Source organism: Mustela nivalis (assembly GCF_964662115.1).
Source record: "Mustela nivalis genome assembly, chromosome: 7".
NCBI classification, from domain to species: Eukaryota; Metazoa; Chordata; class Mammalia; order Carnivora; family Mustelidae; genus Mustela; species Mustela nivalis.
In genome coordinates this window covers 48,321,273-48,393,361 of record NC_139026.1, presented here as the reverse complement: position 1 = coordinate 48,393,361, position 72,089 = coordinate 48,321,273, and the positions used below count along the sequence as shown (strand labels likewise).

At 42.0% G+C, this 72,089-nt stretch overlaps 1 protein-coding gene and 1 long non-coding RNA gene across 2 annotated transcripts; both read left to right on the top strand.

Annotated features, from left to right (window-relative positions):
• Positions 1-27,288: 27,288 nt before the first annotated feature.
• DYRK2 (dual specificity tyrosine phosphorylation regulated kinase 2) lies at positions 27,289-37,446 on the top strand. The gene is made up of 3 exons (XM_082739654.1): positions 27,289-27,739; positions 28,375-28,523; positions 35,523-37,446. Exons 1-3 carry the CDS (start codon positions 27,691-27,693, stop codon positions 37,128-37,130), a joined length of 1,806 nt encoding a protein of 601 aa, XP_082595780.1. The 5' UTR covers positions 27,289-27,690; the 3' UTR covers positions 37,131-37,446.
• A 12,103-nt stretch (positions 37,447-49,549) lies between these two features.
• On the top strand, positions 49,550-57,750 carry LOC309870566. The gene is made up of 3 exons (XR_014314711.1): positions 49,550-49,614; positions 54,335-54,539; positions 56,027-57,750. It is a non-coding gene; the product is annotated as an uncharacterized lncRNA (long non-coding RNA).
• Positions 57,751-72,089: the final 14,339 nt, after the last annotated feature.

Genomic DNA, 72,089 nt, shown 5'->3' with positions numbered 1-72,089 from the left:
TGAAGTTCAATGCTGGAAGATAGTAGGCACTTAGTGAGCACATGGTTTCTGGATGTAATGGATGAGGGGCTGAGTGGATTATAGATGAGTCCTATCTAGCCTCCTAGAAGTGGTCTCTGTTTGTTCTATGAGTCTCTTGGTTTGTAGATGGCTGTCTCCATGTTCACCTGACATTCTCTGTATCTGTGTGCCTATGTCCAATGTTACAAAGACCCCAGTCCTATTAGATTTGAGGCCCCCCTAGTTGTCTCAACTAATTACATTTGCAACAGCCCTATTTCCAAATAAGGTCATGTTCTGTGGTCTGAGGGTTAGGACTTCAATATATGACACTTTTCAACCCGTAACAGCCTTGTGGAAGGCCACGTGCCAAAGAAGACCCCTGCATTCTGCATTCGGCTTGGGGTAAGATACTTTTGTGTTAGACTGCTGAGACTCTGACATTGACTCTCTTAGTAGCTAGTGTCTTACCATAATTCACAACCCCACCGTCATACTAGCCTTGGACTTGAGGGTAACAAAATTAGAATTTTCCTATATATGTGCTTTTGGGAAATGCTGAAACAAAGAAACCAACCAAGTGAGAAGCTTCTGATTTCTCCTTCAGCCTCCACATTTGAAAACCTGTCTGGACTTACAAACATCTGATTGCTCTGCTCAACGGGTCATTGTCTCTGTCCTATGGTGGCAAGAGAGGGCCTTGGCATCAAAGGACCTGGGCCTCAGTTCTGGCTCTGCCCCTAAAACATTAGCATGACCTTAAGGTAAATAATGTCTTTCTCTAGGCCATTGTTTATTCATTTGCAGAAAGAAAACAATACTTCCCTCCTGGAATTGTTAGGAGGATTAATCAAATTACATTAATCTTCACAATTAGTCAGAGTCTGGCATGGAGTTAGTATATAATATAGTTTTCTAAAAAAAGTGGAAGCAGATTTCTTATCTGGGAACGATGATCTCACCCTGCTCCATTGGCATTCAGTGTCTGAGGCACAAGGGATTTGGCAGCTACACTAGTAAGATAAACCTAGAGGTACATATTTGAGGGGATGGCCTTTAGAAGCAGAATTATCATCTGAGGGGTATAGGAGGATTTTACTTCAGGAAGAAGCTTCTATCATTCAAACCTAACCAAAGCGAGGCTACATTTTAAGGGAGGGAGTTTTCTGTCTCTGAATCTGTTTAAACATAGGTGACATGACCACTTGGAGGAGGTGTTATAGGGGCACTTAATCATAGGATGAGAAGCTAGACATTTATAAGACTCATATCCCATGATTACAAGAATAACAAGGTCTATTAATAAAAGATTAGACATAAAACTGGTACTTTCTTATGGAATACTGAGAGACAAAAAGTGTGCATGAAAATATGACCAGGGGAGAAACCCTAGTGGTGGGCCATGGCAGCATGGATGGTGGAATCATGGGAGAGAGTAGTTTGGAAACTTGAGAGTGTAGTTCCCCTACGACATGATTTTTCATAGAACATGATTTTTCATAGTTCCCCTATGACATGATTTTTCATAAACCTGGAAAGGGCAGAATACTTCTCCAAGCTATTTTCATTGTCATAGCCCAGCTCATAAACCTTATGTTCTTCTCCAGTAATCACCCCCTATGAAAACCAAGCCCACCGCCCAGTGTTCCAGGGGATACTTGACTTGTGCTTCAACCGAGGCCATGCTCAGCCTCAGGACACCACCCACTAGGCTGTGGTAGAGCCACTCCGTGTGACAGGGCCAGGCTATGGGGCATCAGATTCCCTCTCAGGCAGCATGGTTCTGAGCAACTGGAGAGCTGGCTGTTGATCGCAGACTTCCCAGACACAGAGTGAGGATGGTCAACCCCAATACTCACTGAGGGCTTAAGAGGGGGATCTTCAAAAACCTTGTGGTCCGTTAAACCCATCATGCCTGGAATTCTTGCCTCCATTACTACCTCATTGGAAGCACATCTGGCTTCTGTGCTCACCACATGGTTCTTCCTGCTTCCGCAGCCCTGCACAGCCTCACCGCTCCTTGTTCCCTCAGTAATTTTTCCTCTGTACCATATGGAACTTCTATACCGTGGCAAACACACTTCTTACCTTCAGCTCCACAGCCTGACTGAAACCTGGCTCTCTCCCTGGACCCAACTTGCCTCTTGTAGTTGTTCATTCCCACACATAACACATGCCCCTGGGGAGGTGGTCGGGCACTGAGCATTTCCCCCTCAATGCTCCCAGATCCTCTCGTTCCTCTACCAGAGTCAAACAAACCTTGCTCCTGGGAAGCCCTCTACCATCTGGATCTGCTTTCGATTACATCCCTAATTGCTCCACAAATGGTGGAAAGAACTAATTTTAGCATTTCTGCCATTTGCCACGTCATAAATTTTGCAGTGTGAATTAATCCCACTTAATCTCAGTTGGGATCCTTGTTCTTCCCCCTTTACTAGCTATTTGACCTTTGGAAAGTTAGTTAGCCTTTCAGAGCTGTGGATGTTTTCATCTAGAAAATGGGGATAAAAAGTTTACTAGAGGAGACTGTTGTGAATTATATGACACAATATACGGGAAATCATCACAGTAGGCATAAAGTATGAATTGAATCTAAATGAAAACACTTTCAGGAGTATAGATCTAATTTACTCTGACATAATTAAGAGTTAGGTATAGCAATTTTCCTCATATCAGAAACTATCTGGTAAAACTATTCTGTTTGACATGGTAATGACAGATATATGTCATTATGTATTTGTTAAAACCATAGAATGACTGACAGAAAAAGTGAACCCTTAAGTGAATTTTGGACTTTAGTTAATAATAATGTATTAATAATGGCTCATCCATTGTTACAAACATACCACATTAATGCAAGAATTTAATAATAGGGGAAATTGGAGAGGACGGAATACATGGGGACTCTGTACTTCCCACTTTAATTGTCTGTAACCTTAAAGCTGCTCAAAAGCAATCTATTAATTACAAAAAAAACTCGACTAGCTGTATGAAGCAGGTATGTTCCTGAGCTCATAATGATTGAAGCAGGTGATGGGTACATGGGTTTGATCATACATCATCTCTCTAAATTTTCCATAGTAATAAAAGTTTTTTTAAAAAATTATTTTGTTTAAATGGAGTCTCTTCGTTATTCAACCAGAGCAAGCTATTTGACAATATCCCCAAATATCAGGCATTTGTTTTAACTCATCTCATATTTATTGATGACCTATAAATCATCGAATTCAGGGTTAGATGCAGTGAGGGGTTCCAGAACACTTTAAGGCATGATGGATTCCTCCCTTGGGAAGGTGGAATCTTCTTGTGGAGGCAAGAGGCTGCTTTGGAAATGAGTGTGTGACAGCAGAACACAATTCCGACCCACACACCAAGTGCAAGTTCAGTGAGAAATCTAGAGAAGACTGAATACAAGTTCTGTCAATAAATCTCAAACTTTAGAAGCTTTGGCATGTCAGGAGTTCTACTGGGAAAGAGGTATAGATTTTTGATTGACTTTGAGCCGTAGGTTGTCACATTCTGTTCAACCTAGATTTTTGTTTTTAAAGATTTTTATTTATTTATTTGACAGAGAGAGAGATCATAAGTAGGCAGAGCAGCAGGCAGAGAGAGAAGGGGAAGCAGACTCCCTGATGAGTGGAGAGCCCGATGTGCGGCTCAATCCCAGGACCCTGAGATCATGACCTCAGCTGAAGGCAGAGGCTTAGCCCACTGAGCCACCCAGGTGCCCCTAGATTTTTGTTTTTTAATGACAAAGCAAATACAGGTGATGCTGAACCCATTTAGTAAGATCACATTCTTTAATGAAAAGTAAGAGAAAGGAAAAACAATATAAAAGCATACTTCAAGGGTGGAATGGTACCCAAAATTGGGCTGGATGCTATCTTCTGAGCAGAGCACGAGACCAAACATTCAGCTGTCGACGAAATGATCGTTCAGGTAGTTGCTGACATTAAACTGTGAGTGTGGGCGCTGAGAAGAGTTCAGATAAGGAGAACAGTTTTGTTCCGGATCAGTTTAAAATAAAGTGTGTCTATGTGCATACATCTTTTACAGACTTATTGTGGCCTTTGTAAAAAAATCCTTGAGACCTTATGGAATACTTACAGGAGATTTTTGCCTTATTGGAGAATTAAATGATGGTTCTGCATAAGATCCTAATGTTCTTATAGAACGCATATATTAAGTGATTTATTGGGGGTAAAAAAAGAAAGAAAAGATTGTATATTCAGATTTTTGTTGAGAAGCTCTGAAACCACAGCTCCTTGGGAACCAGGAACACTTTGGACTCTGTGCAGGACTATTTGTTATCCTAAAATGAGATTTCAAAATCAAATTTCCTGAAACACAGAGTCGAGGGGGTTGTAAATTTCAAATGCTGGCAGTTGGAGCAGCACACAGGTATCTTGCGATGACTTTTAATTTAGGTCTTGGAAAAGGAGAGTAGGGATTTGGATCTAATTAATCTTTCTATTCTTTAACTTGCAGAGTCTTGAATAGGAAATAAACTTTTGAGGATGCAGAAGAAGAATATCTCTACTGTGGAACTGTGTCCTCTGACTTCTTAGGGGAGCTTCTAAATCATTCCCTGTGTTCCTAACTGCTGCCAATTCCTAGAAATTTCCCTGGTTTCAAGAAACATAGCCAAGAAATCACAGCTTTTATCTGGAGAGAAGAAAGAAAGGTATTTGCAGTGGGCACACTTTAAACATAGACGGAGTAGCATTTGCATATAAAGGAGCAAGTATGAGGGCCTGTGGTTTCCCTGACCTGACTCCTGGAATCCCGCAAGCCAAGGGAGCTTTTTTTTTTTCTCCTCTATTTTCTCCTGTATTTTCAGAGGAAAAAACTAAGGGTCAGTTTGTGGTGTTCCCAAGACACCCAGCTAACATGTGTCTGAGTATCTGATTCTAGCTTCATCTGACCCCCAAAGCCTGGGTTTCCCATTGTGATGCTTTCATAGTTTTGGTTTATTGAATCTGGTTCAGTGATTCAAGCAGAGGAGGAAAAGTGAGGTTCTTATCTCATTCCCTGAAGGCACTCAAATCATTATTAAAAGGATCATTTGTACACAAAGCAAAGAATTTGGGATAATTTGAGGGACACCCTCTCCTGGCCCCAAATAGCCTCTTTTCCCCTAGTCTACAAGAGTGTTATTCATGTACATTATTGGAAATCCCACTATGACCTATTCAATCTTTGGAGTTAAATATTCCTTTTCCTTGGTTATTCTTTTTTCAAAGGAATATACACCCAAGGAAAGATTCCATATTAATCGTTAAGACTATAGTCTTAATAGTCAGTTAATTCCATGCCTTCTCCTTTCTCAAAAAAGACTAGGGGATTCCAAGTTAGTAGAAAAGGAAAGACATGCTGTTTGGGTTCTTGGCCTGGGACTGTGGATTGCTAAGAGTGCAGGGATAAGCCAGCTAAGAAGTTAGCAAGAGAGAAGAAGTTAGTAAACTATTGCTAATATTAAAACAGAAAATGTATGTTCATTGGCAAGGTCTTCACACTTTAAGAAAAAGGCCTTTAGGTTTCACTTAGCTTTATAGTGACATAACCGTGTAGTGAAATTCTGTTCTGGAATCCTGGTGTGTAGCCATCAGGTACCAGCTCACACAGGTAAGCGTGGGCAGTGAGCTTAGACTGGCCAGACACAGGGCTCGGTGCTTAGCATTCTACCTTCACAGTGGCCCTGACTGGTTCTTCGACCCTCCGTGCATGTGTTATCAGTGGTAATCACAACCATCTTCACTTTTACAAAGAAAAAGAAGCCAATTATTTCTTAAGTACAGATCATTTTATGGGCAAAAATAAAATCAATGTTCATTTAGGCATCATCGGCATAGGGAAAAGCACTGAGTTTTAGGCCAAAAAAAATCTGTCTTCAAGTCCTTTGTTTATACTAACAAGCTGTTTACCTCTAAGCCGGGCATTTTACTTTAGGCCTCAGTTTTCCATGGGGTGCCTGGGGGGCTCAGTTGGTTGCCTTCAGCTCAGGTCATGATCCCAGGGTCCTTGGATCAAGGTCCATATCAGTCTCCCTGCTCAGCCGAGAACCTGCTTCTCCCTTTCCCTGCCTCTCTGTCTACTTGTGCTCTCTATCTCTCTGTCAAATAAATAAATAAAATCTTTAAAAAAAAAAAAGCCTCAGTTTCCTTAACTATTAAAAAAAAGGAGGGAGGGAGTGGATATGAATAGCTGCTTTAACTCCCAGAACTTTCTGATGAATTGGCTAGTCCAGTTTATTTGGGCTAATGGTTCGTCACAGATACTCGGAAGAAGAGGCCAGGAAGGGAAAGCCAGGTTGTTGCTCCTCAGAAGAAACCCTCGGCCGATCTCACAACATGGCTCGAGGCCCTAAACATCTTCTTTCTCTCAGACACGCCATTATGTTTCCTTATCCAGCTCTGTCAGATTTCTATAAAACTGCCAAATCAAGGTTTAAAAAAACCTTCATGCTTGGTATTAAGATCTCTCAAGTGTGTGTCGTGCTTGTCTGTAAACAATATGAAAATGACCGTATCTCCAGAGTAGCTGGAGGCAACACCAGGTAAACACAAGCAGAACATCTGTGACTACAAATCAAACCCATTCATTTCAGGAGGCTGAATAACTCAATTACACGGTGTCTCTTGATTCCTCACCAAATAAAACATGGACAAAAGCAGAGGAGAGAACCCAAAAAGACAGGCTGCAAGATTACCCAGCCAGTATTTCCTAACACACAGCACCCAGTGGGAAATTCGCCCAATGAGTCTGGTGCCGATGACCAGCAACAGGCAGGCTAGCCCCTCCAGTCCTGAACTTTGAAGTTTAAAGCTCCAATCTCCTCTGTGTCTTCCCTGTGGCTAAATGCAGAAGGAAATTTTTTGGAGTTGTTCCACCATGGTCTCCCTGAGCAAGCTGTTCTCCAAGGTGGCCATAGTGACACCAAGTTGCCTCCTTGAATGGAGACCTTGCAACACTGAAAGGCAGTTTAGAATGTAAGCATGTCCCTAAGCAGCTGCAACCCCTGTGGATGTGAGCTTGGGCTGTGCTCAGCAGAGGCTGCATGGAGGATCTGCTCCCCAGCTCAACTACAAGATACTGGCTCATATTCTGGTAAGTTCATTACAGAATGCCTCTCTTAAAAGACCTCTATAAACTCAATATGGATAAAAGACGTCAACGTGAGACAGGAATCCATCAGAATCCTAGAGGAGAACATAGGCAGTAACCTCTTCAACATCGGCCTCAGCAACTTCTTTCAAGAAACGTCTCCAGAGGCAAAGGAAACAAAAGTAAAATGGAACTTTTAGGACTTCATCAAGATCAAAAGCTTCTGCACAGCAAAGGAAACACTCAACAAAATAAAGAGGCAACCCACAGAATAGGAGAAGATATTTGCAAATGACAATACAGACAAACGGCTGATACCCGGGATCTATAAAGAACTCCTCAAACTCAACACACACAAAACAGATAATCATCTCAAAAAATGGGCAGAAGATATGAACAGACACTTCTCCAATGAAGATATACAAATGGCTAACAGACACATGAAAAAATGTTCATCATCACTAGCCATCAGGGAGATTCAAATCAAAACCACATCGAGATACCACCTTATACCAGTTAGAATGGCCAAAATTAACAAGACAATAAACAACAAGTGTTGGAGAGGATGTGGAGAAAGGGGAGCACTCTTAACACTGTTGGTGGGAATGCAAGTTGGTACAGCCACTTTGGAAAACAGCATGGAGTTTCCTTAAGAAATTAAAAATAGAGCTACCCTATGATCCTGCAATTGCACTACTGGGTATTTACCCTAAAGATACAGATGTGAAGAGAAGGGTCATCTGTACCCAATGTTCATAGCAGCAATGGCCACAGCCACCAAACGGTGTAAAGAGCCAAGATGCCCTTCAACAGACGAATGGATAAAGAAGATATGGTCCATATATACTATGGAGTATTACGCCTCCATCAGAAAGGATGAATACCCAACTTTTGTATCAACATGGACAGGACTGGAGGAGATTAAGCCGAGTGAAAGAAGTCAAGTAGAGAGAGTTGATTATCCTATGGTTTCACTTACTTGTGGAGCATAAGAAATAATGCGAGGACATGGGGAGATGGACAGAAGAAGTGAGTTGCAGGAAATTGGAGGGAGAGATGAACCATGAGAGACTGTGGACTCTGCGAGATAATCTGAGGGTTGTGGAGGAGAGAGGGGTGGGAAGTTGGAGGAGCCTGGTGGTGGGTATGACTGGGGGCACATAGTACATGGAGCACTGGGTGTGGCACATAAATAATGAATTCTGAAACACTGAAAAGAAATTTTAAAACAAAACAAAAACAAAAAAAAGACCTCTAGAATGGTAAGTGATTCCAGGCTAAGTAAGGAAATTAATAGAACAACAGTGCTCCTGCCGTTCCCACCTGACTACTTTCGAGGATAGCATTATGTTTCTTTTTTATTATTTTTGAAAATAATTTTTAAAGATTTTATTTATTTGACAGAGAGATGCAGCAAGAGAAGGGACACAAGCAGGGGGAGTGGGAAAGAGAGAAGCAGGCTTCCCGCTGAATGAACGGGGAGCTTGATGCAGGGCTCAATCCCAAGACCCTGGGATCATGACCTGAGCCAAAGTCCAAGGCTTAACCACCAAGCCACCCAGGTGCCCCCATTATGCCTCTTCTTGATGTGGGAGTGCTCTGAAATGCAAAGTATCTCCCTGGAGTAGGCTTTGGGTTCTTGGTCTTTGTGCCTTGAATGCAAGAGCCTAAATACCTGTGTGACCATTGGTAAGAAAATCTATTGTCTCACCCAACCAAACTGAAGACAGGGCAGCAGAAGAGCAAATTTGCATCAAGTGTTCCAACTCCTGGGAGAGGAAGGTTTTCAAGAAAATATACAAAAGCACCAAAGAATGAAGCAGGATGAGGAACAACCTTCGCCAGAAGAAACTGCTCACGTGGGTGAACTAGGTGAGAGCTTCCCGGAAATTGCCTTTACAGAGAATTAAACAAGAAATGTTGCAAGCGTTAATGCGGCTTTGATTCTGGAGACTTCAGAATCTGCCCCCATTATAATCACCAGGCTATGAATCTCCAGAGAAAATACACTCTCCGGAAAACTCTTCGAATGCCCCTGGACTCGGCTTGCTTTTGAAAGAGATTTGGGACAATTTGGCCCAGCAAGGTGTAGAGAAGACGCAAACTGAAGAATGAGAACTCCCAAGAGCAGGAAGACCTCTCGCCGATACCTTGAACTCACTGAACACAACTGCCTCACAGTAAAATGAAGCTGTAAAACGCCGGTTTTCCTAAGTTTCTAGACCAAGGACTTAATTGGGAAAAAAAAGAAAAAGAAAAGGAAAAAAGCACGTGTTCTCACGTGTTCTTAAAAGAATCAATACGAATCTTTACCAGCAACAAAATTAAACAGCTTGTCTCTGAAAGGCTACAAAGTCTTCTTCAGAAAAAAGTGAGCATATTGTTTATTTGTATCAACCCTGACACTAAGGTAGAATATCCTTGAAAAAAAAAAAAAAAACTGCACCAAGAGTGAATTCCAAACTGGAAAACAATGATGTTCTTTGACCTCTATTGCCCATATGGAAGATTTTGAAAGGATTCATCGAGTGTTGCAAATTACCACAACTTCCTCTCCACACTGTGTCCCTGCTAAGGACAGTTGTAGGATTTGCCTTTTGGCTGAAGTCAGAACATTCCCAGGACCAATTCCAATAAATGTATATGTTCTCTTTTGATATGATAGAAACTGACAAAAAAAAAATCCAGAATTGATTATTTCTCTGACACTGGTGGTCACATAGCACCTTGATTCAATGATGCTGTAACATTTTGTCGGATAATTACTATCTTAATTATAAATTCTTGTACCACATAATGAATCATGTACCCCCGATTATAAGAATGCTCATCGCTACTTATTTTGAAATAATATGTTCAAATCAGAATTAAAAGTATACTTTTTCTATTTTCCATCTCAAGACAGTGTCCTAAAAATCAACTTGGCTATGAATGTTGGGGAAAACCCTCGCCCTGGGTCACGATGTTCCTGTGTGCCAAGACAACTTGGCTGAGAAAGACTGGATAAGACTCCTTCATATAGGATGAAGCTCTACCTCTGGCACAAAATTGACTGCCAAGAAAATGTTCAAGGAACATGAAAGAAGAAACGATCAATGAAGAAAGATCATTTTCGAGTTGACTAAAATAGAGCTTCTTCCCCAAATAGGGCTCATATATTCAAAATGTAAGCCAGATCATGTCATTTCTCTGCTGGAAACTTGCACTGGCTCTCCATTTCCCTCCGAGCAGAACTTAAGCCCTACACCCCTTCCCCCAACATGCCCACTTGTGCCATTCCCTCTGCACCTCATCCTTCATCTGCACCACCCCCCACCCCCCGCCAAGTCCCCTTCACTCTCCCTGCTCCAACAACTCTGGCCTCTGGGCTATGCCTGGAGTAAGCTAAGCCAACCTTTACCTCAGATCGAGAATTTGCATCACTTGTTCTCTGCTGGAACCTTCTTCCCTTACATGTCCATGGGCAAATGCTTGCTTACTCTTCCTAATACCTGCTCAAGCGTCACCCTCTGGGTGAGGCCCACCTAATTCCATATTTGAAATCACAAACCTATACCGTTCATTTTTCTGATTCTCCTTACCCTACTCTTACTTTTCTGCCCATAATAATTATCACCTGACATCACACATAATTACTTCTTTGTAACATTTATTGTCAGTCTTCTTGCTAGAACCTAAGTTCCAATCTGGCAGGATCTTTGTTTTGTTCACCAGTGCATACCTCAGAGACCTAGAACAGTCCCTGGTAAACAGGAGGCATTCAAACAGTATTTGTGGAATGAATATAAAACACGTTGAAAGGGAAATACACATAAAGAGTGCCATGGACGGCATTTGCCTGGGAATCTAGAAGTATATGGCCTGGTCTTGTGTTGCCTTTTTGCTAATAGAAATGATATTGTTTATTCATTCATTAGATGAGCATTTATCATCAGCACCGACTATGCATCAGCACTGTGCTAAATGCCAGGGACGAGAGAGAGAAAATATAATCCCTATCTTCAATGAAAGTGGAACCTAGCGCCACACAGGAGAACATCCAAGCCAGTGTCAGTAGAGGAGGGGCTCAGGAGAGACAGAGAGGCCCAAACTGAGAGCCAAACAGGGACAGGCCAGAGGAGGGGTGCAGGGAGTGTGTGCAGAAAACATTCCAGATGAAGGGCTTAGCATGTCCACGGTGCCCTGTGCCATGATGTGGCTCCTGCTTACCTTAAATTCTAGGCTAAGCAATGTGGACTTTCTCCTAGAACAGTAGGGACCCGTGGAAATTGAAATAAAGTCTAATACAGCCAGATTGACATCTTAGGAAGATGATTATGTCCTCTGGTTCTCCAGGTGTGTTAGGCATTTAACGAGTACTTACCATAATCAAAATGCCCTCCCTTTGTGCTGTGGGGAAAATTAAAACTATGTTTTAAACATCAGAATAAGATGTATTAAGAGTTTTATTTTTCCACAGTCGATTGCAATGTGTTTATGTTGGAAAAGATAGGAAGATCTTTTTAATTTTCGTTTTTCTTCTTGCTGCATTATTAAATTAAATAATTAAAGAAATGCCATTTTTTGTAGGTCTCGCACAAAGCTGGCTGAGAAGGTAAAGGACATACAGTTACAACTTAAAATGTCAAGAGCCCTCCTTGTGGCTTCAGAAATGGGCAACAGAAGCAAGCTGATATGAATTCTGAAAGCATGTTTGATGCAAGTGACTAGAATTTGTGAAGAGGCAAGGCTGTGCTCCTTCTAAGCGGCTGGGCAGGAGAGCCATCCTGTGAGTGGTGCCAGACGCTGCCATGGGTGTACCTGACGTGTGAGACGCTCCCCACCGGGCTTCCCTCTCTGGACATCAGTGGCATCAGGAGTGTGCTGGTAGTTGGCCTCAGTGAAAAAACCCCTGGAGGAGGATATCCTGCTATGCCCTTATGCCGCCTCTCTGAGGTTGCATGCTATCTAGTCACTTCTGGGGTTTCCTAGCAGAGAGTCGGGGCTTAGCCGTAAGATGAAAGCATTTCCACAAGTTTGTGCTGCTCAAGGTTAGATCTTCCTGTTCTTGACTGGATCTCTCTGTTCAAAGATTGCCAAAAGCAAAGCAGGGCTACTCATTCTGCAAGAGTTAGATTTGTATCCTACGCCTGGCCCCGAACTCTATTCGGATCTTTGAAAAAGACTTATAAATAACTTCATTATTTGAGCACTGTTTTTGTATTTCTGGCATGTTTTCCAATACCATCAAGGAAGTCATTGTCCGATTCTCAGCAGACACTTCCTAGGTGTCCCACAAATTTCATTTAATTCTAACACTGTGTCCCTGGAGATCACGTGAGATCCCACTGGCTAAGAGCTTAATCTCCAGCAACCAGCTCCCCCACCCGGCCCCCTGGGCTCCCCTCTCCCGCACAAGCACCCTACATACTGGTGGGTGGGGCTGAAAGTTCCAACCCACCACACAAGTCTTTCTGATGATCAGCCCCTTTGTGAGGCTCTCCAGGAACCCCCTCCTGAAGCCACCTCAGATGTGCTCCAAAGACTCTTCTTATGAATAACAAAAGACACTCCTATCTCTCAGGAAATTCCAAGGATTTTAGAAGTTCTGCCAGAAGCAGGGGATAAAAATCAAATAATTTTTTTTATTGTATTCTCATTTTTTAAATAGCACTGGTTAAGAAACTGGACTCTAAAACCAGGCTACTTGGGTCCAAATCAGGCATTACAACTAACTAGATCTGTTACCTCAGGCCAGTTGCTTACCCTCTCTTGTCTTAGTTTCTTCATCTGTAAAACACAGATTAAAAACAATGATGGGGTCCAGAATACACTATCCCAAGATATGGCACCTTGGCAGATTAAATATCTTAAACTGAAGGAATTTTTTTTTAAGATTTTTTATTTATTTCACAGAGAGGGAGATCACAGGTAGGCAGAGGGACAGGCGGAAGGGGGGTGGAGAAGCAGGCTCCCCACTGAGACCCGGATGCAGGGCTTGATCTCAGGACCCTGGGATCATGACCTGAGCCAAAGGCAGAGGCTTTAACACACTGAGCCACCCAGGCACCCCTGAAGGAATTTTTTTTTTTTTAGAATGGCAGAAGTAGGAAGATCACTCTGAACTCTCCCTCCTTGTCCTTCTTTGACACACCTTGTGAAACTCTGAGAGAAAGGAAGATACTGTTATCACCAGGGATGGGAATTTGGGGCTGAGAAATCTGTACAAACAAACCTTCTTAAACTCACTCTTATCTTCCTAGTTAACTTCTTCCCCATCTAGACCTCAAGCCCAAACCCCTTTGTCTGAATTCTCCACAAGTTTATTGTTTCTTTGCCTAAAAGGTATAAAAGCTCTGGTCACTTCTTTGGGTCTTCATTCTCTTGTGAAGGCTCCCGTGTATGAGTAAAAACTTAGTAAAATATGGATGCTTCTCTCCTGTTAGTCTGTCTTTGTCAGTTAAAGTTTCTGGAGACTCTCGGTCGGTAGAGGGAAACTTTCTCCCGGACAACCTCTCCCATATCACAGCACTGTAGTTAGTTAATATATATAAAGGCTTGGAACAGGGCCTGTGCCCTGTGAGAGCTTTGTCAATATTAGCTCTGATTATCCACCCAGGGCTTGGAACAAAAGTCTGCATTAAACACTTAAGTGAAATTCATGAATACCAGCTCCAGGATTAATAATCACATTGAACAACTGATCTGATCGCGTTCCATTTACTCAGTTTTCCTGCCTTATTTGATGGCATATGTAATGAACAAGGATCGCATCCATGCCTAAATTAACCCTAACAAACAGTTGACAGAAACTTTAAGGCAGTCGGTCTCGTGCTTTGTGATGGTTTCTACTAAAGTAGCAGACTTTTCTGCTGGGCTTCGTGTCTGTCTTTTTTCCTGCGGTTGTATTTTTTCAAGTTCAGAAGCAGCACACGGCACTGAAATCATAGGAGCCTGGGAGCTGTAACGTCTGAACCCACATCAAGGTGTCAGAACTATTTAAAGAGACACTGAGGCATAGTAACAATTTTAAGAGTTTATCTGAGAAAAATCAGTTTGAATCAGGCAGTGCCAAACTGGAAATGGCTTGGAGAGGTCCACCAACAGGGGCTGGGTAAAGAATTTTACAGAGAAGATTTAGAAGCAAAACAAGGAAATTGCTTGATTGGCTAGAGCCAAAGCTATAGCCCTTTGTGATTAGTTAGTCGTTCTTAGGGTTCGATTTCTTAACCTTGAGGGATTTACAGGCTAAGGATTCGGTTTGCTTATCTATTTAAGCTACTAAGGCATCAGAGCTGCCTCCGTCTAATGGCCTCCTTGTTTAATTAATTTAGCCAGACAAATGTAGCAGTCAATGATGATGAGTTAATAGCGGAGCTCAGACCCAGAAACATGCCACACAGACCCAAAGGAGCTAAATATGCCTCCCGGAAGGGCCTTATTTAAAACGCATTAGAATCCTCTGTGCAGTTGACAAGAGCTAACAGAGTCACCAGAATATTCAAACTGAATCATTTACCCCTTATTATGACTTAATTTGAAAGGGTGAATTGTCCTTTATTTATAAATTAAAGTTCCACATGGTTGGAATTCAGCAGTAGGGACTAGCTTCAAAAAACCAGGAATTGCTGGTCAAGTCCGGAAAAATCTAAAGAGTAAATCTTTTAATTTGGGCTTCTATCCTTTTAAGGATAATGCAAATGTGCTCATGTTTGGAAGCATACATTCTTCCTTGCAGACTTTAATGTTGAAAATAGAAAAGTTTAAACTGATGGCATTTCTACCTAACTTATACATCAAATTCTTACTGAGAAACAATTACATCTCAGGCACTGTTCTAGGTTCTGAAAAACAGCAATGGAAAAAAGAGCGACAAAGAAGTCCACTGCCCTCAAAGACTATACTTTGTGGAGCAGACATGTTGTGGAGGGTGACTAAGGGAAGGGAGTAAAATACATAATGAAACAAAGAACCCTTTAAATAGAATGGTCAAGGAAGGCCTGACCAAGAAAGCAAGGTTTAGCAAAGACCTCAAGGAGGTGAGGACTTTCCTAGGGGAAGAACATTCCAGGCCAAGGACCCAAGACACAAAGAAGCTCCAGGCAGGGCACGTATGATGTGTTTGGGGATGGGCAACAGGAGAGGGGTGGCTGGAGCAAAGTGAACAAGGCTGGCTGGAACACGACCTGAGTGTAGAGACGTAAAGATAAGGGGAGAGCATATGAGTCATATAGGAATTTTGGCTCCTCTAAGGAATTTGGCTTTTATGCTGGCTCATGAAAAACTTGAGGAGTTTTGAGTCCAAGAGTGACATGATCTTATTTACCTTTTAACGAGATCAGTCTGGCTATTGCATTGAGGATAGACTAAAGGAGGCAGAGGAGACCAGGTAAGAAGCTATTTCTGGAACTCCAGTGAGAGATAAGGACTTTTGATCACGGTAATACTCATGGCAGCAACGAGACATGGACGGACTCCAGACATTTTGGGGATGGATCCCCAACAGGCTCTGCAGACAGATAGGAGATGATGTGTAAGAGCAAGAGAGAAACCAAAAACAACTCTAAGGTTTTGGCCCAAGCAACTGAAGGTTGGAGTTGCCGTTTGCTGAGATGGAGAGCACATTGGGATAAACAGGTTCGGAGAGATGAAATCAGACATGCAAAACTAGACCCGTTAAGTTCAAAATACTTACGTATTAGCTCTCTAAGCAGCAATGTCGAGTAAGCACTTTGCTTTTTAATTCTTCTGCGTCCTGAATGTATTCCTTACAGCTAAGTGCTTCCGTAGTACTGAGACATATTTGAATTGCCCCTTGATAGAAAACATGCTGATGAACTTCTGTAAGAAGCTGAGAACCTCAACTCTGGCTTTCAGAGAAAGTAAATCGCTCGCAGTCAGAATATAACTTGCATGCTTATAAGGAGTAGAGAGCATCCCAGAATAGGGCTGTCTACAGCAGCTGCCACAAGTCTCCAAGGGGCAGACCCTGTTTAACTGTTAGGTCTCAAAGAGGCAGTGGTATTTGGAGTTTCCACACTCTTTGGCACCAAGTCTCAACTTGTTTGGTTCTCAAGCACGAGGGAACCCCATGTTTCCTGTGCCAGAGAACTATTTTTGCACAACACAAGTTTCAAAGGCCTCAGCATAAATACCCAAGTTGTGGTCGACCTCTGTCAGGCGGGGCAGTAGCACTAAGAAACCGGAGGTGAGAGGTACAAAAGGAAGCAATGTAGGGATCAGTTAGGAACAATGGCAAAGGGCAGGGGGGAGATTTCAGGAAATCCAAAACTCCAAGTAGGGGTTTAAAAACCCAAACGCTGCTGCTGACAGGCAGATCATGTCAAAGGGGAGAGAACCAGTCTGGAGGGATAACAGGAAGTGATGTGGGCTGCGGTGAATAGCAGTAAGAGAAGGGGGGGAGGTGGGAGGGGGGCGGTCCTTCATTGTTCTGCAGCGCTGGGAGCACCATGCAACCAGATTGACCCTTATTGCCAGAAATCGAGATGTTTATATGAAATCTCCTGATTTTGAAATGTTGGCATTTAGTGCACATTTTCAAAAAGCACTGTGTAAAAGCCAAACAAAACTTATTACCTGTGTGGCTGCAAGCTGCCCTGGGTCTCTGGAACACAGGACAACTTGTAGCACTGCCATTTATATACCAATAGTCTTAATTATTGACTAAATCCAGCCACGAAATTCCTACACAGTTATAGCAATCATTACTCCTACACAGGAGACACCATTTTTTCCAAATGTGACCTGAAGTTTCTGTTTCAATAGGAAGTCCTAATATTCAAATACAGAAATGTGAAAACAACATAAGGGTGCACAAGAATCCCTGCCCTTTTCAGAACTTCTAAAAATGAAAGTTATTGGCTTTTGTTACTATTTTTGCATAAATCTTCTCAAATTAAAGTTGTCTACAGAGGATAAAGTTGCCTAAGTATGATGTTGAATGAGACAGAGCCACGCTCTGCTGCTTCCAAAATAGGTTGACATTTTATGAGATTCTCCCCCCAAAAAAAAAATTTTTTTTTAAGGCTGTTCGGCTTCAGAAATTATATAGGCTGATGGGAAAGAACTAGCTCTGGCTGGAATGAACAAGTGGAAGGAGAGATTTCCATTATGATTAAGACTAGCCTTCATAGTTTTTCTTAGTAAGTCATTTTTCTCCATCATTCTATATAGAAATCTTCATTGAAAAGCAAGAATACTGGATGATTGAACAGATTTGGGGGGAAGCTTGAACTCAATTGAGATCTTGTGATAGCCTCTATGCTAGGGTCATCTAAGCAGGCAGCTGGACCCTTGGTCAGGTGCTGTGATTCGAGCAGGGGTCTGGGAAGAGTTCTGTCTTCTAGGGAACCTTCCTAAGAAGACTCTTGTCTTAGAGTGGCTTCATTTCTACTCATACAAATAGATTTGGGGGGCAGGGGATGTCTGTCTGTCTGTATATATGTATGTATGTATTTATTTTTCTTAAAATAATTGAAAGAAAAAAAATAATTGAGAGAGGCAGATCTCTCCAGAGTAGGCTAATATCTTAAAGTTCTTACCAGCTAATGCCTTAGGTGGGAGAGTGACTTCTTCCCTCCTACTCTCCAAACAGGGGCAGGGAGCTGAGGAAACAAGACCCTATAGTAATGGCCGAGCTCCAGGAGTCGGGAAGGAGGAGGATCCGGAGGCTTGAGTGTGTCAGTAAGTTCCACCTCATGCTAGCTCTGATTCCCAGGAGAGCAAGAGCACAGCTAGAGTCTCCAAATGACTGTTCACATGGTCCCACAAGTGACAACTCAAAGTGTCCTCAGGTTTCTGTTAGGGGATTGAGACAAAATCATCTACGCCTTTAGATGAAAAGAAAAAGTGACTTAGAATTTAGAGAGAAGAGTGACTGTTTTAGTAAATTTCACCCACGCTCCCATTTTATAGATACCCCAAATCCTTTCAGGAAAACTTTTAATGATGAGAGAAAAGATGTGCAGAAAGCCAGGGAGGAAAAGAACGAGGCTGGAAGAGCTCAGTTCGAGGGGAAGCTGACAGACCAGCGTGACTTGGTCACTCACCAGAATATTGCAATCCTGCTTTGCAAACTTCAAGAGATTTGCTGACAGAGGGTTAAGAGGGGTAAGCCTGAGGTCGGAAACTGCTGTGGAAAAATGTGTCCCTCTTCACAAATAAGGAAGTTCTCAGTCTGCTCTGGACCCTGGTGCAAGTGCCAGCTACATATGTGTGCTCAGTGATTTCGTTGGCACTGCGTAAGACCTTGTCGGATTTCAGGATATTAGTGTCCCCCCCCACCGCCACCCACTGATTTACTCTTCACAGTCCCGTTAGACAGTCTTCACCACCAATTAGCTCCGTGTGAAACTTGAATAAAAGAAGGGTGGAGGAGAGGTATCTTTCTCTTTTCCATTGCCTTATCAAGTTACAGACTCTTAAATTCTTCTTAGAGGGTCATCATATTATTTTATTCTTGTTAAGTAGCTCTGGGTTATGGATATTTAGTCATTTAACAAGATTTGGCTGTGCTCACAACACACAACAGCTTTAGATAAAGGAATGCTTTCAGCGAAAGATTATGTTGATTTTTCATTCCTCAAGGAGGAAAATCTCACCAAATACCATGATACAGACACTTTTGTGTTTGTTTCAAAGATCGGAAATAGGCAGTAATTTTTTGCTGTTGGATAGTCTTTCTGTACCAAGTCAAATTATTAGTCAACATTCCCCTCTACAAATGTGATGGTACTTGTCTGAATCACATCAGGAACGTGTAATTCTGTACTGGTCCACATTCTTGAGAGATCATTTCTTTGCATAAATTCCCTGGATCTGGCTTCTTTTTTTTCCCCTCCCAGATGCTGTCTTAATAGCTCAGTAGTTAGAGGAAGCAATTCTGTTCCACAGAGGTAGGAACATAAGGAAAGGCAACATAAGGGCTGAGCTGGGAAACAGCACCATGGAAACAGTCCTGCAAAAGAGGAAGAGACCCTCGATTTTGCCTGGGTTAAGAGTGCTGATGTCAGGACCTCTGTGGAGGAGATTTCTCCTCCCTTCCGCTCGCCAGCCATGGAGGGGAATGCAGATGAACCGCCACAGAAACCAAAGATGCCCCTGGTAGGTCAGAAGGAACCACGTGGGCCTTCTCCATGGCCCAGAGCAATCAGCAGGTCATTCTGGGCGGCTAAAAGTGAGCTTTAACCTCAGATTTCCCTGAATCCAAATCCGTTGACTGCCCATTTCTAACAAGTCGCTTAACCATTCACCACCTCCATTTCCTCTTCTTTAAAATCAGAGAATAACACACCTGCCTCACTCTTTGGGTGAGGCTTCAAGGACATGGCGCAGGCAAAACAGCATAGAGCTCAGCACGTAGCTCAAGGACACAGCAGTCGAGAAGTTCTTTCCTCTGAAGTATGTATTGTATGAAATGTTTGTCAGGTTCCTCACTCACTGTGGATTAGGCCGAGAGAAAAGATAATAGGACACTGGCATAAGACAAGAGAAAGGGGAAAATAAAAGGACTGGAATGGAACAATCCCCGTGAGAGGAAGAACACACAGGGCTCTAAGTGGAAAGAGGCAGACACAGAGCAGTCAGATCACTCAGAAAGGTGAGCCACGCGTAGCATGAGAACATCATGGGATGCGAACATTCTGGTCCTACTTACATGTCTTGTTTTCTCCCCTTTACCTCATGCTTAGCCTCACCTCAAATGCTTCGGCGTGTGCCTATCTTCCTTATAAAACTTTCTATATAGTCTTGGGGACAGGTGGGTGGCTCAGTCAGTTAAGCACCTGCCTTCGGCTCAGGTCATGATCCCAGGGTCCTGGGATCAAGCCCCACATCTGACTCCTTGCTCCGTGGAAAGCCTGCTTCCCCCTCCACCTGTTTTTCCCCTTCCTGTGTTCTTTCTCTCTGTCAAATACATAAATAAAATCTTTTAAATAAAATAACAAATAAATAAAATTTTCTATGTAGTCTCTCCCTCTTCTCCTGACTCTTGCTGCCTCCCCACACCCACACCCATTTTCTTCCTCTTCATTCTTCCCAGTCCCTCTGCTAGGGTTTATTTCTCTTCTGCTGTTGGATGAAACCGTTTCTCTCTATAGTCTGCCAGCTGCTTTACATTTTTTTGTCCCTTCCCCATCCTGAGAAACATATTTTTTCTTTCTCCAAAAAGCAATCCTCTTTTTACCAACCCACTGACACACTCCTTCTTAATCTCTTCTTTATATATTGATGCTATCCGTTCACTAGTAGTTCATTACTTCTTGGGTCATTTCTATTTTTTTTGTCAATTGGAGATGCCAATCAAGGGCCATTCCCCTGCACATGTGCAAAATGCACACATTTGCTCTCAGGCCTTTAGAGTTTTTTGTATTTCAGAACCTCTGTAGAGAACACTGCTACGTAAACAGTGGGCTTATCCAACACTGTCTTATGCGAAACAATTGACAAGCACAGTGTATTGACTATAATAGATTTTCTTCAGCCAAAGCTGTTTTGGAATATAAAAGTGTTAAAAGGACTATTTAATGAGTACTCAAATTGTTCGATCACCAAAAACAATTTCTCTTCCTTTTGCCAAGCTAATTGAAAACAACAAAAAAAAAGTGAATTTGGGGCTTAGATTATCCAGTGATTGTTTATACAAGCTTAATGAACAAGCGCGTTGTCAACCCATTTAAACTGAACAAGAGTGTGACTATGAATAAACATATAATTTAATGAAAAGCAATTCCCCAAGGACCTAGGTTGGTGGAGAGCACTCCCTTCTACTGCCTGTAGACTCCTTGACTTTTCCATCTGCTTGAGCCAAAGAGGCTGATTTACTATAACAGGAGAAACACAAAATTCCTTAACTTGTGCTTGGACTTTTTTGAATCTGGTAAAGTGAATTCTTTAAACCGGTTTTTAATAAAGATCAGAATCAAATTGTTCTTGGAAATGTCAAAATAGGAATTTGTCCCCAAAGTCCTAAGCCAACAAAATTTGACCATCTTGTGGCACGTGCTCTCAGGGAAGACCCATTCCCTTCATCTCTGAAATGAAGGCAATTTTGTAGTCATTTGGTTTGGGAAAAAATAGAAAAGACTGTCGCAGTCAACAACGCTGGCTTCTGACCCTAATGTCTCCTCCACCCCTACCTGGGGCTCTGGGCATGCCATTTTATTCTTCCCATCTCACCATTCTCATTTGTGAAGTATGATTTGCCTTGGGTAATGGGTTACCGAGAATGACCACAGCTGCACAACCATGTATACATGAAAAGCTTCTCTGAAAGTTTGTTTTATGACATGAAATGTTTCTGAGATTGAGGTGATGGTGGTGGTGATCCCGTTAAATCTCAGCTTAGTCCTGAAAGTGGTAACCAAACAGATGGGTGTGAAAATCCTATTAGTTCACACAGTAAAGTTCTTGGAATACTTCCTGGACATAAAATTACTCTTCAGGAAGGTTCCTGGCCTTAGACTTTGTGCTGCATTCTTTCCATCTAACTGAGCTTTTGGAGGCCCCCAAAACTGGAGTCAGTTCAGCATCTCTGGGTTTCTCTGATGGGCAGGACTACACTAAACCAGACTCTTCTGAACTTGCCCTAGAACAGACCTGTATCCAAGGGAGGCCAAGAGTTGTATCCCCAGACGGGTTCTATGGAGGCCTGGAGTCAGAGGGTCCAAAGATGCAGGAGTGGCTCATACCTGCAAGGCTGGGGGACCTCAGTGTCCAAGGCTACCTAGCGAACTGGGATCATTCTAGATCCTGATGGTGTGTCTCTTCTTTATAATACCTCCAAGATAGTGAAGGGAAGAGGGGAGTGTCTTCAGACTTTTGCATTTTCCATTAAGAACACGTACCCCTTAGTCTGAATTTAAACAGTCTATTCTCAGCATCAGTCAGAAGCCAATGCACTGATCCTCAGGATAAATGACACCTGGCCAATAAAACTGGGCTTTGGAACACACTGTTTTTTTTCCTCATTTATGAGAACTTGTCCTCCCTGAGTGATTGATCAATCCTGTCAATGGACCACTGGGAAGAGACGTGATGGGGGAAATCTTTCTGGATTCCACGTTTCCCTGACTTGTTATCTCATAATTATGTCTCGCTTTAGCTGATCATTTTAATAACCTTTATTGCAAAACACCTTGATAAGCAGCTTTAAGAATTCTATATGCTTCTGAGACCCAAAGGTAGCAAGAAAAACATCTGGTGCTTCCATTATTCCTGGTGTCTCCTTACTTCAAAGGCCGCTCTCTTGGGCTCTAAAGAGGGCATCCAAATAATCAGCATCTGCCCCTGCTTCCCTGTGCCACTACCCTCAGCTACTTCTGGAAGCCACTTCTGTCTCTACTCTTACTTGTGTCTTTCTAACATACTGCAGCCAAACTGATCACTCCTTGCTAAGCACTTTCCTCAGGTCACCTCACGGCTCAGAAATCTCTAGTGTCCTTTGTTTTCATCCACACCAAGTGGGAACTCCTCTCTCTGGCTTTCCCTGCAGTCCAGGACCCGGATGCACCCCACTCCACTACCCGCCATGCTGTTCCCTGGTCCTCCTCAGCTCCCCTCTCTGTTCCGGGGGCTGCTATTCTTCTGCACAGTTTATTCCCACTTCTCTGCCTTCACTCGCGTTGTGCCCTTGGCCTGGAGAGCTTTTTCTTCTGCCTAAGAAAAGTCTGCTCATTTTCTGAGACCCAGATCAAATTCTGCCTTTGCCAGGAATCCCACTCTTCGATTCCTCCAATGAGCAAATTCTCCTGGCCCCCTAGAGTTATATGGCATTTAGATTCCATAACCTATACTAGATAGGATGGATATATATATATATATATATATATAATCTATATCTCCCTCTGTATCAGTCAGGAACTGGGAGAAAAAAACATGGCACAAAGAGTTTAATTAAAGGACTGTGTACATTGAGTATGGATAGGGCAAAGGGAAACAAACAAGGGAAAATCAAGCCCCCAGATTTAGCCACAGCAAGAAACCCTGACCACCTCCAGACTTAAGGGGGCGAGGGGACTGAACATTGTCCAGAACTCCAAGGGAGTAGCTCTAGCTATAGGAAAGGGCTGCCTGACCGAGCTGAGGGCTTTAGTTAAGGGACACAGCTAACCTGTGGTGAGCTGGCACCGGGAGAGCCAGGGAGATAAGCAGCCTAACCTGGTTGTCCTCAAGCTGCTGGGTCTCTTGTCAGGACCTTCCAATGGTTTAAACCCAACTAGAAGGTCATGGGCAAGGGAGCCCATGGACACCTTCTGGAAAGCCTTCCATGGCCCAGAGCAGGGTGGAAACATGCGTCTGGGGGAGAAACCGGAAAACAGAAAGCACCTGTTCTTCACCGTGCAGCTTCTCCCAAGCTAGGTGGAAAGTGGCTTGAAAATAGTGTGTGTTTGGTTATTACCCTCCACAGGGCCTAGTAGGCTCTAAATTAGAACAGGTGTAAAACTTCACAGACATTGAAGATCATCAAATAAGTAAGTAAATAAATAAATAGTAACTTCCCCCTCTAAGTCTGGTATCTTTTCAAGCAAGGCAGCCTCGGTTTTCCAAGTCAAAGTAAAAATCCAAGTTCCCTACCATGACCGGGATCCTGGCTCTCTCCATGACGTTTCCCGCTGCCCCTGGCCGGGCGCCGGCTGCCCAGCCTCTTCCGGCGCTTCCAGCATGTTTCCACCGCAGGCCCTCGGCCTGCAGATTGCCGCCGGCCCACAGGCTGTTACCTCATCAGGGAGGCCTTCCCCGCCGGACCCGAGTGAAAGAGCCCTGCCTCCGGTCTCTCTCTACGGGGGTACGAGGTACAAGGGTACCTCACTTCGTCGCCCGCATAGTGCCCCTACTCACTTGACATGCGCTCGACGTGTTATTACTTGTAGTTCTCCTTGCGCTAGAATACAGGATCTACGCAGCCAGGACTTGATCTGCTGCTTCCAAATACCCAGAGCCATGCCTGACACATGGCAGGAACTTGATCATTGATTTCATAAATATGTATATATGTATAAATATGTATATATATGCATATATATCCATTGCATATATGGGTATATACACATATATATATGCATGCATAGTGTATAATGGGCTACATATATATAATATATACATATATTATATATGTAATAAGTTATATGGAGCAATAGAGGTCGATATTGAATATATATATTTATTATATACAGTTTACCCTTGAACAATATCAGGATTAGGGGCACAATAGCCCCATGCAGCTATAATCCCCATATAAATTTTGACTTCTCATCGGGAACCCTAACTTTGTGAAGGCGACAGTACCAACCCTTTCCCTGCTACCCCAAGTGTCCCCTGTTTTGGTTGCTGACCCGTCTCCCAGAATACACTATACCTTCTTATACCTTGGTACCGCTGCACACCCTATTTCTTCTGCCTAGAATATCCTGGCCTCACTTGTCTTACTGGCAAACTCCCAAGCATCTTGAAAACCTTCAGGGAAGCACAGCTTCTCGGATACCAGTCACCACTTAGGTAGAGCTTGTCATTCCCTCTGTGTGTCCCCATTGGATCTCTCACCAGCCTCAATTTTGACCCTATCACATCATTCAGTGTCTGGTCTCTCCTGGACTGCAAACTTCTTAAGAATGATGACCAGAGCCAGAAATGATTTACTTAACTGTGTAGCCCCAATTCTGACAGTACAAAAATATGTTAACTGGTTACCGTGAATCAGATAAAAGAATGAGGTCCTAGATGGCCAGACTGAAGCCTAGCCCACCACATCTGATAAGTCATCATATGGTGGAGGCCTTGTACATACTAAACTCTTTGTAAATGTTTCTGGGATAAAAGGGTTAAAGGGGTGAATGTGTTGTGAAACCAGCAATTTTCTTGTTCATTCCCATTTCTATGATCACTCCTTTTCCCTGGGAAAACTCGACTTCCTTCCACAAGGTTCCATTCTGAGTTACCCAAAGTTTCCTTCTCTCTAATCTGGCCACATCCTGCCTACCTATTTGTTATTGAAGCCTGGATTTTATAAACATACGAAACAGATAGGGTTTTTTCAACAGGCAAGAATCAAAGAGCAGACACTTACCCACAGACTGGAGTCCCCCGAGGAGGTTATTATTAGCAACAATCTACTCTGGTCAGGCCATGATTTGTGAAAATTAAGCATGATAATATTTGGGAAACAATTTAATAAAGAAGTAACTATTCAGTATAATTAATAATGATGCATTAAAGTAATAAAGTTTGAGGGTAGTAACTCCTAGCTTTTACCCAGTTCATTCTCCTTGAAAGTTCAAGGGGTGCATTTGTATACGTATTTGACCTTAATTTAGGCTGATATTTAACAAAATATTTAACAAAATGAGAGGAATCCAACAAATTGTAAATACTAATTTTGAGCTAAGTAAGAATTGCGTGCCATTGATAATTAAAAGAGCCAAAGATTAGACTTAATAGCAAATCTTCCTTAAGACAAAAAAAACAAAAAATGTAAACTGAAGTGATACTTGCCATGTCATAAAACAACATAGTAGGAAAAGTTCTCCCAAAATGTATCTTCTTCTTTCTTTGGTTAAAGTTAATAATTCTTTGTGTCCTTCTATTAAAAAAAAAAAAAGTCAGTGCTCCTTTTCCTCCTGTTTAATGTGTAGATTAATATTAATTTGACACACCATGAGTTCCTGTAGCTAGCATTTCCCTTATTCACGAAAAAGCTGCCATATTTAGTTTCCACTGAAGTTTCCACTGAAGGCACTAAGAAAGGGTTTTTTGGAGGGACATACCACAGGCAAAATTCTATTCTTTGCCACTTGTCTCTTCTGCCAACGCCCCCTATGAGAATTGCCTCTGTAAGGTCCCAGGAGACCCTCCGTTTCATTTATAGAACGCTGAGGGTGTCCTATCCAAGGGATTGCTATGACAATTTGCAGACAGTAGGGGCGATGGGACTCCGCAGGAGGTGGCCCTCCTAGTGATTTGGATCTGCTCTAACTCAGGCCTGCAAACTTGGTCCAGCCAGAGGCCCTGCAGATTGCCGAGGCGGAGCACAATGGGCCCAGGTCCCCCAGAACTTCAGAAACTGGGCATTTCTCCCGAAGGAAGGGCCCCGAATAGCTTTCAGCCCTCAATCCTTCCTAACTGTTGGAATGACAACCTGTGACCTTCGTGCAAAGGACGTTCCACACACCACAGGGCGCAGGTGTGAGATGGGAAAGCACTTTTTCAGCCTTCGAGGGAAAGAGGCTGTAGATGGCAAGCTGGGAGGGCAGGGACATTCTCCCCGTGTCTCGGAAGGGGAAAGAAACTTGTCTCTGGGAATGTTAAAGGTGTCTCTCTCTGACCGCGGGGAGCGGAAAGGAGAAGGTGTGTCTCTCCGCGTGGCCGCGCAGGAGAAAGGCTCTGAGTTGTAAGGAAATGGGAGGTGTCTCCGATGTTTATTTTTGCCTAGCAACCCACAGCCAACTGCTTCCCCAGCAGCCATCCACAAGCGCCTCTCAGCCTCCCCTGTCCTAGAGACTGGAAAGCGGTCACTTGGTGTCAGTAAATCGGGGAGGGTGTGTGTGGTGGAGGAGGAGGTGGGAGGGCACCCCCTCCTTCGCCCACGCTCAGGGCTCACCGAGCTAAGCTGTGGCCCTCTTTCGGGCTTGACTTATCGAGGTGACCTTCGCACGACTAAGTTATTTACATGATAAACTGGGGAGAGGGGGCGGTTCAGCCACTGGGACCGGAATGGGGTGACAGTATTGTCTGTGCGCAGCCGTTGGGTTCAGAAAGCTGAAAATGCCTGTGTTTGGGGGGCACTCGTGGGAGGGGTGGGGTCTCTGCAGCGATTTCGGGGGAAAGAAGCAGTGGTAGGTTGCGCTGTAGGAAAAAAGGAGGGGTGCTTGCAGGGGCTGGGGGCCGGGGAGGGGAAAAGGTCTTTAGGAGGGGAGCCGAGGGGAGCCGTGCAGATGGCCGGAGGGGGAGGCGGAGGCCGAGCGGAGACTGCAGACTTTTCCGGGGAGTGGAGGGGTGGCTATGCAGATGACTGGGTGGGGTAGTGACTCCGGAGGGTGGCCGGGGTGGGGGTGGGGTGTACGCGAGCGCCTGTGGCTAGGCTGGGGGGGAGGGGGAACCCGGGGGCGGGGCCTGCGCCGGCTGCGGAGGGGCGCGGGGGCGGGGTTGCCCTCCCCGGCCGCGCCGCGCGCGGGCGCCAGAGCGAGTGTGCGCGGGGGCGCGCGCGCTCGAGCCCGGGAGGAGGCTCCCGAGCGAGTCGGTCGTGGCGGCGCAGCCCGCTCCCCCGCGCCCTATGTGAGGGAATCGGGGAGGCCAGCGGCGCGCAGGGGAGGGCGAGGCATGTGCACGGGCCGGGGGGTGCTGCAGCCGCCCGAGGAAGAGGAGGACGGCGGCGGCGAGGAGGAGAGCGGGGGACTCGCGGCGGCGGGCCCGGGCCGCGGGGATGCAGCGGACTGTGTGTGTCTGGCTGTAGCTGACGCGAGGCGGCGAGGAGGCGCCGGAGACCCGCGAGAGGGGCGACCGGGAGGCGGCGGCGGCCGGGAGAAGTAGCAGCAGGACGGGCGGCGGCGGCAGCGGAGACGGCAGCCCTGAAATGCATTTTCTTCTCCAGCGGCCATGTTAACCAGGAAACCTTCGGCCGCCGCTCCCGCCGCCTACCCGACCGGTAAGGAGGGCCGGGCCGCCACGCCGCCCCGGGCGCCCGCCCCCGCCGGCCCCCGCCGGCCCCCGCGCGGCCCGGGTCCAACCCTCGTGGCGCGGGCGCCCGCCGCCTGCGGGACCTCGAACAAAGTCTGCGCCGCGGCGGGGCCCCCGGGCGGACGGCGCGCCCTCGCCTCGGCTCAGCTCAGCTCATTGTTGCACGCCGGCCCCCGGGCTCCACCGAGTGGAACCCTCGACCCGGCCGGCGGGGGCCGTCCCGGGCCACCCCCCCACCCCCTCGCCCGGGGCTTGGCGAGGCCATCGCGCCCTTGTCGGCGGTCCAGTCCTCTTCCCGGCCTGCGGCCGCTTGCAACGTGGGCCGCCCAGCCCCGGCCCAGCCCGGCTCCGCCGCGGGGTCGCGAACTCGCGCGCCGGCGCCCGACTTAACTTTGCAGCTGCCTGAGCCCCGCCCGGGGCTGCGCGCCTGGGATCCGGGGCCGGGGCGCCCTTTTAGTTCCCCCAGACGCCAGTTTTTACCATCCGGCCTGTCTCCTGGGGAGAGCGGGGTTCGCTACCCAGAGGGGTGGGGCGGGGCGACGGGGTCTGGGTGACTTTCTCTCCCCTGACCCTCTTTTGTCTCCTCTTGCGCGTGGCTCCCAGGCCGAGGAGGGGACAGCACCGTTCGTCAGCTTCAGGCTTCCCCGGGGCTCGGTGCGGGGGCTCCCCGGAGCGGAGTGGGAACCGGCCCGCCCTCCCCGATCGCCCTGCCGCCTCTCCGGGCCAGCAACGCTGCCGCCGCAGCGCACACGGTGAGACCCAGCCCCGCGGGAGGCCGGGGGGAAGGGGTGCGGGAGGGGCCCGGGACATAAACACCCGGACGGTGGTGTTCTGACGCCTGGAAGAGAAAGGTCGAAGTGCGAGTGTCTCCACGCCCCTGGCTAGTGGCCTCTGTTGGACGCCACCCTATGCAACTTGGGTGAGCCCAAAGCTGCAGCCACAAAGGAAGATTCGTGGCGTGGGCCCCTCACTTCCCCTCTGGAGCCCGCCCACCCCTGCGCTCCTCTTCCTCGGAACTTCCTTCTTGCATTTTTCCTTCTTTTTCCCTCCTTTTCCTGTCCTTGCTTCCCAGAGCTCCTTTCCCTGACCGGATAAACATCCCCCAGCACCACCCCCCCCCACCACCACCACGTTGAGTAGTGGGTATTTATAGAACAGATCTGTGTTAGGGGACAGTCAGGCCGTCCTGCCCGGAAAATCGATCCCCCAAAGAGCCTCCCAAGCCTGGCTCCAGCTAGCAGGGAGCACCGCCAATTGCCCCCGCGTGTGGAAGCATGTTTTATGAGTGCTACAGGTTTGAGCACAGCAGAAATTGTAATTAACATTAACAAAAATAAGAGCCACAGCAGCAGTCAAAACAACAAGCCACCCCTGTAAGGATTCTGCATTTGGATATTATTCAAAAGGAAAGAGCCGCCTTTGCTTTGGAAGAGAGAAGGGCAGGGCAGGGCGCCTGGCAGGTGCCTGTGCCCCTCTGTGGGTGGAAAGGGAGGGGAGAGCCCATCGTGGGACTAGTGGCTGCAGATTGGCAAGCTGGATTTGACTGCAGCATGTACCTTTTCTCAGCTCGCAGAGATCGCCCTTGGAAGGTGACTGATTAGAGGGGCTGTGCACTTTTGGAGGTACTGATGGTTCCCCAGGTCCTATATCCAATTGGATCCTCCAGAGGAACAGCCCAAGGTGGTTCTCCATGAGGGACACTTGGTAGGAATATGGCTTCATTTGCCTCCTGAAAGTTGAATTCTTGTAGAAAAGGCCATTTCTGCTCTACAGAGAAGCAGCTCAGGGTCAGGTGTTACAGGGAAACTTCTTCATTAGAGAGTTTGTGAGAGGATGGATGCAGCGGAGTATCTCCCCTTAGACCTGGACTGATGTGCACCAGTTGTATAGGAGAACATTTTGTTTCTAGTCATTCTCTCTCTGTCCCTCTCTCCCTCCCTTCTCTCTCTCCCTCTGTCCCCTCTCCCCGTAACATGTGACCAAGGGCTAGGAATTGACCACACTGAAGTTAACTGATTGTGTCGCACTGTTGATGGTGGAAGAGAATCAGTCAGGCTGGTTGATTGTGTATGTTAATGGTTGAATGTTCCTGTTACAGTGATGTTTTAGTTGAGGAATTGCCATTGGTTTTAGGGGTTTGGGTTTGTTAGGTTCGGAATTGTCTGACAATTTGGAAATGATCACATCCACTTTTTTCCATGTGTGAATGCAATCACATGACTTGGCGTGACCTGGAAAGAAGTGCTTGGTTTGCGTCTGGATTCCAGGAGTGGGCTTTACTAGATTTACTTTTTTCAGTGGGTACACGTAACGAGATTAGAGAAAACAGAAGGTGTCCACTGGAGGAACAGCCTGCCGTGGACCAGAAATGAAAAGATGTGAGGGTCGTTCTGAGGACTCCCAGGAATGGATGCGTATATTTTCTTGTGGTATCTGCCTGATTGACCTGTTTTTATCTTACAGTTAAAATTCCAGTGTGCTATTGGTCATTAGAGACTTGGTTTGGAAAGTGTGAAGTTGGGTTTTGACTGTGGTTTAGTTTTGATTTTATTTGTACAACACTGCAGGTTTCCTAGAACAGGAGAGTTTAAAAAGACCACACAGCATTTATCTGGTTCTACTCTTTGATTTTACGGGTGAGGAAATAGGTAGGTTAACTGGTTTGGTCAAGATTCCCTAGCAAGTTGATGTCAAGGCTGGAGCTAAAGGCCAGCCCTTCTGAGCCTAGCTTCAACATCTAGTTTGACACCGCTAATCCTAGGAAGTTGTGTTTGTTTTGTTTTAAATGCAGGAATCTTTGCAGATTCATATTCTCATATGTCTTTCAGGTGTTGATAAGGTTTTTTTTTTTTTTTTTGAATCCCACAGCAATTATACCTGGGAAGAGCTGTTTTAGAGTAAGAGGGGGAAAGCGTATTGAGGAGAGAAAAATGACCTTGTCACAGGAGCTTGCCCATATTTTCCATTGTAAATGATACAGTTGGTGGGTAAATATGTGATTATAAAGACTGTGAACTTTGGAATTTATTTAGTCCATTGCCCTTTTGTTACCTGTCTCCATGGATAAATTATTGTATACTTAGTCATTTTGTTTGTTTCTATTTGTTCTAAAAGTGTGCCCAGTGACTGTCTCAATTCCTATTTTTTTTTTAACGTTGTATAGGAGATAATATTATACTTATTTTTTAATTCCCAAGTATTAGTATTAGATCAGTTTCATAAATATTCTGATGTTTAAAGCCATCTCCAGTTATCATTTTACCTTTATAATATAATTGGGATTAAAGAAGAATGAGTATTCTCGTTTTAAAAATAGGAATATTTTGAAGAAGAAAAAGTAAGATATTTGCCTTAGGGCCACATAGGTTGTCTGTGACTGAGGAGCAACTAAAATCCAACCTTTTTGCACTCAGTTCTATTCCATAACACTATACACCATGTCTAAGATGTCTTCAGGGAAGTTTCAAGATGCTTAAAAATGTTAGCACAGTGAAGGATCTTCTATTTTCCACTTTATTATTGGAAGAGATTAAAGCTACCAAGCTGTTGTTCTTACATAATTTTTAATACTAAACTATTTCATGGTCAGAGAAGGCTTCTGTGGGTCTCTCTGTTTGCACGCATACATCCTACCTGTCTAACAACAGCATTCATTCTGTGTGTGTTTTAAATGCGACAGCCATTCTAGGTGGGCCCCGGCAAATAGGAGTAAGCCACGTCCTGAGACTTCAGGAGGCGGAATGAAAGGTTTTTAATATCCTTTCCCTTACATAGGCCTGGCATATGTGTTCTGGAAATAGTGTGGCTCTTCTAGAGCTTCCCCCACCCCTTTTTTTTCTAATCAGTTAATTGTGCTTCAGAATTTTGTCGTGATTAGAGACACTGAGATCAAAGGCCTTCCTTACCACCGCCTCTCAACCGAATCCTCCTTAACATCTGGAGTTTTTTTTTTTTTTTTAATGACACCCGTGGCTTTGAGGTGTTTAGTCGATGCATCTACTCTGAGTCCTTTTTAACTGGCTGTCATTTGCCTTTAAGTCTCTGCTGAGGCACTGGAAGGCTAACATCTTGTGACTCGGGTCACCAGGGAGGATTCCCAATTCCCCGGGCTTTAACTTCGTGTTTTCTTATGAAGGTACAAAGTTGGTTCCCACATGGAACTCAGAGAGTTATCGGTCAGCAAGGGTTTGTTAACATGTGTTCTTCTAATTAATTGATCTGTCCTGAGTGCTTTCTGTCTGTTTGGGTTTATGTTAATAAGGACTTAACAAAGATAAGAGGTGACTCCGCCCTTGAATTGCTCACAGCCAGATGGGTACCTCCAGTGTCAAAACAGGGTAAAATGAACTAGGCATTAACGGTCTATCCATGGGCTAACCACACAGGGAACGAAGGGGGACAGTTCATTGGAAAGGTGAGAGGTGCACTGGACATTGAAGACCTAGGGGTTAGGAGAGTCCAAGCAGCTTTTGGAAAGATGATAATAATAGCTCTTCTTTACTAAGCACTTTGTACATTTTACCTTATTTAATCCTGATAGCCCTAATGAGAAGCCCTGTTGCCTTTTGTTTAACAGCAAGTATTCTGAGGTTCAGAGAGATTAAGTAAATCACCCAAGGTCACGCATTTAGTAAGTAATAGAGCTGGGATTCATTCCCCGTGTGTCTAATTGAAGATGTCTCAACTCGTAACCACTATGAAACATGACTTCACCAAAAAGTAGAGGAGCATAAAAGAGCTTGGTGTCTCCACCAGTCTTGGGGAATGCAGCTTTTTTACTCTCAGAATTGTAACAGTGGTAGATGACATTGGAAGGAAGGACTGAGGTCATTTATGTTCTACATTTCAGAACCTGGAGTCCTAGCCTATCAGTTCATGTATTATCTATGGAAATGGCATACAGTTGGAGGCCTTGAGCAAAAGGGAGGTTAATATCAGATTGACAGTTTTCAGTTACAGCTCCAGAAGTACTTTGGAGAGAAGAGATTTGAGGAATTTTAGACCCAGAAGCAAGGGGGCATGTTAGGAGTCAGCTTTCAGTGTGCCAGTGAAAGACAACAGGAGAGGGTCGTGATGCCGGGTCCCTGGAAAGGAAGTAGGATGGAGAGAGACGACAAGGCCTAATGGGGACTTGGAAGGTGAGGGAGACATTGAAAAGGATTTCCAGTTGTAAAGCTTGAGTGACCAGCGGTGAAGCCTTTTGTTCATTGGAAATTGAGGGGATGAGAGGAGGAAATGGTTTGGGTAGGAAAATCACGAGTTGGGTTTGAATTGCTTGTGGGAAAGGCCATGAGTCTGTAGTTGGACACAAGGGCCAGAGCCCAGGAGAGTAGATTGGGCAGGCCCCAGCTAGATGTGGCATAGGTGGCAGATGTCAGCCGCGGCTATGGTCAGGATCAAGTAGGGAGAATTAGTGGGAGTTGAGAAGCCAGGAGCGTTGAGGCTTGAACCCTGGGGAACCCCTGAACCCACCCAAGGGTAGGTGGACTAATAGTTGAGATAGCTGAGAAGAGTCAGAAAAAGTGTTTGGAGAGGGAGTAGGTGAACCAGTTACTAGTCAAGCTCTCTTTGGTGCTAGTCACTAAACGTGTGTGTTAAATTTTTAATTGTGCAAAACATGAAGACTGCTGTTGCAAAAACTGGAGTGAATTTCTGATGCTGAGAAAGTTTTGCTTTGTTCTCTTTTTAGGAGTTGCTAAACCCCCAAGGTTAATTTTGTCCCTATTGAAGCCTCATGCTTTTTTGTAGTGTGTACACTACAAAATGTAATGTAGGTTTTTCTTCTGAATCACTCCTTCCCACCTTGAAGAGAATGGTTCTCTAGAAGAGATAGCTTTTGAATTTCAGGTCCTTGTATTTCCTGGTGCTTAAAAGACTACAGTGGGTCTTTGGAGGAGGGGTGCAAAGAGAGTGGGCTTGGACAAACAAAAGCAGTTGGACAAGCCTGTACTACTTTTATATACACTCATGGACTTCCTAATTCATCTTTATGGACCATTCCGCTTTTGGCATCGAATGGGGATATAATAACCTGTCCAGCTACCCTGACAAAAGTTCACTTAGCATGAATATCATCATCTATGACTTTAATAAAAGGGTTTGACTAGAAGTCTTCACAGAATTGGTGTGAGAAGTAAAATCCCTCACTCTATGAAATCACACTTTGGACAAGCCCAGGGACTATACTATATTCTACTTTGTTTTAGAAGCAAGCAGAGAGAAAAGTCATTCTTCAGATAATCACTGTGCGGGCAATATGTTAGTTAAAGAAAATTCGAAGGTCTTGGTTGGCTACTAAGAAGGACGTGAAATTTTGTTTTGGAATCCAGGTGATCCCAAACGACTTCCCAAATTGCGATATTACATATACAAACTGCTTCTACTCTTTTGGGTAGTATAGAAAGCCCGAAAGGTAGGATTCAGAAAGCGCCACACAGAAAGAAATACCAAAGAAGATTTCAGTTAATTTGTTATAAGCTCCTAGAGAACAGTGCCTCTGCCCCTTGTGTGGCTAGACTTTAGCTGATACTGGTTGAATGAATGAGGTGGGTTGTGAATGAGGAATTGATCCTTAAGATTCTATATAGGAATCACCAAGCAGGATGCATTAAGACTTGTGGGTGGTTGTCTGAGGCTGGTGAGAATTCCTAACTGAGAGGGCATCGTGGCCGCTAGGGCTCTCCCCTCCCTCACATCTTTGCAATAATAATACTTGAAAGAAATCCCAAGCAGATTCTCAGTAAAAGGCTGGGGGCCCCTTGGCTTGCAATGGCAGTTTTGTTTAGACAGGAATGTTCAGGGTTGGCATGTGCACCTGAAATAGAAGTCGCTACTTTGTATTCCTTGTTGGAAAGCCGAGTATCCCAGCAGCCCACAGAAATACACTGTGTGCAGAGCTGAGCCATTGACCAAAGGAAGGCCCAAAAGTGTGTGGTGGATGGTTTGTCGCGCTGAATGGCCTTAAATGGTCATCCCAGTCAATGAAGCCCAGACGTTTTTAAAAATAGATGAGGGGTTTACAGGATGCTACAGTGCATATCTACATGGGAATCTCTCAAGCCGAAAAGTGCAGATTTTTTTGCCAGCGGTGCATACATCTTCCTAGGTATAGTCAGTTCTCCAAGTAGTAGAGAAGACCGAGAATGAATATGCTGATGTTTTTACAACAGAGCTAGTGAGACAGACGTGGCCCCTGCCCTCCTGGCAACAAGGAAGCTACTGAGTGAACCGTGAAAGGGGGAGGGGCGGAGCCGGCACGGAGACCACATGTTCTTGTTTTCTCTGTGTCCCGTTTCGTTTCATATTAGGTGTAGGTGGAGCGGGATGCCTGGGGCGTGCCAGGCCTTGTGCTGAATGTTAGGTAGAGGCCAGGGAACAAGACAGACCTCTTGGCCTCCAGGGGAACTTTCTCTGAAGATCCTGCATAAGTGCAGCCAGTGACTGGTCTGTTGGGCGAAGTGCTCACAGTGTCCTTGTTTGCAGGATCTCATGTTGCAAAGCCTTACCAAGGCCGCTCGTCCTTTATTTTCTCAGAGGCTGTCAGCATCAGGGTGTTCGTGATGGGCATACAGCTCCTGGGCATACAGCTCCTCCTGGGCATACAGCTCCTCCCTTGTAGTACACCTGACTCCCCCCTGCAAGTGCAGACAGATCAGGTTTTGTAAAGGTGGGCTGGGGGCTGACCTGGAAAATAGCCCATGTGGACACACAGACTTCTTGCACCCTCCTGACGGTTGCTTTCTGCATTCCAGATCGGCGGCAGTAAGCACACAATGAATGATCACTTACACGTCAGCAGCCACGGCCACGGCCAGATCCAGGTTCAGCAGCTGTTCGAGGACAACAGTAACAAGCGGACAGTGCTCACGACACAGCCCAATGGGCTCACCACGGTGGGGAAGGCGGGCTTGCCAGTGGTGCCCGAGCGGCAGCTGGAGAGTGTCCACAGACGGCAGGGCAGCGCCACATCTCTGAAGTCTATGGAAGGCCTGGGGAAGGCGAAGGCCACCCCCCTGACCCCTGAGCAAGCAATGAAGCAATACATGCAAAAGCTGACCACCTTCGAGCACCATGAGATTTTCAGCTACCCCGAGATCTATTTCTTGGGTCCAAATGCAAAGAAGCGCCAGGGCATGACCGGTGGGCCCAACAATGGAGGCTACGACGACGACCAGGGATCCTACGTGCAGGTGCCCCATGACCACGTGGCTTACAGGTACGAGGTCCTCAAGGTCATCGGAAAGGGAAGCTTCGGGCAGGTGGTCAAGGCCTACGACCACAAAGTCCACCAGCACGTGGCCCTGAAGATGGTGCGGAACGAGAAGCGGTTCCACCGGCAGGCGGCGGAGGAGATCCGAATCCTGGAGCACCTGCGGAAGCAGGACAAGGACAACACCATGAACGTCATCCACATGCTGGAGAACTTCACCTTCCGGAACCATATCTGCATGACATTCGAGCTGCTGAGCATGAACCTTTACGAGCTCATCAAGAAGAATAAGTTCCAGGGCTTCAGCCTGCCTCTGGTTCGCAAGTTTGCCCACTCGATTCTACAGTGCTTGGATGCTTTGCACAAGAACAGAATCATTCACTGTGACCTTAAGCCCGAGAACATTTTGTTAAAACAGCAGGGTAGAAGCGGGATTAAAGTGATCGATTTCGGCTCCAGTTGTTACGAGCATCAGCGTGTCTACACGTACATTCAGTCCCGTTTTTACCGGGCTCCGGAAGTGATCCTCGGCGCCAGATACGGCATGCCCATCGACATGTGGAGCCTGGGTTGCATTCTAGCCGAGCTCCTGACTGGTTACCCACTCTTGCCTGGGGAAGATGAAGGGGACCAGCTGGCTTGTATGATTGAACTCTTGGGCATGCCCTCTCAGAAACTGCTGGATGCGTCCAAACGAGCCAAAAATTTTGTGAGCTCCAAGGGTTATCCCCGTTACTGCACTGTCACGACTCTCTCAGACGGCTCTGTGGTTCTCAATGGAGGCCGTTCCCGGCGGGGGAAACTGAGGGGCCCACCCGAGAGCAGAGAGTGGGGGAATGCACTGAAGGGGTGTGACGATCCCCTTTTCCTTGACTTCTTAAAACAGTGTTTAGAATGGGATCCTGCGGTTCGCATGACCCCTGGCCAGGCTTTACGGCACCCCTGGCTGAGGAGGCGGTTGCCAAAGCCTCCGACGGGGGAGAAGACATCCGTGAAAAGGATAACCGAGAGCACTGGTGCTATCACATCCATTTCCAAGTTACCTCCACCTTCCAGCTCAGCTTCCAAACTGAGGACTAATTTGGCACAGATGACGGATGCCAATGGGAATATTCAGCAGAGGACAGTGTTGCCAAAACTTGTTAGCTGAGCTGAGTCCCCCGATGCTGGTAATCTGAAAGATACGACGTTGCTGAGCCTTATCGGGTTGAAAAGGAGTAGCTCAGACCTGTTTTTATTTGCTCAATAACTCAACTCATTTGTATCTTTTCAGCACTTATTTTAATGTAAGAAAGTTGTTCATTTTGTTTTTATAAAATACATGGGGACAATGCTTTAAGTTTTTATACTTCCTGAAACTGTTTTTGTGTTCTAAAAGTATGATGAGCCTTACTGTATCTAGTGTGGCAGAGTAATAAACATCAGTGGCAGGCCATTGATTACTTCGTGACTGCTGCGCATTTACAGATTGGTGTCGAAGACATTCACTGTTTCTATGGTTCATAGTATATTCTCCCCAGGCGACTGCCCCCGAAGGGCCCCCTCCTCCCTCCATGCGCCAGGTTCACGCACTGGGGTAGCAGGTCCTGCCTCCGTTTGCCGTACATCTCGTGGGTGGTAGCAAGGGCGGGAAAGAATGGTCAGGAAGCCAGCGATGCTCTAAGGACAACTGCACCTTAGGGACTTTTTTTCCCAAACCAGTGGTCAAACAGACATGACCCCCCCAAGGTTGTAAATGCCCGCTTAGCCTTCTGACTTTCTAAAAGGTGGCCAAGCACACCTGGGTGGGTAAACGGGAACGTGTGTGTTCCTTCCAATTTTCTAATATGATCAGCGAGCAGTTTTGTAAAGAAGCCTCAGATTACGGACTTGGTTTTGCACCTAAATATAGAAATGTATTCCATGAACTGTTCCTCCTCTTTGCTTTCCTCCTCTCTGTTCCTCTTTTACCACACATCTGTTGCTTGCATTTAGGGTTTTGGTTTTTTTTTTTTTTTTCCTTCCTTCAGATATATATCCCAGACTGTTAATACAGAAGAGAGACATTTCAGCTGTGATTATGACCATTGTTTCATATCCCAGTTTAAAAAAGAACAGCAGCCTAGCTACTTAAGGTGGGGATTTCCAGAGTTCCAAAGGTTTAGCAAATTAGAGTGAGTTCACACTTTTCAGGTGCCACTGTAAGGTTCTCTTAGCCTGGGAAAGCATCAGCTCTTTCTTTAAAGAGAAACAAGGTTGAAAATCCTCTTGCTGAACAGAAGTCATTGTGACTGTTCAATGAGACCAATTTTAATAACAAATTTAAAGGAGGAGAAGCTCAATTGCAAGTTAAATGGTTTGACTTATTTGCATCATTAGAAATACCCCAAATTGCATTTCGCTATCTTACTTTCTTTTGGATTGCACTGATTGTTTTTGTGGGAATGACACTTTACCTGGGAAAGTAACTGAGAGTTAGGTAAAAGAATATTTTCGTCTCTGAATAATAATTATTTTCAAAGTGAAAAATTCAGTATTTTATCACTAATGTATGAGCAGTGATATTTAACAATTTCAAGGCACGTTGAAGAAATTTTTTAGTATGTGCAATTTAATATAGAGAGATTTTTGCCTGTTTGGAAAATAGGTTTTGGGTAGTGTAAACTAGGATAAATACTCTTTTATATGCACAGATATTATTGTATTGCCTGTAAATTGATTTACAAGTACTTAAAGCATGGTCCCCGGCGAGGCCAAGAAAGTTTCCGGTTAAGTTCTTTAACTATTAGTCCTACAGTTTCTCTTAACTTAAAAAGGAAAAAGAAAAAAGAAAGTAGTTTTTGGAATAAAACACTTATCTTGAGGCTTTGTCAGTTGTTGGTGGAGAAAAACGCTCAGGAAATATTACAGATATTTGCCAAAAAACAGTAATAAGATTAGCTTATTAAAAAGATAGTGATGTTGTTATTTGCTTTTCTATTTAAGAGTGTCACTGATAAATTACTTTGTCCTTCTGTATTTAGAAATTAGAGCTTCTTTCCCCAAATTCTTTACCATTCTATACACATCTCTGTGTAATTTGTGGAAGTGCAATAATATGTTAGTAAGTTGCTTTTTAAATGATGCTCACGTGATGAAACCTCCAATCAGTGGCTTATGGAATTTAAAGACTGTATTTATTACTGAAATTCTGACTTAAAGGCATAATTGGTATGGTGGCTTTGTAAAAACCATAAGCCTCTGAATGATGGTTTGCTTCTTGAGGTCAGTAAAAGAAACAAAAATATAAAGGCTGTTTTCCCCTTGCAATGCTCCTCTTCCATACCCACCCTCATCTTCGCAGTTAGGTTTCTATGAACCTGAGCCTGCCATTAGTAGAAATTTCCCTTTAAAATACATGTGAAAATCTATAAATGGACTAATACTGCTTGTCTTTCCCCCACCACATAAAACTAGTTCTTAAGATGCCAATAGTGCATTTGTGACTATATTCACAAATGTAACCGGAAACTTTTAAGCCAAACTATAATGTGCAGCGCTATGCACCCCCATCCCCAAATACAGTGAAATTTACTTCATTCACAAAGAGCCACCGTGTTCAGTGTTTCGTGATAGGGCTGCTTTGAAAAAAAATTCTAGCTTAATTACGATGTCCAAAAAAGAAAAAAAAAATGTTGCATCTCTGTGATCTTAAATAAATGAAGGGCTCTAATAGGCTACTAGGAGTTGGCTTGGAAACAGTCCTTGGTCTCACAGGTTACCATTGTCTAGGGATGTCTGAGCTGTTTTCAGATTTCAGACTAGCACAGTGTCTTGTCTTTGGTTGCAGTCTCATCTGGCTCCGTTCCTTGCACCTCCGCATGAGCACGTCAGGGCGTTGCTACGACAGTGGAACAGCACGGTGACGCGGGACAGTGCAGATCACCAGTAGAGGAGAAGTTGTGCCCTTAGTGTTAACAATGTGCCTTTTGTTCCGAATGCCATGTTGTAGGGCATGCATTTTTGGGCCTCTTTAACTCTTTGAATACCAGGCAGTGAGGATGGAACCCACCTCTGCAGAGCTACATCTGTCTTAAATACCCAGTTACTTATAGGCCTTAATAGAAACCGTAAGGCGTGACTCATCATCAGGCATTGAGGAAGGTAACCACTGGTTAGTCACACAGGAAATTCCTATGTTTAAGGGGTTAAAGACGGTCTTTGTTGTATCTGAACATCAGACTGATTTTTTAAATGATATTTTTTTGTTACGCTAACACTAGACAAAAACCAACTGTATTTGTAAAAATTTACCTCAAACCATTTAATTTTATAGTGTGATTAATCCCAGGGCATTTGGTCTGAACCAAAGTGCATTCCTTTTCTATGTGCCTGGCTCTAGTACGGATGGCCAGGGATTTTTACAATTTGGGTGCAAGGCACTTCAGCCACTTTTAAACTTAATGTGTGGTTTGGAGTCATGTTCAAGGACTCCATCAGGAGGTTAGGCAACACTTCAGGCATCAGTAGCATTGGGCCATATTGGAATCTTAAAAGTGTGAATTATTTTAAGGAGAGCATTCATTTTTGTAATTTTTTTCATCAAGAATATTTCTGGTAAGCAGAAGACTTTAAAAAAAAAAACTGATTTGGTTGGTAAAGGTTTTAATATCGCCCAACATAATGCTGTGGTAGCATTTAAAAAAAAAGTATTTGTCAACTCTTGTTTCTTAGGGGCTTGTACATCTCTCTGCTATGGACATATAAAATTAATTGTAATTATACTCAGCTCAACTGCTACAGTTATGTCTAGGCAGTGGCTTGGGTTTTTATCGAGCAACAACTTAGACACGTGACTGTAATATGCTGCAACTGTGTGTACTGAAAATATGTGAAAATGGTTGAATGTGGACTGTGTATATATGTATGTAAACATTTCTGTGAGATGCTGCTGTCGCCACTTAACATGAAATATGTTCTGGTGGATTTTAATCCTAGTGGCCAGTTCTATGATACTGTATGTATTGTACAGCTGAAGACAGGAGTAAGACTGTTCAGTGAATATTTGTTACATTTTATTGTCGTGGCCAGAGATAATTTCAGAATAAAAATTTAATGTCCTACCTTACTTTTCTCCCCTTTTCTAACTATAATTTAACTCCTGATCTATTTCTGGTGATATTCTTGGTCTGGTAGCCTGGAGAGAGTCTAGAAGGCAAACATTGTCAGCTACAATTTTTTCTTTTTTATTCAGTATAAATGTGCAAGCTCCAAGTAAGAAAGTATAAATGTGCAAAGTATAAATGTGCAAGCTCCAAGAAAGAAAGACTAATGATTTTAGTAGGCAACTCTTGCTTTTCTCGGGATATCCTGTTCTTAACCTGTAATATTTCCACGTAACTTATCCTTTATACAGACTCTGCAGCCATGTTTTATATTCTGCTGAAACATCAAATCTTTTTTTCTTTTTCTTTTTCTTTTTTTTATTTGAACCTTCAAGGTGATAAGCTGTGGGAGCGGAGTCTGTAAATTATTCCCCACCAATCTATTCTCTGCGCCCAACTTCTGGCAAATGATTCGTTTATGCGCTCACCAGCTCCCCCATATGCTTCTGAATGCTTATGCCTTTGCAGTTCTTGTACTTGGTGGTCTCTATGGTTCATGTTTTGGGAGGTTTTCGTGTCTCTTTCTGCCATGGCTGGATCGGAAAATAGGGCCTGTAAACTGCAACTAGCTCGTGATTTATCAAGTTCAGTTAATACCAAGTGAAGAGTTTTCTTACAGATGACAGCAAGCAGATGCTCTAGTAATTTGTCAGACATTGCAGGGATATTATGTAGACAAATATTTCCCTCTTGTGGAAAGAACTACCTCACGTTTTTATTTACACCCCTACTGCCACCAACAGCAGAAAAACTACTTAGTGTGGCTTCCTGCAGCAGAAGTTGGATTTGCGTAAAACAAGGGAATACTATAGGGGTTTCCCAAACCAGACTTGGTCTTACCACATCCTACGCTATAATCTCCCATGACTGCTTCTCTTGCTAATCAGAGTTCTTACCCAGTGAAAAAATACCAACTGATGAACTAACCAAGAAACCAATGTATTTCGGGAAAAAAATTAAGAGACGTGCATGACGTATAAAATTGGAAGCTAGATGCTAAAGCAGCAATATAAGATAGAATGTCCAGATCTGATGTACTCAGAGAAGATTATAGTTTCCACTCATTCTCTTTTATCAGATCTTTTCAAAGCGCTTTCTTAAATTGATTAATGCTATATTCTGTTTGAATTTCTGTAATCCTTTTGCTTTGGGAATCAACACCTATTCAAATAGCTATTTCTGGAACTTCAAAGCTGCCTTCAAACTAGCACTCCAGAATGTTCTTATCTGGCATTGTTGGGAAAGGGAAAAATAGTTTATTTTGTTTTGGAAAGAGCATTAAGAGGGATTTGAAGAAAGAGTATTTGTGACTTTGTTTCACTGTTGTGTTTAAGAAGTTTGAATTATGCTGTGGTTTGTTGGTTTGTGTGGTTTTGTTTTTTGGTTTTTTGGTTTTTGGGTTTTTTTTTTTTTTTTTTTGTCATTAGGCAAATAAACACTTGTCATTAGTGACGCTTACCACTGTCCAAAATGAAAAATGACTGCCAGTGTGTTGCACATACATAAGAAAATTGCATCTTACTGCACAGGCTTTGGTTTTATTTGGCTTGACTTTGACATACTGTTTTGCTGTGGCACGTCCTTACTATCTGTGCTACATTTCCTATATATCGGGGAGGACATAATTGCCATTCCTTTCCTTCTCAAGGAACTTAAATGAGCAAACTAAAGAATTTATATTTACTCCTCCAAAGAAAGCTGACATTTTAGGAGTATTATTAACTAGTCATCTCTAATAAGGAGCAGCAGGGTATAACTGATAGTTCCCAGAGCATTGCTCCTTCTGAAGAAGACTTCACAGGCCTCATGGTGTTGTATGAACATCAGTTCAGCCTTATATATTCCTGTAAGCTATAATTATCCTCACTTGATATTTGAGGAAACTGAAGTGACTTGTTCCAACGTGACTTTGCAAAAACAGTTTGGGCCTCAGATTGCAACCTAGAGAATTTGGGTCTAGGACAGTAAAATCCCCAGCTCTGTATCACATACAAAAATTTAGAAAGGGGGGGATTTGAGCTAGCAGTGAACATTTCTATTACTTGAATAAACTGTGCATCAGTTCCCGATACTTTTTAAAAGAGGAGAAGATACAAAAAACGGAGGACTAGAGCATCTTAGTCCCCTCAGGTGGACCTGATAACTATCGTGCGTTGTGCACACACCTCTCGGGTAATTTGTGGAAGAGGGACTCCTAACATTGCCATATTTGGGGAGGTTGATAAATTATAGTAGCTTTCTTCTTTTCTGTTCTTAAAATATGCTTTTTAACATTTGAATGTATGAAAATATTTTTGACTCTTTACTAATTCTCAGGGATTAAAAGGTAAATTTTACTGACTGTAGCAGCAGGTAAACCTCTTAAATTCCAAACTTACTCAGGTTTCCTATTCTTTGCCTCCATACTAAAGAAAACACAGAATGCCTGCCAGGCAAATATATAAAAATTAAAGTTCCAAATACAATTTTAAAACACCAATTGTAAATAAACCAATTTTACAAACTAAAATATTGTGTCTTTCCTTGCTTTTTATCCCAAATTATTTCCCCTCCTAAGTTTCAGGAGTTTTAAATATCTAGACTATTTCTTCATTGGTAAAAATAAAGTGTGTTACTCACAAAACAAAACCCCATAAGCAGGGGAAATTTAATTAGTGTACCAGCAATTTGTGTATATTTACAGGAAACAAGGGTATGGGTGAGTTTGAGTTAATCTGTCATCCTTTTATCTGAAGGGAATATCCAACCTAATTTCCCCTTTCCCTAGAATTCAGATCATTGGATTTTTGTCTTTGATAAGCAAAAAGAAGGAAAAAAAGGAGAGGGGGAAAAAAAAGGAAGAAAGGAAGGGAAAGAAATGGGTGGGGAGAGAGAAAAGAAAGGGAAAGGGAAAAAAAAAGAAAGAGACAGACATCCATCTTATTAACATTTACTGCAGATAGCATTTATTTGTCAAATATTTATTAGATGTCTACTATATGCCAGGTACTATTTAGATGCTAAAGATATAGAATAGTGGACAAAACAGAAGTAATTCCTGTCTTTCCAGAGTTTTTAGACTAGTTGGGAACACAGGGTGTTAAACAAGTAATGATATGAACAGATAACTGCAAATGTAACCAGGGCTGGGAAGTAAAAGCACGTGGTGCTGAGCATGTGTATATAATGGAGGGGGACAGCTTGTGTTATCTTGTATGGATCAAGAATGGCTTCCTTGGGGGGGGGGGGTGCCTGGGTGGCTCAGTGGGTTAAGCCTCTGCCTTCGGCTCAGGTCATGATCTCAGGGTCCTGGTATTGAGCCCCGCATCAGGCTCTGGGAGCCTGCTTCCCCCTCTCTCTGCCTGCCTCTCTGCCTACTTGTGATTTCTCTCTCTGTCGAGTAGATAAATAAAATCTTTAGAAAAAAAAAAAAAGAATGGCTTCCTTAGGAAATAAATAGCTCGAGCTGAGGAAGGAGAGCATGGACAGAAATCCTGGAGCTGGAAGAAGCAACCTGTGTGTGAGCCACTAAATAAAGGTCCTTGTGGCTGGAGCCCATTCAAACCACAAGAATGAGAGAACCTGGTGTGAAATGAAGCTGGCAAAATGGTTTGGCCCCTGACTATGCCAAGCCTTGTAGGTGTGGTTAAAGCTTCTGGTCTTTATCCTATCTGCAAGGGCAACAACCAAGGGATTTTAGGAAAATGCCATGAACAGCCTGGCTCTCCCTGGCTGTCTTTAGTAGAATGTACTTAGAAGGGCAAGAGTAGATGAAGGAAGACAAGTTGGAAGTGTTTGCAAGAGATGGCAGATTAGACAGGGCAGAGAATGGGGATGGAGATTTAAAGAAGAGGATGGATTGGAAGACTCTTTAAGATGCAGAAATATTAAAGTAGGGATAACAGTGGTGTTTCTTTGTGTATGAAAAGCAGCTGGTGCTATTTTAACATCTGACTTGCTACACTGCATCAGAAGGAATTACAGTATCTCATTTCTTCTAGAAAAGAGAAGGTGAAAATTAATGCCTTTGGTTGCAGAGTGTGAAGTCCTGGTAAGCTATTTATCTTTTGCTGGAATTTGAAGGCTTGGAGTAAAATCTTATTTATTAATTCAGGAAATTATTTAGATTTTTAAAAGATTATAAAATACATAATTAGGAGGGAGAAGGAAGATTGTAGAGGTCAGAACTAAGCCAAATACTCCATGAGGACCGCCATCCTCTTAGGCTTCCCTCTTGTCTTACTTTCATAGAAAGGAAACATCTGCTCTATAAGGTATTTGGATATACCAAAACAAAACAAAAAATTTTTTTAAAGAAATGGAAAAGGAGATACACCTCTACCCTTGAGGACTTTATGTTTAATTGCAAAGACACAAGATTAGACAGAAAACATTAAACAATTTGAGAATGGTAAAAGACAAAATTCAGAGCATGTAAAGGTCACTATGGATAAGAAAAGCTTCAGGGAGGTATGTCTCTAACCAGGTCTTGATGGAATTCAGACTGGTAGAGAGAAAAAGAACATTCTATGAGAAGGGAATTGTCCTAATGAAGACACGTCATTTATCATTCATCTGATCATCTAATATTTATTGAGCACCTATGTATATGATTTTTGGCATAAGGCAAAGAGACAGGCTTTTGCAAAGTAAAGAAGTGTAGGATAATTCCTTTGGAAAGGTGAAGGCTTTTTGTCTTGCTGTTTCCTCAATGTGACATGTTCTCACCTCACAGCCACTGCACACGCATTCTCTCAAGAATGCCTTTCCTGATCTCTGCCTCTTCCTGTGGGACTTGGCCCAGACCCTACATCACTTCCTCTACAAAGCTCTCCTTTACCTGAGGTTGGGCAAAGCGGCCCTTACCAAAAGCTAACACTGCAAAGCTTTTCTTAGCATCTGGGAGGAATTTTTCCAATGGAAAGATGAGCAGAACTGAACTGAGGAAAGAAGAGGAACCCCTTCCCCTGCTTCCCTCCATCTTTGTCTCTGGGCATATATGGCAAATAAAACAGAGTCGTGTCTGGAGATAACAGGTTCGTAAGGGAGACAGATATGAAACAGATAACCACAAAAATGTCAATTATAAATTATGAAAAGTGCCATGAAGGAGAAGTAGCTATCTTTTGTGAGAAGGAATGAGAGGCTGGGAGGTCAGCAAAGACCTCATTTGGTACAGTGCCATTTATGTGGTGTTTATAAGGAGGGGGGCAGCTTAAAAACCCAGGGAAGAACAATCCAGAACGTGAGTTCTACAACAGATCGAAGGCCTGGGTGTCTGGAATTTGGTGAGCCAGGGAAAGGATGGCACAAGATGAGGAGCGAGAGGAAAGCAAGAGCAGCCCAGGGAGAAGACCGCATAAACCATGTAGAGGGGTTGGAAATTTGTTCTGATTACATCCGGAAGCCATTGGAGCATTTAAAGTAGATTTTTAAACAGTCATTCTGGTTTCCTGTGGAGAAACACTGGAGGGGAGCCAAGTGGAAATGGTGAGATTTCATGAGACAGAGGAGCCCTAACAGCCTGCAAGAAGTTAGGGAGAGCTAAATGGATAGGATTAATAATGGTCCCAGACCATGAGTTCTATTTCATGTGAGGTGAGGTGGGGATAAGACCATGCACCATTCTGAAGACACCATGCAGGTTGTATTTTTTAATTCAAATAACATAGGCTGAAAATAAATGTGTTTTTTTTAAATGTGACTATATAAAAATTACAAACAAGTATTAAAAGTTTTTAAATGGAAAGTTGAGAGGACTATTTGCCTACAAAATCTCAAGATTCACAGCTTCAATTTAACTAATATATTAAGGACTTTTTAAATCAGCAAGAAAAGCACTAATAAGCCAGTGAAATAAATGGATAAATGACAGGTTTAAAAAATTTATATGAGAGGGGCACCTGGGTGGCTCAGCGGGTTAAGCCTCTGCCTTCGGCTCAGGTCATGATCTCAGGGTCCTGGGATCGAGCCCCACATCGGGCTCTCTTCTCTGCGGGGAGCCTGCTTCTCCCTCTCTCTTTGCCTGCTTCTCTGCCTACTTGTGATCTCTCTCTCTGTCAAGTAAATAAATAAAATCTTTAAAAAATTTAAAAAAATTATATGAGAAATGTAAATTGACCCAAAAAACCAATTTATAAATGTGAATCAAAGTAATGTAAAGTCAAGCAACGAGATTATTTTTAACCCATGAAGTATCAACAATGAATAAAACAATGAAGTGCCATGCTGGCAAGGGTATGCAGTGGCACAGAACACGCATTCGCTGCTACTGGGGTATAATTAACAGAACCTTCTGGAGGGCAACTTGGCAATCAGCACTAAGAGCTTCAGAAACACTCATTTGTTTTTACTTGACAAATCTACCTCCAGGAATCTCACAATAATCCACAATGTAAACAAAGATTTATGTACAAGGATAATCATAATTATACTAAGCATCACAAACATAGGGGGGAAAAAAACCCTGTATCCATCAACAGAGGATTGCTTAATAGATTATGATGAATTTATGTTTTCATGGACAAAATGTTCACAGTGTCATGTTAAGTAAAAAGCTCTTCCTCAAAACAAAATAGGACATAAAACTGAATTCCATCCTCTTCAAAAGAGGCAGAGGCAGAGAGATGGGAAAACTATTAGGAGGACATAGACAATATGTTAAGAAGGGGTTGATTTTCATTTTACTTCCTTTAGCTACTTTTTACCAATTTTCATGAGCATTTACATTTTAATGATATTTAAAAAAACCAATACATTATTAAGCAGAAAGATATTTGGAAGGGAAGGAATAAAACTGAAAGAAGATACTATGGCCCAAGTGAGTAAGAACACTTTTTTTTTTTTAAAGATTTTTTTATTTATTTATTTGACAGAGAGAGATCACAGGTAGGTAGAGAGGCTGGTGCAGAGAGAGAGAGAGAGGGAAGCAGGCTCCCTGCCGAGCAGAGAGCCCGATGTGGGACTCAATCCCAGGACCCTGAGATCATGACCCGAGCCGAAGGCAGCGGCTTAACCCACTGAGCCACCCAGGCGCCCCAGAACACTTTTTAATAATAGTGAGGAAAGTGACTTCCTGTCTTATTTACCTAGAGCTGAACCGTTTCCGCTCCCACCACTTGCTGTGCTCTTTCTCACCTCTGGTTTTCACTGCCTGGAGTATGTTCTCTTCTTGGCCTGGCTAATTCCCCCTGTGCTTCCTCTGCCCTCCCTGTCCCTCACCTCACTCAGACTCCCTCACACTAGCTGTGGTGTCCCTGCCGTGGTCTCCCATAATGACCACAACACCCACCTTCATAGACCTTACACTTCATTGTTAGGCCTAGTTTATTAGCTTTTGTGTACCATGAGGGCAATGGACTGTCCTTCCTGCTTGCTATGGTATCTCCAGTGACCAGTATAGAGTTTGGGACAAAAACAGGGCCTCAATAAAAACTTCAGAGTGAATACGTGGAAAGGGTCAAAGAGATGTGCACAAAAGAGATCATCAGTGTTCTTCCAGAAAGAGGTTTCACGAAAGTAAAGGAGAGGGAATGGATCATCAGGTGGCTGAGAAGGAGGCCGGTGGTGAGGAAATGTGTAGAGATCCACTCACAGCTCCCACAGCACTTCTCTACCAATGGTTTTCCCATTCTCGTCTCTCTCCATCGCATCGCCCTGTTTTATTTCTTTAAAGCACTTATCAGCATCTGAAACTATCTTGTTTTATTGGTTTAATGATGTCTTATAGTCTGTATCCCTACGTATAACCTACATTAGGACAGGGATCATGTAAATTCATGTTGCCACTGTATTTCCTACTGCCTTCAACAGCGCCTGGTCCAGAGTAGGTGCTCCACAAATATTCGCTGTTGAGAGTAAGTCCTGTGTATACTTGGAGGAAGTGAGGAAGAAGCTAGTAGAGAGGAAGAAATTAGAAATGTTATACACCAGCAGGCAAATAGGTTTCATTTCTAATACCAACCCTGAATGCTTGGTAGCCACCACCTAGAACCCTGTCCTGGGATTCTGAAGTTTCTTCTGGATTTTATAGGAAATAATGCCATGATTGATTAGCAATGTCTGCCGTGTGTATAAGAAGGGGCAGTTTAGTGACTTAATACGATTTTCTGTATTCCAGTGTGCATTGCTTCAATTCTCACCTTCACACATGGACACTATGCTCAGGATATGGCCGAGACCGAGTTAATATATAGGTATTTGGGTGTGTGTGTGTGTGTGTGTGGCTTTTGGAACCAATGCAAGATGAAGAGCATAAATACTTTCTATACCTTACATTTTTTTACATCTTACGTACAGTTACTAATTTATTCTTTAATAAGATTTGGATGTATGTGTGTGTTCAATAGATGGGAGAAGGACATGAAAGTATTTCCTTATCTTAATCTCCTCTCTTTCATACTTTGATTGCTTGATCTTTTTGGTGATAACAGAATGGTAGCTAATTCTGGGTAAAAATTCATTAACAGGCCCCCAGCCAGCAGCAAGTAGAGGTGATAACAGTACCAGAAGAAAGTGGAGGGGAAGCTGCAGGTGAGTTGTTTTTGTTCTGATACTTGCTGTCTCCTTTTCTGCTTGGAATCTGCAAATCTCTTACTCCCTGGGCTAATTATTTCCTCTTGAGAACAGTAAAGCCTTTTATCAAGATGGCCACATCCCTGTGTGTCCTGGCACACAAATGATGAATAATGGGACTGATTAACCCAGTGACCTTCATGAATGATAAAAGGGGAATATAAAGATGTGAGGTCTCGCCTGCTCTAAGAATCAGCTTCTCACTGGATTTCTCAGAGGCATACTCCTTTATAACTAGAACACTGTACTTACTTCTTGTCTCTCTCATGCATCATGCTATCCTGAAATGGGTTTTAAAACCCAGGATAGAGTGCTTGACCCACAGGCTCTCCATAAGGATCTGATAGCACAGGCCATTTAATAGTGTTCAGATTAACCTCTGAGCACCATGAGTCGTCACAGTGTTGCAACTGTCAGAGCCCTAGGTTCGGAGGGCCTGACACCACTGCCACGTCCACGTTTTACTCCGAGTAAGTGCTTGCATTGATCTTTCCCTGAACCAGTGCCAGAGAGGAAGCAAGGCTGGTTCTCTGTTTGGAAGTGGCTCAAGCAGCAATTACAACCACTTTGGGGGAAAAGGGCCAAAAAGCCATTGTCCCACACAGTGTCTTTCCTCTTCCTTCCTGGCCCTGTCTGGGACCAGCCTCCCTTTTGATCCCTCATTTGACCTCAGGAGTACCTCACTATAGTGGGTCTGCAATCAACTCAAAGTGCAGCACTGTGCCAGGTGGAATAATGGCTCCATCACAGACATCCACGTCCTTATTCCGAGAACTTGTGAATATGTTAGATTATATGATGTCATGGACTGAAATGTGTCCTCACAAAAAAAAAAAAAAAAATCATAGGTAGAAGCTCATGATATAAGAAATATATACTTGGTCTTTGTCCCTAGTTCTTGGCACAGAGCTTCTAAAACTCTTGTAATTTCCAGAGTGGTAAGAATGACAGCAACATCTTTTGTTATAACATCTGGACTTAGTCCCCAGCTCCCAAGGCAAGAGGTACTAAGTCCCTTAGAACCTTCACACCAGTAAGAATGTCTCTCGGTATATTAATGAGATGACTGGTGACTGGGAGCCCCTTCCTAGTGTCAGGATGGGAGCTGGTCACTAGAAAGACCAAGCCATGAACTTTTAGCCCTCCTCTCTACCATCACCTCCATCCTGACCTCTGGGAATGGGAGACTGCCTGGAAATTGAGTTGGTAATCGATCATGCCTGCATGATGAAACCTCTGTTAATAGTACAGTGTTCAGAGAACTTCTGGGTTGGTGATTGTACCCAAGTGCAAGTAGGTGAGTGTACCCCCACTCCTCAGGAACAGAAGCTTGCACACTTGGGACCCTTCTGTAGCATAATCTGTGCATGTCTTTGTCTGGCTGTTCATTAATATCCTTTATAATAAACTGGTAAATGTAAAGACAGTATTTCCCTGAGTTTTGTGAGCCTTTATAGCAAATTATTGAACCTGAAGAGGAGGTTGTGGGAACCCCTTCCAGCTGCTTGGTCAGAGCATGGGTGACAACTTGGGATCCACGTGAGTGGTATCTGAAGTAGAAGCAGTCTTGTGGGACTGAGCTCTTAACCTATGCAGTCTGCCTAATTCCAAGAGTGTCGGGATTGAATTAAATTGTAGGACACCTCATTGGTACCTGGAGAGTTGGAGAATTGCTTCTTGGTGAGTAAAACGCCATGCTTTTGGTGTCAGAGTATTCTAAGTAGAGTTTTTTTTTTTTTTTTTTTTTTTAGCAAGCCCTAACCTTCAATGTGACCGTATTTGGAGATGGGGCTTTCAAGAAGTAATTAAGATTAAATGAGATCATAAGGGTGGGGACCTACTCCCTTGGACTGGTGTCCTTATAAGAAGGGACACCAGAGCTCCTTCTCTCTCTGCCCACAGACTCAGAGGAAAGGTCATGAGAGGAGATAGCGGGAAGGCAGTTGGCCATCTGCAAACCAAGGAGAGAAGCCTCACTAGACCCCAACCCTGCTGGCCTCTTGATTCTGCACTTTAAACCTTGAACTTCCAGAAGTGTGAAAAAATATATTTCTGCTTTTTAGACCACCCAGTCTGCAGTATTATTTTATGGCAGCCAGAGCAGACTAATATACATGACATTGAGGGCTTAAAGGCACAGATGGAATTAAGGTGGTTAATCAACAGACCTTAAGATGAAGAGAATATCCTGGACTATCCAGGGAGGCCCCCTGTAATCTCAGGGGTTCTTGGAAGTGGAAGGAGGAGGCAGCAAGAGAGAGTCAGAGGGAGATATAACTATGCAGGCTGGGGTTTTTAGGAAGAAAGCCACGAGCCAAAGAATGCAGGTGACCTCTAAAAGCTGGAAAGGGCAAAAAATGTATTCTCTCCCCTAGAGCCTCCAGAAAGTAATGCAGTCCTGCTGACATTCTGATTTTACCCCAGTGAGACATGTATACTTTTAACCTACAGTACTCTAAGATAACAAACCTGTGTTGTTTCAGGCCATGAAGTTTGTGATAATTGGCCACCAAGAGAAGATCAATGTTAACATGTTAAGGCATAATACCAATTAACATTTTCCAAATAATACTTTGGATATACACATATATTTCGGATTCATTTCCTCCTGAAAGAAAAATTGCTGTAGAGAATAATAAGGTGACAAAGTACATTCTGTGTATAATCCAAATAAGCTGCAGGCCAGAAGAGCATATAACTCGTACTTCCACGTTATTTTACTTTCTTTGCTATGACTAAAATAACTCACGAGAAGCAAAAACATGAAAGGACTCTATATGTAAATGCAATTCGCTATTTGAACAGAGCAAAATTTAAAGCGACACAATACCTGTCTGCAAAGGAATAACAGCGAATCTCTCCTTTAGCAATCATTGTGTGCGTGTGTGTGTGTGAGAGAGAGAGAGAGATTAATTGATTACCTGGGATCATTTGTGGTTTCAGGATGCCCATACTGAAGGCAGCTTCTCAATACTGTATTTTAAAGAATGGCTTGGGGCGCCTGGGTGGCTCAGTGGGTTAAGCCGCTGCCTTCGGCTCGGGTCATGATCTCAGGGTCCTGGGATCGAGTCCCGCATCGGGTTCTCTGCTGAGCATGGAGCCTGCTTCCCTTCCTCTTTGGCCTCTGCCTGCTTGTGATCTCTCTCTGTCAAATAAATAAATAAAATATTAAAAAAAAAAAAAATAAAGAATGGCTTCACCCTTCTTTCTGGCTTTTCTATCCTCTCTTGGCAGTAGTCTGTTTTCATTAGTTGTTAAACTACCCCTTATATCGACATGGATACCTGAAAAGGCCTTTCTTAGTATGGATCAACTCTCTAAGTTCTCCTGCTTCTTAATATTTCATCATTTCTGGGAAAATAGTAAAAGAGTGTTTTGGGTCATGTGGACACACATTCTCCCTTTTACAACGGGAGGACATGAACCTCTCCCTCAGCCCTCTCTGTTCTCTGGCCCCCATCCTGTTTTAGATTCCTATCGACTGCTTGCATTTACTCTTTTAACACCTTCCTGAAGAGCTCTTGCTTGCAGCTTTAGGCATTAATGCTTTTTAAAGTTTCCTTGTCACAGAACATATGTTTTAAAGAACTTTCAAAGAAAATATCCATCTTTAAAATTGAGAATTAAGATGATTCTGTGCTTGTAGGCAGATGTAAATATTGTAGCTCTTCTCTCTGGAGTATTTTTAAGTAGTGCTAAAAGTTTTAGCCATGGTTAGAACTGGTTCATGCAGCTGACAGTTTTAATGATATCCCGAAGTCCCTTTACTCTGAACTTATTCTGTATAAAGGGTAGCACAGAACAATGATCCAATTGAGAATATGCCTTCCTCTAATTTTTACAACTCACTTATTTCAATTTCAAGACAGAATTTGGCTGAAGTATTGAGGATTTCCTTATGGTTCTGAGTTCTTTAAAATGTTGATACATATATTTCCAAACATGACCTCACTGGAGAGTCAGTATTTTGGGCAAACCATTAAACAAGGTTCACAAGCTTATTAAAAAAAAAAAAAATCATCCTACAGCCAAATTAAAAAAGAACCTTGTGCACAGAGCTACTTGGCTTACTGTCATTGGTTTGCCTGTTATGACATCAGGTGATAGTTTCACTATATTTTTCTATTCCTGCTCTCAGGCAAATGAGCATTTTGTTGAGACAATCATATGAATGTTTACGTTTTTGTTCTCTGACATCAGCCATTCATGAAAACCACCTGGGTATCCCAAATCTGTATTTATGGCTTTACTCTGTTATGATTGTGCATTAGTCATCCACTAAATATTCACTGAGTGCCTTTGTTCACCATTACTCTTAGTGCCTAGGACAGAAATAAAAGGTAACACTAATGTTTCCTAATAATCAGGAGCATTAATTATGTGCCAGGCCCTCCCTGTTCCTTCCAGCCCTATGATGTAGTTAGTCTTGTTATCCCCATTTTAGAGATGGGGAAGCTAAACCATAGTAGGAGGAAGTCACTCACCCAAGGCCTCAAAGCTATGGGTAGTAGAGCAGGAACATGAACCCAGGCTTCTCTCTCCAGATTCCGTACTTTTTACCACTAGGTTTATAAACCTAGTTGCTGAGTGAGTGACTGAATAAGGCACTAATGGTTCCCAAATTTTTCAAAATGGAGTGAAAACTAGACCCTAACATGAAACTTTCTGGCCTGTTTAGGACCACTCCATGTTCCGTGTCCAGATTCACCTCTTCAGAAAACAGAACCAGCACCACTCCACTACACCGATACGAGATTTCTGCCAACAGCTTTGAACCCTGGGCCAACTTGGTTCTGACAGCACCACTGACCTGCCACCGAGGATGTTGTGAGGGGTCAGGAATATCTGCAGACCATTTAAGGAATGGGTGAAAGACTCCGGAGGTATGGAAATTCTTATTACATATAACAATTATTGCTCATACAATGTTACCACATTTCTGACATCTTTGCTCTGGATATACTGTGTACTTTGGCCGAGGAATGAGTCTGCAAAATAGTTACAAGAGCAGATGTGATTGCTAAGAATATAGAATTGACCTCCATGGAAAACTGATAGAGGCCTGGAATGCACACTGATGAGGCTTTTGATGAAGGTCTTTCAAAGTATGGCATGCATGCACTTCAAGTAGAAGATCATTTTAATTACTTTATAGTCATTCTTCACACAGAGCATCTTTGTAAGGAATTGGAAAATCCTGAATAAGCTTTGATTTGTAATACTGTTTTTCACCTGTATTATTGTAAACCTGTTGATTCTCAGAAGGGCCATAGTTGATCTAAGCAAGTTTAAGTTCATGCCAACTCCAAGGCGTGACTAGAGAGGAGGGGATGGAAAGCACCTTTTATTGAGTGCTGTGTGCCAAGCTCTCTGGTTAGGGACCTGACAATCACCATTTTATTTAATCCTCAAAACAGCCCTGGCAGGCAAATATCTGTATTTTATACGTGGGAAAAAGTAAGGTTCAGAAGGTTCATGTAACTCCACACCTGGTAAAAGCTAGAACCAGGATACATTTCCCCATCTGTCTCTTCTCATAGATAATGCCACAACCCTACTAGTTGACTAACCGGTCCGGAGGTCGGTGAAGGCCTCCCAGGGGAAGCAGTGTTTGAGCAGAGCCTTTCAACCTGAGGAGGAGGACTCCAGGTGACTGAGGAGAGCAAGGGCATTTCAGGAGAAGGAAAGGAAGTGTCAAAGAGCATAATGTGCACAGAGGACCAAAAATAGCTCTCCCACCAAGATCAGCGTGTGTTTCATGAGGCTTGTAGGAGATTCAGTTGTAAAGGCAGGAGATCTCAGAGGCCCACCAAGTACCAGGTGCAGCCACACACTTGCAGAAACTAGAATGCCTTCTCCCCCAAGTTCCCACTGATCAGAAGAAATAAGACGGGAATGACCAACAAATGTTTCCTGAGATGGCTTCTTAACTTCCAGCAACTTCCAGCTAACTTTTAAGCTCTGATTCCTCATAGTCAACATTCCGTAAGTGTTACTGACACAGTCCACTTGGCCCAGAGAATGGAAAAGATGCTAGGCTTCTTGCTTTCTAGAGGTTGGTGGCATCATTTCACGTACATCTGAATCTATCCTCTTTAACCAAAGTTGTAGAAAGAATGTGCTTTAACAAATTTGAGGATCTTTCATTCAACTAAGCTCCATGAAAATAGAAACTGCAGATTTCTAGTATATTACTGAATCACAGGTGCCTAGTACAAAGCAGTTTCTTAAACATTTCTTTTAAACAAATAGATTTTGAAAACATTATCTCTAAAGTTTGTATGAAAAGTTTTATTCTTTTAATACACCTGATTTATAAATAATTCCTTATATATTAATATACTTGTAAATCTTTTTTTTTCTTTTAGAGTTTTTAAATATGCTCTTCAAGGAACCAAGAGCAGGGGATATTCCAAGGAAGGTGCACATATCAGAAGAATCTTTGTGTTATCTGAGAACTATACCATGTAATTTTGTCAGACAACATTGTATTTAAATTTTAAAACTCTGTCTGCTATAACGGGATGTCACCAAAGCTGTGATGTTTTAGATTGGTATATGTTTGTCTTCATCATCTTCTTACTGATTTTTAAGTGTTTTACATATTTTAGTTGGTAGTGATTTCACGACAATCTCAGGCTCTTAGAAGTGTTCCCTTTTGCTAATGGGAAATGTGCTGGAGTTCTTAAGTTGCATTCCAAATACTTGGGAAAAAAATATATAGTGAGCTCAACTGTGTGATTCAGTCAGTTTAGGAACAATTTATACCAAATTTCTTCTTCAGTACATAGTACCATTCTTTACAAAATGACTAAAATTAAGAGTTTTTAAATAACCTTTATTTAAGTGATAAAGTAATTGTGTATAAAGCTGGAAGCTGTGGTTGAGAGCCTGGAAATTCTTGGACAGAAATTCCTCTTGTATCTTCCCAAAATTTTATGGCTCTTAAATATATCATTATTGTGTACAGTGCCTCCCAGCAACTGCTCATGGTAAAACATTCATTTTATGTGTCTAGGGCAGGGAAGAAAGACTAACTGGACAATGTGGATGTGTGATATGGTAGGGAGAATTAGATCACTATGAAATAGCTTCCAGCATTACTATCCTAGGCATTCCATTGAATTCTTTTAGAGAGATGGAGGAAGTTCAGGAGAAAATGATCAGAATGATAGGAGAGGAGGACTAAAAATTCAATGAGGCATGGCTAATGGAAATAGAAATATTTGACCTGGAGAAGATAGGAGGATACAAAACTGGTTTTAAAATATCTTGACAGCTGACAAGTGGAAGAGAAATTAGCCTTGCTTGTATGGTCCCATGGCCCTTTGTGCAAACTACATGGAGCCTTTTGCCCCCAAATAAGGTAGATATCACAAAGATGTCTAAAGAAGCAATAGGGATTCTTGTTCAAGATGGCAGACAGGAGCACCTACATATACCTCTTTTCTGCTCCGAAACTGCACAGAAATATTAGTAAAGAGGAACAGAGAATACTAAAGACAGCTCTGGGGGCAGGAGAAAGGGCATCTGGAAACTAGAGATACAGACAAATCTCTTGAAAGTAAAAAATACTTGGAATTATATTAACAGATTAAATCACATTCACAGGAGAAGGCTGAAGTAGGGGCTGGAGCTATTTTTCCTGGCAGCAGACCCACAGAGGCTCTGTGGAGTGCGAGAGGGAAGCTGGAAGGAAATCAACTGTGGAATAACTGTGAGTCATAGCCCGCATTCCCCTTCCCTGCATCACATGCTCAGGCTAAAACCAAAGGACTAATCTTTAAAATAATTGAGAAGAGTCTATATGAGGAGGAGACCAAAAAGGGGTGATGCCCACCCGAAAGACAATTCTTCTCATCTGAGCTGGCAAATGGGAGAGGCAGCGGGTGGGGCATCCTGCTTCTTCCTCTTCCACCTCAAGGTCTGAGCAAAGCCCGCCAGTCAAAAGGCCCACCCATGTGGACAGAAGATGAGACCTAGGCAAGGAGGGCTCTCTGTATTAAACAAGCTGGTCTGCCTCAGTCATAAATATGAATTGATAGCCAAAGATCATCAAAATCTGAGGAAAAATAAGAATCAAAATGCAGGTTGAAATAAACTGACCCTGGGGGAAATAGGAATTCAGGAAATAGACATTATCTTTATTCTATTTAGTGTCTTCATAGAAAAAATTTTCCAAAAAAAAAGCATTTGTAAAGCAAAAATACGTGGGCAACAAAAAGAACAATCAATACCAAAATGAAAAATGAAAAAAAGAAAAAATGAAAAAAAGAAAAAACTGCCAAAGTTAAAAATTCAATGAAAAAAAAAATGGAAGGAACTTCTCTGAATATAGAGCAAAAAGTTAGAGATGGAAAATATAGGAGAAAAATTAAAAGATTAGAGGACAGTCCATAAGATCAAATAACCAAAGGATGTTTAGAATAGGTAAAGAGACAAAAGAGAGAACAAGAGAATTTTCTAGATATAAAGAAACAGGACTAAAAAAAAAAATAAAAAATAAAAAATAAAGAAACAGGACTTCAGATTAGAAGGAGCTAGAGAATGCAGAAAAGGATGAATGAACAAACCTATCCCAAGACATGTTCTTGTGACATTTTAGACACAGAGAAGAGAGGGAAGCTTCTAAAAAACTAAAAGAATAAATCACTCAAAAATAAATGAGAATCCAACTGACATTAGCTAGATCATCAGTTCTAGATGCTAGGAAAAAATTAAGAATCATGTCTGCAAGATGTTGAGGGGAAAAAAATGTTTTTGAACCTCAAATTCTCTTACCTAGCCAAATATCAGTAAAAACTACGGCATTTTCAAACAAGCAAGAGCTTGGAACATTTATCACTTACAAACTATTTCTGAAAGAATTACTCAGGTAAAACAGGAAAATCCAAGTAAGAGGAAATTACAGACTCCAAGGAACAGTGGATCTAACCCCGGATTGTAGTGAAAAGTAATTTGAGGCTGGCCTAGATAGCTATCAGTGCTAATTAGAATAATAAGTCAGAAGCTCTGTGAAGAATCTCTTTTAGGAGAATATGGATTTCTTCTTCTAACAAATAGAATGATTAAGAGGCTGGATTATCTTTTGAAAAGTCAAAGGTACATTGAGTCATTAAGACATGGTGCCATCCTAACCCTCTCCAAACTTTAAAGTTCCGTTCTACTTCAAATAGCAAAGATTGATTGATAAGAGTTACATCTCTATGGGCTTAATGGCATTACTTGGCTCTGCAGTCCCATAGAAATATTACTGTGAATACTACCTTTTAGATGTCAATGAAAACAATCAATTTATAGACAATGCATCAAAAATTAATTGTAATTGCAGAATAAATGTAAAAACAATAGTATACTGGAATCGAGGTTTAGAAAGGGGTACAGAGGTAGAGGAAAATGAAGTGATGTTGGATTTCTTCATCAAACATTAAGGGAGTTAAGAGGTACTGTATCTATGTTTGAGGGGTCAAATACAGTGTTAAGCATACTGTTTACATTTATTATATTGACATCACACTGACACAGAATAGCATGGCTGTTCTGAGCACAGACCCTGGAGCCAAAACACCTGGGTTTCAGTTCTTCTTCTACACTTCAACTTGGGAAAATTGTTTTTGTGTGCCTCCCTATCTACCTACCTACCTATCTACCTAACAACCTATTTTTCAAGTGCTTATATTAATCTGACACATTAAAAGTGACTGCTTTTGATGATGATGATGATGATGACAACGATGGTAAAACATCAGAAATGACGATGTTAAAACATTGGAAAACAAAAGAACTAAAAATTAACATTAAATCTGCAGAGACTGGAAAGGAGAAGCCATAGTTTCAAAAAGTTTACTTACTCATATTTTTAAAAAGAGAGGTCAAAAGGTATTTAAAGTTGATCCGTCTAGAAATAGAGGCATAATCATAATCAGAGTTAGGGAGGCAATCCTCAGAAAAAAATAAAAAGAGACAGTTAAAAGTAGTTATTATTGGTGAGTGGAAGGCTGCAAGAAGGAAGAACGGCTTTTCTTTCTATCTTGTCCTAGTTGAGGGTTTTTTGGGTTATTTTTCTTTACTATATACAGGTATTAATTTTACTTAGTTTTTACCAATATTACTGATGTATACTTGACATAAAATAAACTGCACATATTTAAAGAATATAATTTGATAACTTGGGGACTTATGTGCACACCCTTAAAATTCTCACTGTAATCAAGATAAGGAAAAAATTCATCGTGCCCAGGAGTGTGCTCATGCCCTTGGTGTTCCCCTCTTCCCATTCCTCCCCACACAATCTCAGGCAACTGCTGCTCTGCTTTCTGTGAGAATAACGCAGTTTGCACTTTTTAGTATTTTATATAAATGAAATCACACTGTATATGCTCATATAACTTCTTTCATTCAGCATAATTATTTTGAGATTCTTTCACATTAAAGTGTGTATCAGCAGTTCATTCCTTGTCTGGAAAAACCACAAAGAACAAACTCACCAGTTAATGGAAATAAGGTTTTTAACCCTAGTTTTTTACTATGACAAATAGAGCTGCTATAAATATTCACATACAAGTCTTTGTATGGGTGAAGGATTTCATTTCTCTTGGATAGATACAGAAATGAGGGAGGGGTGGGTCACATGGTAGGCATATGTTTAAATTTTTAAGAAACTGCCACACTGTTTTCTAAAGTGTTCAACATTCCCAGCAGCAGTGTATGAGTTTCAATTCCTCCACATTCTTGTCTTAGCAGAGACAATCTTTTTTTCAGCCATTCTAATAGAGTGGTGGTGATATCATATTGTGGTTTTATATTCCCTGGTGACTATCAATATTGAGCATCTTCTTGCTTTTTATTTTTTCTTCATTGGAAAAATATTCAAATGTTTGGCCCTTAAAAAAATACTGAGTTATTTTCTTATTATTGAGATTTGAGTGTTCTTTGTATCTTCTGGATATAGAGCCTTTATCAAATATATGATTTACAAATATTTTCTCCCAGTCTCTGGCTTTTCTTTTCATTCTCTTAACAGTGTCTTCCGAAGAACAGACATTTTTAATTTTGATAAAGTCCAGTCTTTACTTTTTTTTCAATTTATGGGTCATGCTTTTGGTGTTGTTTATAAAATCTTTGTGATTTTTCCCCTGTGCTTTATAGTTTCAGGCTTTATATTTAGGTCTGTGATCAAATTTTATTTAATCTTTATGGTGAGTATATGGTGAGATGTATAAAACAAACTTAATTTTTTTTTGCATATATGTATTCAATTGTTTCAACACCATTTGTTGAAAAGATTATATTTTCTTCTTTTAATTACCTTTGCACTTTAATCAGATACAAGTTGTCCAAATATGTGTGGGTCTATTCATGGACTCTGCATTCTGTTCCACTGATCTGTGTGTTTCTCTTGACTCCAATAGTACCTTATATTGGTTACTTTTATAATAAGTCTTGATGTATTAGTCTGTTTGGTATGCCACAGACTGGTGGCTTAAACCTCAGAAATTATTTTCTCACAGTTCAGTGGCCGAAGGTCGGAAATCAGGGTGCCAACATGTTCAGGTTCTGTTCAGAGCTCTCTTCCTGGTTTGTACCCTCAGGACTTCATTTAAACCTAATTACCTCCCAAAGACCCCATCTCCAAATACTATCACATTGGGAGTTAGGGCATCAACATACTAATTCAGGGAGGGGGTAGATAATTCACTCCATAGCACTCAAAAATAGTAGTGTTGGTCCTCTAATTTTTTTCTTGTTTTTCAATGTTGTTTTGGGTGACATAGGTGCTTTGCAATTCCATGTAAGTTGTAAGATCAGCTTGTCAATTTCTACCAAAAACTCCCCGAGGCTTATGTTTGGGGTTGCATTAGATCTGCAGATCAATTCAGAAAGAACTGATCTGAAACTATGGAGACTTTTGACCCCTGAACAAGGTATATTTTTACTCCCATTTATTTGTGTCTATTTTTTTATTTTTTAGATTTTATTTATTTATTTGACAGAGAGAGAGACTATGAGAGAGGGAATACAAGCAAGGGAAGCAAGAGAGGGAGAAACAGGCTTCTCAACAAGCAGGGAGCCCAATGTGGGGTTCAATCTCAGGACGCTCGAATCATGATCTGAGCCAAAGGCAGATGATTAACGACTGAGCCACCCAGGTGCCCCGATTTATGTCTTCTTTAATCTTTCTCAGCAGTTTGTGATTTTCAGTGAATAGGTCTTGCATGTATTTCTTAGAGTTATCCCTAAATGTTTCATATTTTTAATCCTATTATAAATCATATTACATTTCCAATTGTTTGTAGCTAGTATGTAAGAAATAAAATTGATTTTTGCATATTGATTGTGTATTCTGCGAACTTGCTAAACTTACTTATTAATTCTACTAACTTTTTTATAGGTTCCATCTATTTTTCTAAATAGACAATCATGTTGTTGACATATAAAGACAGTTTTCCTTTTTCTTATCCAATTTTGGTACCTTTTATTTCTTTTTCTTTTCTGACTGCAATGGATAGAGCTTCAACTGCAGCACTGGATAGAAGTGGTTGAATAGAAATGGTTGAATAGAGTGCACATTCTTGTCTCGTTCCTATTTCTTAGAAGAAAAGTAATTAGTCTTTCACCATCACATGGTACTAGCTACAATATTTTGCATATGCCCATCACCAAGTTGAGGAGTTTCCCTTCTATTCTTAATTTGGTAAGAGTTTTCCTTAGGAATAGCTGTTAAATTATGTCAAATGCTTCTTTCCTGAAATTACTGATAATATGGGTTTTCTTTTAACTTGTTAATATGATGAATTACATTGGTTTTTGAATGTTAGAAAGCAAACATTGCATTCTTAGGATAAAGCACTTTTGGTCCCTATTTATTAACCTTTTTATGTATTGTTGGCTTTGATTTCTTAAAACATCATTTTGAATTTCTGCATCTATGTTAATGAAATATACTGACCTATAATTTTCTATAGGTCAATAAGATGAATGTCTTCATCTAGTTTTGGTATCAGGGTAATGCTGCCCACATAGAATGAGTTGGGAATTATTCTCTTGTCTTTATTTATTTATTTATTTTTGAAGAGTCTATGTAGATTTGACAAAACTCTCCACTGAAGCTAGCTGAGTCTGGAGTATTCTTTGTAGAAAGGTTTTTGTCTATCAATTCAATCTCTTTAATAGGTATAGGGCTATTCAGGTTACCTTCCATCCTTTCCCCCTTTTTTAAAAAGATTATTGTGGTAAGAACACTTAGCATGGGATCTACCCTCTTAAATTTTTAAGTGCCTAAAATGGTATTAACAACAATAGGCACAATGTTGTACAGCAGATCTCTAGAATTCACTTATCTCATATAACTGAAACTTTCTACCATTGAATAGAGTTTCCCCACTTCCCTTTCCCTAAGCCCTTAGTAACCACTATTCTACTTTCTATTAAACCAAAAGAAGGCAGAAATAGAGGAAAAGAGGAACAAATAAAAGATGGAATAAGAAGAAAGCAGATAGCAAGGTGATCAATTTAAGCTCTAACAGGTGCACCTGGGTGGCTCAGTGAGTGTCTGACTCTTGGTTTCAGCTCAGGTCATGATCTCAGGGTCATGAGACAGAGGCCCACATTGGGCTCCGTGCTCAGCATGGTATCTATTTGAGATTCTTTCCCTCCCCCTCTGCCTCTCCTCCTGCTCACACTCTTTCTCTCCAAAATAAAATCTTTTAAAAATATTTAAACATATCAATAATTACATTAAATATTATTATTTAGACACCCTAGTTGAGATTGTCAGGATTGGGGAAAAAAGCAAAATCCAACTATATTCTTACTACAAGACATGTACTTTTTGCATATAGAGTAATGCAAAAGTTATACATAAAAAAGATAATCGTGCTGTTATGAATTGAATTGTGCCCTCCCATTCCTATGTTGAAGTTCTAACTGCCAATGTGACTGTATTAGGAAATAAGGCCCTTATTGAGGTAATTAAGGTTAAATGAAGACATAAAAGTAGATAGGATTGGTGTTCTTATAAGAAGAGGAAGGAACAACAGAGATCTCGCACATTTTATGAGAGCAGATAGAGAAAAAGCCATGTGAAGACACAGAAAGAAGGCAGCTATCAACAAACCAGGAAGAAAGGGCTCTTCAGACCCCATCCCACTGGCACTTTGATCTTGGACTTCTAGTCTCCAGAATGATGAAAAAATTATCTATTGTTTAAGACATCCAGTCTGTGATATTCTGTTATGGTGGCCCAAACAGACTAATACACATGCTAAGATTAATCAAAAGGAAGCTATATTAATGTCAAAGCAGAACTCAAAGAACCTCACCAGGCATAAAAGGTCATTTTGTAATGATTAAGAGGTCAGTTTGTCAAGAGTATATGGCAGTCCTACAAGTTTATATTTTTAACAGAAGTAATTAAAAATACATGAAGTAAAAACTCATAGAACTGCAAAAAGAAGAATCTACAAAGATGAAACTATTGATGTTCCCTTCTCAATCATCAATAAGAGAAAAATCAGTAAAGATATAGCAGGCCTAATAGGGTGCCTGGGTGGCTCAGTGGGTTAAGCCTCTGCCTTCAGCTCAGGTCATGATACCAGGTTCCTGGGATTGCATCGGGCTCTCTGCTCAGTGGGGAGCGTGCTTCCTTCCCTCTCTCTCTCTGCCTGCTTCTTTGCCTGCTCGTGATCTGTCAAATAAATGAATAAAATCTTTAAAAAAAAAGTTAAATATATAGCAGGCCTGAACAAAATTATCTACCAACATGACTTAATTGGCATTTATAAAATACTTCACCAAATAATAGCTATCTACATTCTATTTGCTCCATCTATTATTTGTTGCCTTTTTTCCTGCTTCTACCTTTTGGATTAACTGAATTATTTTTATGATTCCATTTTATCTCCTTCTTTTATTGATTTATTAGTTGTAACTTTTTTTTATAAAGGTATGTATTAGTTGATATATTAGTTTCTCTAGTGTTTATGGTATACACTTTTACCTTATCATAGTCTACCTTTAAGAAATACATTCTATAGTATTTTTATATATTTCATTTGGGGTAGTTTCTATTGCTATGTCTTCAGGTTCATTAATCTTTTCTTCTGCAATGTTTAATCTGCTGTTTATGCCCCTCAGTACATTTTTCATCTCAAACATATTTTTTCATTTCTAGAAGTTTGACTTAGATCTTTTTAATATATTCTATGTCTCTACTTAACTTTTAAAATGTATGATATATAGCTATAATAGTTGTTTTAATACCCTTGTCTGCTAATTCTAATATCTACCTCAGTTCTGGCTTGGTTTCAGTTGACTGATTTTTTTTTTCTCATTGTGGTTCCTGGCATTCTTGCTTTTGGGAGGACTTTTGTTGTTTTGGGGGGCTTTTTTTTTTTTTTAACTGAGTGCCAGACATCGGGTGATTTTCCCTATTGGGCGTTGGATTTTTTTTTTATTCCTATAAATACTTTTTTGCTTTGTTCTGTGATGCAGCTGAATTACTTGGAAACACTCTGATTCTTAAAGTTCATACCTTTAAGATTTGTTAGGCCAGAGTGGTGTTTAGTCTAGGACTAATTTTGCCCCATTTCTGAGGCAAAACCCTTCTGAGCAATCTACCCAATGATCCATGAATTATGAGATTTTCCAGTCTGGCTGGTGGGAATAGGCATTATGCCCAGCCATATGTGAGCATTTGATACCTTCTAATCCTCTAGGATGGTTCTTTCCTTGGTCTTGTGTTATTTCTTCATGAGTATGTGCTAATCAGTAGTCTGATGAATACTTGAGAGGAATGCTTTACAGATCTTAATACCATATCTTTGCACTCACTTGAAGGGAATATTTTAGATTAGCTGATTACAAGTTTTTTTCCTGATTGGGATCTGGCAGTTCTGTTTCCTACCTTTGCTGTATATGGACCATCACTATCAACTTTCAGGATGGGGTAAGGATGGTTGTCAATTCCTGCAAAAAAAAACTTTAACTAATTTGAAAAGTCAATAGGCCTTTCTCCCTCAGAAATATCACTGTTTATGGTGGTGATTTTTCTCTACTCATATTTGATTTGGTTATCTGTCTTGTCTAAATTTTCTAGAATAAATACATTTATTTATTGGGAATATTTTTTACATAATCAGAATGAAATTACACCCCCTCATCATCACTTATATTACTTATTCCCCATTTCTGGGTGTGTGCCTCTGGGTCACTCAAAGTCATGGCCAGAGGAGTAGTCAACAGGACTCAAAAAGGCTTGTACTTTAGTGGGTGGTAAGGTCTTCCTTTCTCCACAGCATGATTAACTGCCTCTCTTCTTGAGCTATCACTGTACCATGGACACTGATACCTGTACCAGGTACACTATATTTATATATTTCCTTTCCTACACAGAAAGGAAAATGATAACACTGTTATCACTATAACAGTGATAGCTCAGCAGTTAATCATGCTGCCTTCCTCTCTGGATGGATAGGAGGAGCCCAACCCCAGTCCTTTGGAACAAGGCGTACTGGTGTTCAGTCTTACTTCCTGTGCCTCAACTCATATGCAGATTTTCTTCTCAGAATCCTACAGACTTACCCCTTCTTTTTTTTCCTCCTTGTTAATTGTACTGCCTGTTCCTATTTTATGCTGTACTTTACCATATTTGTGTCATTTTAATTAGTCCTGTAAGACTTCATTTAACACCAACCCTCTTTCTTTCCATTGATGGCTATGTTGGCTGCCTCCTCTACTTCTCTCAGCTTCTATTACTTTCCCCTCCAGCCTTTCTTTTGTGTCTGGAGTCTATTATTACTGAATGTGTTATTCCATTTTCTTTTTATTTTGCTTTTTCTTTTTCTTCTGTGGATGTCTTCAGATGCTTTCACTCCTTATTTTCCCTGCTTGCTGACATCAGGCAAAGCTAAAGAATCTGAGACAAGACAACTTGGGCTTTGCTTTATCAAAGCAATCTGCTGCTGGCATCACTCCTTCATTTCCAACTGCTTTACTCTCTTTTAGCCTCTTTCACACTAAACTACAATCCATATTTTTCTGTCTTCATCTATATATTAGAACTGCTTGAACAGAGCCCGATGTATAGTACATATTCACTAAACATTTGTTGAATGAAAGAATAAATAAATGAATGGAGGAACATTTGGTGATTCTTACTTTTATTTTATTCCTGGTAGCTGGTCTAGTTAGTTCATCATTGTTTATCATGAATATTTTTATAGTTTGCAGGATCTCAAGCCCCATGCAAGCCACACATTTCTCATTCTCTCCATGAAGCACTGTTGCATCTTGGATCTTTGCTTCTATAATGATTTTCCTTACCATGTGTGTTGATGTGTGTGTGTGTGTGTGTGTGTGTGTGTGTTTTCAATGTTTGGGAGGTGAGGGCTTTTGTACACAGAAAGGAATATATATTTGAGTAATGAAATAGTATTTAATTAACTTAAGTTGTAGATGTGAAACTGTGATTTTCTTAGGCCTTTACATTCACTTTGCAATTCTAATTTTACTTGCAAACCCAGTAATTTTAATAAAATTTAAAACAATCCCTTCACTTATTTGATTAATGTAATTCTAGCAGATTAAAATCCTCTATACAATTAGTCATATTAATAAGTCATCAATTAATAAAAGTCATCAGGGGCACCTGGGTGGCTCAGTGGGTTAAAGCCTCTGCCTTCGGCTCGGGTCATGATCCTGGGGTCCTCAATCGAGTCCCGCACTGGGCTCTCTACTCGGTGGGGAGCCTGCTTCCCCTGCCTCTCTCTGCCTGCCTCTCTGCCTACTTGTGATTTCTCTCTATCTGTTAAATAAATAAATAAAATCTTTTGGAAAAAAAGTCATCAGTTAAATTCTCCCAAACTTTTCAAAACATTTATAAGTCAATAAAGCAATTTAGATGCCTGACAAGACTGACTTAAACCTCAACAATCACCATCAAGTTACTTGCAAATCTAAAAATTCACCCTTAAAAACATAATGAATCAAAACATTCAAAGACTGTTTAAAAACAGTATCAGATTATTATAACTTTGCAAATTAAGATAATGAGAAGGTATCGTGAAGGTAAATTTGTTACATTCTCTATACATCAGATATTCTTAAACATTACTAACATTTTAAACACACAAATTACAGGGATGCCTGGGTGGCTCAGTTGATGAAGCATCTGTCTTTGGCTCAGGTCATGATTTCAGGGTCCTGAGATGGAGCCCCACTCCCTGTTCAGCGGGGTGCCTGCTTCTCCCTCTCCCCCTCTCCCTGCTCTTGGTCTCTCTTTGTGTCAAATAAATAAATAAACCTTCAAATACACCCCACACAAATTATAACTTTTATTCCTAAACCTATTAATAAACAGCATTAATACTGTGGGTCTAACTTACTCCATGATCCTTATATTTAATTCTAATTTTAATTCTAATTCTAATTTTTAATTCTAATCCTTACTTGTAAATCATATCCCTATAGAAGGGAAGCTGTTTTGTCGTTCAGGTGCATTGAGTTTACTGGGTTGGAAGACCTCTACTGTGATACAGTTACTTATATGTCAGATGTTCAAGACAAGAACACAGGTCATAGGGCCACAAACTTCTAGGATGATTCTACCCAAACCACAAGGAGGCATGGTGAGGACTGTTCTGTCACTACCTTGTGGGAGCCAAGCTCCTGTCCTTTTGTTGGAACAGATTTGGCAGACTATGTCCCTTGGCCATTTTAACACTAGATTACACATATACCCCAATCTTTTGTAATATCTTGACACATTTCTTATCTTTTTTGGATAGACTAGTACTCCTGTTTACGTTGCCACAAATTGCCCTTAACAGTCAGATTCTTCATTTCTTTCAAACTTTTCTTAATTGAGTCTTTTGGTTATAAATGGAAAAAATTCCAATTCAAACTGAAAGTGGCCTGTTGGATCACATAACTGAAAAGTGGCAAATTCAGGTTATGTATGAATCAAGGGACTCAAACAAATATGAGCAACAGGAATATCATTGTCACTGCCTCCTTCCCTCTCTTTTGATTCTTGTCTAGATTTGGGCTTATTCTTCATTTGTTTGCATGGTAATAACAAAGTTCGAGGCAGTTCCCAGCTTATATTGGCACTGACAGACAGCAATCTCTTTGTCAGCATCCATATCATTTCTTTGGAAAACTTGGTTCGTATGTCTTCCCCTAAACCAATCACTGTAGCCCAGGAAATGGGGTATTTTGAGCAAACACTGGATCACAAGTCCATCCCTGTGGTGTGGGTCCTCAGATCTCTTGATAGACTCAAAAGAATCATGTGGAATTGGAGGGGGGGGGGTTCTGCTGTAAGAAATGCCAGACAAACAAAAAAGTGGCACATGCCCACTATAGTACAGAATATATTCAGATAATTTTATGAGATTCATGTATATCAAGTCTTGGCTGTTCCTGCTGCCTGCTATAAACTTTGTCCCAAATGTAAAAGCACTTGGCAGCTGCTTAAGTCAATCCCTTCTTCCTTGGCATAGCACAATTTCATTTTTGTATTGCTCAGTTACAAATCTGTCTTCTGCTTTTCCTGGAACTGCTAATACATTACAGTCTTTATCCAAGCCATCCAAGGTCTCTTATATTTGTTTTTAATGTGGAAGCATTACCAAGTTTTTCCAGAGTTTTCTATCCTCTGTCCTATAGATACATATTCTCCAGAATAAATCCTATTTCCCAGATGAACCAAATTCCTAGGGATCTGAATTACTGAAAAGGTGTCCCTTTATGCTTATCCCAATTCAAATAATAAATTGAATTCCAGTGCATAATCATACGCTAGCTGCTTCTAAAATGGATCATTATGACAAGTTTTCTTTATAAGAGATCTTTCCTGCTTTTGTCTTCCCTGTTAGAAGATGCACAGCACCTTCAATTCTCCTGTCCTCTTGGAATGAGGATAATAATAATGGTAAAGTGACTAATATGCATTGAGTAAACTGGTGATGGTGCCATATTAGGTATTTATGTGCGTATCTCCTTTGATCCTGACAACACGCTGCGGGGCAGATGTCAGGTCCCTGTTTTACAGAGGAAAACAATCTCAGAGTGGTGACTTGCCCAAGATCATATAGTTGGTAAGTACAGTAGCTGAGATTTAAAACTATGTGAGTGCAACGCCCAAGGCTATCCTCTTTTCCCTGTGGTTGGACACACAGGGCCATCACCTTTATTTCCCTTTTCTTATTCCTCATTCTCCACCTTACTTTGAGTTTGCTTTCCTTCTTCCTGCCTGCTTCAATTCTTCAATCTTTCCTCCCTCCTCTCTTACACAGGTTTCGTTTGCTTTCCTGTTTGCAGGCACTTAGTAAACAGCTGTTGACTACCCAGTTGGGTTATCAGCTCACTAAACAGTGTAAACTCATACTCTCATAGTGATGGCCATTTGATCCCATCAACATTCCCTGTAAAGAAAGACAAGTGTTATTTTTCTCATTTAAAGTATAAGGAAATTAAATATAGAAAATGAAAGAATAAGCAGAGATCTGGGGAGAGGGAGGAGGTCAACTCTGTGGGAAAGAAGTGGAAATGCTATGGAACAGATCACATTCAGACTTCTGAAAACCCCAAAAAGGAATTGGTTTGTTTCATTTAGCATAAATACCCTTATTCTTTTCATGGTTTAATCTTCTTTTTTCCTCTTCACACTCTGGTCCAGGCCCGGAGCTTCTGGCTGTTCCTCTAATAGGCCCACATTATGCTAGGCCTTTGCCCTTTGCCCTGGTCTCTACCTGGAACTGTCTTTCTCCAGGAATCAATATTCACGTCTTTCAGGTCTTTGCTTTAAGGTCTACTTATTAGTGAGGTCTCCCCTGGCTACATATTTAAAATTTTATTCTTCTTCCTCCTGGATTCCTTTTTCTCTTTTTTATTTTACTGTTCTCCAGAGAGCTAACCACTTGTTAAATTAATATTGTAAATTTTAGTTTTCTGACTCCCTCCACTAGAATGTATGCTCCACGAAGGCAAGAATTTTGCATGTTTTGTTTACTGTTCACCCCACACTGGAATAGTGACTAATACATGGTAGGCATCATGGAATTGATGGACAAGTAAACAAAGGACTGCGTTCATTCATTTATTCAGGTGACACTGACCACACAAAGGATAAGCCTCCCCACACCTCCCTTTGCACAAACACCTCCAGGAGGAGAGACAATAAAAGCTCAATGCCAAATATGAAAATAATATCTCAGGCAAGCATAGAGTATGAAAGACTCGTGTAAAACAGCTGCCATGATTGCTACGCCATTGGAAAAGCCCAATGGAGAGACAAGGAAAGATCTTTGAGCCAAGTTCAGCCAGGGAAAGACAGGGAAGGAATTCCAGAGACAGAATCCTTCCCCTCTACTCCACCCAAAGATTCTGCCTCCTGACATCTGAGGAATAAGAAGGCAGATGTGCCCATTATCCTGGGAGTCTGCAGGGCAGCCTACAGAATACTCAAGCACCAAACAATATATTACCTCTCGATTCCTGTGCAATTCACTCGCATATTTGGGAGTAAATTCTGTTATATGCAAGCACTAATTCTGGAATACAATCATTTATGTCTAAGGCTGTCAGCTCCATTCAGGAGGAAGGTTCGCTGGCAAAGAGAATAGCACTGCTCTCCCCTGACGCTCTGCAATGTGCCACATGGCACAGGAGGTTTTCAATTCATTTGCTTGAAATTTAAATAAAATCTTTATTGGGAAGTGTCTGTCAAAATCTCAGGAAATACCTCAAATAAAGGAAAGGACCATCACCATGGACATAAACTGGAAAGTAAGAAGTGCCATTAAAAAATCATACTGAGCTTTCTACAAGGTTTATGCTTTGTCTTAATAAAAGCATAGGCAGTCGAACGCACAGTGCTACCATGATTTTTTTTGTTAACATATAATGTATTATTTGTTTCAGAGGTACAGGTCTGTGAATCATCAGTCTTACACAATTCACAGCACTCACTATAGCACATACCCTCCCCAGAGTCCATCACCCACACCCCATTCCTCCCACCCACTTCATTCCAGCAACCCTCAGTTTACTTCCTGAGATTAGGAGTCTCTTATGGTTTGTCTCCCTCTCTGGTTTCATCTTGTTTCATTTTTCCCTCCCTTCCCCTATGATCTTCTGCCTTGTTTCTCAAATTCCTCACATAAGTGAGATCATATGATTATTGCCTTTCTCTGATTGACTTATTTCGCTTAGTGCTACCAAGATTAAAGAAGGAGCTAAACCCAGAAACAGGTGACACTGACTGTGTGCTAGCATTCCTCAAAGGGAAATTTGGGAGATGGGCAAGGCTGAAAGCTGAAGGTCAGTGGTGCTCAAGGCATAGTTAGGTATTGTTTATTCAACGTATAAGCATTTTAAGAAAATTCTGTCCATCTGATAACTGATTTTTTTATCAATGTTATTGGTATGCA

Coding starts and splice junctions, on each gene's coding strand:
- DYRK2 (XM_082739654.1), top strand. CDS start 27,691: ATGTTAACCAGGAAACCTTCGGCCGCCGCTCCCGCCGCCTACCCGACC. Junction 27,740..28,374: donor TCCCGCCGCCTACCCGACCG/GTAAGGAGGGCC, acceptor CGTGGCTCCCAG/GCCGAGGAGGGGACAGCACC. Junction 28,524..35,522: donor CTGCCGCCGCAGCGCACACG/GTGAGACCCAGC, acceptor TCTGCATTCCAG/ATCGGCGGCAGTAAGCACAC.